At 45.1% G+C, this 64,386-nt stretch overlaps 1 protein-coding gene and 1 non-coding gene across 3 annotated transcripts; both read right to left on the minus strand.

Moving 5' to 3' along the window:
• Nucleotides 1-2,394: 2,394 nt before the first annotated feature.
• Nucleotides 2,395-17,645, minus strand: CBY2 (chibby family member 2). 2 transcript variants are annotated; one of them, XM_004376594.1, is made up of 3 exons: nucleotides 17,571-17,645; nucleotides 17,189-17,269; nucleotides 2,395-3,627 (listed from the first exon to the last, which is right to left on the minus strand). In XM_004376594.1, the coding sequence occupies exons 1-3, from the start codon at nucleotides 17,643-17,645 to the stop codon at nucleotides 2,395-2,397; spliced, it is 1,389 nt and encodes a 462-aa protein (XP_004376651.1). The 2 variants fall into 2 exon arrangements, with proteins under 2 accessions (XP_004376651.1, XP_012411081.1); XM_012555627.1 differs by lacking the exon at nucleotides 17,189-17,269.
• Nucleotides 17,646-29,047: 11,402 nt separating this feature from the next.
• Nucleotides 29,048-29,118, minus strand: TRNAR-UCG (transfer RNA arginine (anticodon UCG)). The gene has a single exon. It is a non-coding gene; the product is annotated as a tRNA-Arg (tRNA).
• Between the last annotated feature and the right edge of the window lie 35,268 nt (nucleotides 29,119-64,386).

Consider the following 64,386-nt stretch of genomic DNA (forward strand, 5'->3'; position numbering starts at 1 on the left):
GCAGAACTCAAATTCTAGTAAGAACACCAGACTTAATGGTCTGACTGAGACTGGAAGTACCCCGGAAAGCATGGCTCCTGGACTCTCTATCAGCCCAGAACTAAAACAATTTCCGAGGCCAACTCTTCAGACAGGGATTAGACTGGACAGTGGGACATAAAGTGATACTCATGAGGAGTGTGCCTCTTAGCTCAAGTAGATACAAGAGAGTGAATGGGAGGCTTCTGTCCAGAGGTGAGATGGGAAGGTAGAAAGGGTTAGGAGCTTGTTGAATGGACATGGGGGGTGGTGGGGGGAGGACTGTGCTGTCACAGTATGGGGAGAGCAATTAGAGTCACATAACAATATATGCATAAATTTTTGTATGTTAAAAAATGCAAAAAAAAATTTACAGTAGCCCCCAAAAGGATAAAATATCTAGGAATAAACCTAACCAGGGACATAAAAGATTTATACAAGGAAAATTATAAAATGCTACTGCAAGAGACTAAGAAAAATCCAAACCCATTGCTGTCGAGTAGATTCCAACTCATAGCGACCCCCTAGGACAGAGTAGAACTGCTCATAGTTTCCAAAGAGCGCCTGGTAGATGTGAACTGCCGACCTTTTGGTTAGCAGCTGTAGCATTTAACCACTACACCACCAGGGTTTCCAAGAGATTAAGAGCTCTACATAAATGGAAAAATATTCCATGCTCATGGACTGGAAGACTTAACTTTGAGAAAAATGTCGATAATACCCAAAGCAATCGCTAGATACAATGCAATCTGAATCCAAATGCCAACAACAGTCTTATTGATACGGAAAAACTAATTTCTAATTTTATGCGGAAAGGAAGGTGGTGGTGAATAGCTAAAGCAACAGTGAAGAAGAACAAAGTTGGAGGCCTCTCACTTCCCAATCTCAAAAGTTACTATACAGGCATGGTAATCAAAATAGCCCTGCGCTGGTACAATGACAGACACATAGACTAACGGAATAGAATTGAGAACCCAGAAGTAAATCCATCCATCTACAGGCAGCTGATCTTCGACAAAGGGCCAAAATCCATTCAATGGGGAAGAAACAGTCTTTTCAATAAATGGTGTTGGCAAAACACAATATCCATATGCAGAAAAGTGAATCAGGATCCAAACCTCACACTATGCACAAAAACTGACTCAAAATGGCTCAAAGACCTAAATGTTAAAGCTAAAACCATCAAGTTCCTGGAAGAAAACTGTCTTAGGCTGGGTTCTCTAGAGAACCAAAACCAGTAAATCGTATAAAGAGATTTATATCAAGGAAACTGCTCACGCAATTGTAAATGCCTGACTGTCCCAAGTCGGTGGGTCAGGATAGAGGCTTCCCCCAATTCAGGTAGCCGCCCAGGCTGGGGAACCCAAAATCGGAAGGTCAGAGAGCAGGCCTTCTACTCACAGGCCCATGAAGGTTGACAAATCCCAAGATCCCTACTACAGCGGGTTCCAAACTTTGCTGCATGTTAAAATGATCTGGGGAGCTTTCAAACATCCCAGTGCCCAGATAGCACCCAATACCAACTGAATCAGAATTCAGGCATCCGGGGTGAGGTCCAGGTTTCAGCACCTTTCAAAGACCCTCGAATGTTCCACTGTGCGGCAAAGGTTGAGAATCACTACCCAACTCTGTAGTCAGTTGAGGCCACCTTTTAACTTCTTCGTCTAAAGTATATCCAACGTTAAAAAGGAACTGAAGCCGAGGACGCAAAAACATGAGCTTGTCCATCTCCCTCCAGTCAGCCTGGTAGACCCCACTCCAACCCTTGCATACAACCGGGGAGTGTGAACCAAGAGGAAGTAGAGGGAACCCTGGGGTAGGTAGGTGAGGCTGGGGTCAGGGAGAGCACAGAACAGCCCTTCCCAAACTAAATGGTCAATACCAGTTGCGGTAGAATCAGTTCCAACTCATGGCAACCCCATATGTGTCAGACTAGAATTGTGCTCCATAAGGTTTTCAATGGCTGATTTTCTGGAAATACATGGCCAGGCCCACTCCTACCCCATAGCCTCAGAAATTGAAAATGATAAGAGAGGAAGGAAGTTAGGAGGAGAAAGAAGAGAGGAGGAAAAGAAAAAGAAGAACTGAGACGGGGAAGAGAAAACAGACAATAATGAAGGCAGAAGTAAGGAAGAGACTAGGGAGTGACAGAAAAACAGAAGGAAAAGAAAAATGCAAAGGACACGGATGTTGGCTGGCCCCAGCCTCCTCACGCACGCCTTTATTATTTCTCTGAGATTAGGGAGGCCGCTAATTCTGCTCTTCAACAGGCACGAACTCGCGGGGGAGGGCGAGGAAAACAAAGGAAGGCGGCAGATTGTCTTTGCCGGAGTGTTCCGTGCCCCAAGCTCGGTGCCTCTGGGCGCCTCGGAGGCTTCAGACCCGGCCCGGCTTCTTGAGGTCCTTGTTCTTGGCCGGCATGAAGGCGTACAGCTCATCGATGAGCATCTCCATCCGCGCGGTGACCTCGGTCACCGTGTCGATGACCAGCTTCTGCTGCAGTTTCAGCTTGTTGTTCTCCCACAGGGCCTTGTTCTCCTCCTGGAAGACCCGGTGCTCCTCGCGCAGCACGTGCAGCGCCCGGTTCTCCTCCTGCAGGAGCCGGTTCTCCTCGCGGAGGAGCTGCAGCGACTGGTTCTCCTCGCGGAGGGCTTGCAGCGCCTGGTTCATCTCCCGCAGCAGCTGCAGGGTTTGGCCGGAGTCCTGCGGACCCGCGCCGCCCTTGCTCTCCTCCTCCTCCCCGGAAGCGCTCGCCAGCTTGTTGAGCATTTCCCGCAGGGCGCGGAGGGTCTTCGAGTCGTCCTCCGGCCTCGGGGGCCCCTTGGGCTCCTCGAAGGGGGAGGAGAGGCCCGTGGCCTGGTCGGGCAGAAGCCCAGGGCTGTGGGGCTCCTCGTGGGGCGAGGCCGCGGGCTTGTGGTCCTCCGCGGGGGCCGCCTTGTCCTCCGTCTGGGCCCAGCAAGCCTTTCTCTGCTCCAGCAGCTGCTGCAGCGCCCGGTTCTCCTCGCGGAGGAGCTGCAGGGTGCTGTTCTCCTTGCTGCGGAGCACCTGCAGGGCCGTGCTGTCCTTCTTCGCCGCCTCGAGGGCCGCGCTGTCCTTGTGCATTGGTGGCGGGGGTGGCGCGGAGGTCCTGCTGTCCTCGCAGCCCAGGGAGGCCTTGTGCTCCTCCCAGAAGGCCTGCAGGATCCTGTTCTCCTTGCGGAGGGTCTTGTTCTCCTCCCTCAGCGCCTTGTTCTCCTCGCGCAGGGACCTGTTCTCCTCCTGCAGCAGGTACTCCTTGGCCATCCGCTTGTGGTACAGCTTGTGGTGGAAGGAGGAGGAGGGCGAGAAGTACGGAGGCTGCAGGCGGCAGTTTTCGTTCACCCACCGCCCGTCCTGGAAGACGAACATCTCGTCGCTGAGCTGAACGCGGGGAGGGTTGTAATCCAGCTCGAGGTCGGCCTGGGAGGTGGGGCGCTCCATGGAGTCCAAGGGCGCGGAGGAGAAGCGGTTCAGCGGGTACGAGTGCTGGCTGACGACCCTGCGGCTCACCCTGGGCAGGGCGGCCTGCCGCGCGCACCTCGGGGTGGTGTACAAGTTGTGGAGCCTCAGGAACGGCTCGGCTGTGCCCCTCTGTGGGAGAGAACAAGGAAGCCCGGTGTTAGAAGGAACTGACACGCCCGGCACTGGCTGAGACCCCAAAGTATCCTAGTCTGGGATGCTTTCAGAAAGTGGGAGCAGGTGGCATGCCCCTTGGAGGTGACAGTGGCAACAGAGCATTTAAATAAAAATAAGAGCATATGACCCGGCCACAGGGGTCCCTGAGTGGCTCAACAAAGCGCTCAGTTGCTAACTGAAAGGTTGGAGGTTGGAATACACCCAGAGCTGCCTTGGAAGAAAGGCCTGGTGATCTACTTCTGAAAGATCACAGCCATGAAAACCCTATGGAGCACAGTTCTACTCTGACATACATGGGGTCACCATGAGTTGGAGTCAAGTAGATGGCAACTGATTTGGTTTTGGCCTGGCCACTGTTGGGTCTTGCACTTGGCCTCTTGGGGTCCTCACAGGGAAGAATATCATAGCGTAATGCACTCCAAAGGCACCGACTTTAAAGTCAATCAAATATTTTGAGGCCCAGCCCCAACACTTACCAGTTATAAGAACTTAACCAAACCAGTTGCAGTTGAGTTGGTACTGACTCATGGTGACCCTGTGTGTGTCAGAGTAGAATTGTGCTCCATAGGGTTTTCAAAGGCTGATGTTTTGAAAATAGATCACCAGGCCTTTCTTCCGAAGCACCTTTGGTGGACTCAAACCTCCAGCCTTTTGGTTAGCAGCCAACTATGCTGTTTGCACCACCCAGGGGCTCCTACAAGAACTCAGACAAGCTGTTTGATCTCATTGGGCTTCAGGGTCTGCATTTGCAAAATGGGATAATTGTACCTTCCTCCCTGGCTCACAGAGATGGTTTTAAGATTAGAAGAAGTAATGCATACAAGCACTAAGCATGGGCTCTGGCACACTTTTGTCATCCAAGAAGAGGAACAAACTGACCCTTAAGCTGCCCCAGCCCCTGCTGTGTGCCCACACCCAATGTGAACTGAGGGGCAGCATAATCACGCGTATGGCCGCTCTAATTGCTCTGTCCTAAATGGCAGTGCTGTCGGGCAGCCCAGCCTGCTCCCTTGCCGCATTCAGGCTCATCCTCTTAGCTGCCCCTGAGTCTGTCCTGCCAGCAGCCCCTTGAACATCCGTCCCAGCCCGAAGCACAGTGCCAGGCTGACGGCAGAGTCCAAGCTGATCATATCTGAAGGGCGAGCAATGAGAGTTCCACATGTTGGAGCAAAGGTGGCAAAGAAAATAAAAACCAGTTGCCGTTGAGTCGATTCCAACTCATGGCGATCCCAAGTGTGTCAGAGTAGCACTGTGCTCCATAGAGTTTCAAATGGCTGTGATGTTTCAGAAGTAGATCACCAGGCCTTTCTTCCGAGGCCTTTCTGCATGGACTGGAACCTATCTTTTTGGTTAGCAGCCAAAACGCATTAACTGTTTGCACCACCCAGGAACCCCAAACAAGGTCTAGCAAGACAGTAAAGCAGAAAGGCCCAGCTTGGCTCTGCCACCCGTATAAACCTGGGAAATGGAAGCACTAAGCATGGGCTCTGGCACACTTCTGTCATCCAAGAGGAGGAACAAACTGGCCCTCAAGCTGCCCCAGCCCCTGGTGTGTGCTGTCACCCGACATGAACTGACAGGCAGCGTAATCACACGTACGGCCGCCCTAATTGCTATGTCCTAAATGGCAGTGCTGCTCCCTTGCCCCATTCTCTCTTGCCCCACCCAGAGGTGCCTCGGAAGAAAGGGCTGGCAATCTGCTTCCAAAAGGTCACAGCCTAGAAAACCCTATGGAGCTGTCTGCTCTGCACACATGAGGTCACTGCGAGTCAGAATGGACTCAGCTGCAACTAACAACAACAACGCCAGAGAGAGGGAGTTAAGATGACACGATCTCAAAAGCACCCTCCAACATAACAAGTCAATGAAACGTGTCTGCAAAATGGAAGTAATAATATATGTGCCCTGCTTAGTGCACAGCACTGTTACGAGGATTGAATGAGATAATGAATGTAAAAGTGTTTTTAAAGCTGCCAAGTGCTATAGAAATGTAAGGCATTGTTATCAAGAGAAGTAGATTTCACTAGTGGGAGATTTCTGAGATGTATTCCAAAAGTGGCAAACAGGTGGAAAGTACTCTGGAGAAGAGGCAACAATTGCAGCAATGAATTTAAATAGAAATAAGATCATGATAGCTACTCCTAAACACACCGAAAGCATTCCATCCAGGTATATTTGAAATGCTCCCCAAATATCAATTCCTCATTTCTCAGGTTATTTCACAATGTTACAGATAGAGAGGATGGGAAACAAGTCAGTTATCTGCATTTTATATATATGCGTATATAGAGATATGTGCTTTGCAGGATGTATAAAGTTGGTTAGGATTCTTTAAGATCCAAGAGCTAGAAAAATAGAAGGCACAGTTATAAGCCATTAACTTTGCATAAGCGCATGTCATTAGCTTTGTAAGGATATGCTTAATCTTCCAGAGAGCGAGGGTGGGTGCGCATTCTCTAGTCAGCTCCTTATTTACTTTAAATAAATTCAGCCTCCATGGTTTTTCCATTTCCCAGTTGGTGAAGCACATGGGCTCTGGTGGCTGAGTCTGGGATCAGAATGAACACAGATCAGAGTTGATAGTCCACACAAGTATTTTCCTTGTAAGCTTCAGGTCCCTGGATGCTAGTTTCTGGGAAGGATTAGCCCAGTGAATAAGGAGTGAATCTTGAGAGGTCCATGTCTGCACTGGAACCTGTGCAGGACTCTGTCTCAGCAGGATCTTGTTCCAGAAGATGTTGTTGTTGCTAGCTGCCATCTAGTCAGCCATGACTCATGATGAACCCATGCAAAATGGCACGAAAAGCTGCCCTGGTCCTGTGCCATCGCCATGATCGGTTGCTGATCAGACCTTTGTGATCCATGGGGGTTTTATGGGCTGATTTTCGGTGGTAGATCACCAGGCCTTTCTCTCTAGTCTTTCTTAGTCTGGAAACTCCAACTGAAACCTTTCAACATCATAGCAACACACAAGCCTCCACTGACAGATGGGTGGTGGCTGCGCATGAGGTATATTGGCTGGGAATCGAACCTGGGTGTCCCGCATGGAAGACGACAATTCTAGCACCTAACCACCACTGTTCCCCTAGAAGGTATCATCATGGAAAAATGTGGTTTTAGTCAACATTGTGTCCCCAATCCAGAGAAGGCAAGGGAGGAAGGAAACAAATCGTGGGGCCCAGTGCTGTGCTCAGCCGTGAGCTGAGTGTTTAACCTGCTAGATTCATCTCATCCTCACAGCTCTTACTTCAAACGTGTCATTATTTCCATTTTACAGAAGGAGAAATTGAAACTTGGACAAGGTAAATAGCACTAGGTTACTCACTAAGATACAAGCCCTGGTCTGGTTCCCTGAACGTGGCACATGGGAAATCCCCATGGTGCTATCAAAGGACTGAACGTACTTTGGAGATCAAGATATTTTTTTCTTAACTTTTTATCATGGAAAATTCCAAACATACAAAAGGAGAGCAAATAGTCTAATAAACTCCCATGTACCCATCACCCAGCCTCAGCAATTATCAAATCAAGGGCTGACTTGTTTCACCCATACTTCACCCAAGTCCACAACTATTCCCCCAGCGCTGGATTATATTTAAAGCAAATCACAGACATTGTGTCATTTTCTCCATAAATACGTTAGTGTGTATCTTTTTTACATAGCCACAATACCAATTGTTGTTGTTGTTAGGTATGCCGAGTTGATTCCGACTTATAGCGACCCTATAGGACAGAGTAGAATGGACCCACAGGGTTTCCAAGGCCGTAATCGTTACAGAAGCAGGCTGCCACATCTTTCTCCCAAGGAGCAGCTAGTGGCTTTGAATCGCCAACCTTTGGGTTAGCAGCCGAACACTTAACCACTGTGCCACCAGGGTTCCTCTTCTGATTCAAAGCAACCCTATATAACAGAGTAGAACTGCCCCATAAAGTTTTCTAGACTGTAATCTTTACAGCAGATTGCCGGGTCTTTTCTCCCTCGGAGCCACTGGTTAAGTTCGAACCGCTGACCTTTCGGTTAGCAGCCAGGTGCTTAGCCTGTTAGCACCCCTATACAATTCGGCAAATACTGAGTCAGTGTTCAGATTTCCCCAATTGTCTCATAATGTTTTCACTATTACTTTGATTCAGAGAGCTTTTCTTCTTGATCCAACCGAGCGTTCAAAGAGGAATCACTAATGATTTATGTCAGAATGACATTCAAGCATCCCATTCAGCTACCTTTATTCTATATCCACATCCTAAGGACAGAGCCCAGGGAATTTCTGAATGTCCTCTCAACAGAAATGCACTAAATAAAAGCCTACCCTGTGGGCTGATCCCTCGCTGCGGACAGTCCGGGCATTTGGGCCCTTGTCCTTACATTCCCTGTGAGGGTGACCGTGTTCACATACTCTCACACGCTGGCCTTGGTTTCTGCTCCTGTATCACGAAGGTTGGAGGCTTTATCTCTAAGTGCGCTATTATTCTGACTTTCTCTGGCCCAGTGGATCCACGTTTGTAAATTAGCACCACTATGGCCGCAGCCTTGGTGAGTCAGCACCTTCTTTTACCCACTATTAAATGACCAATACTCCCCAAGCAGACCCCGTGCCTTCTCTGTTTTGTGCCCATAGCACCTAATCCAGGACATACTGAGGGACTAATAGGTCCCCTTTACTTCCTTAACCAGGAGCCAGATAATCTTATTACTAAACCCTGCATCCTTCCTCTTCTCCACAAACAGGACCAAAATGATGGCCAAATTCAGCATTGCCTCATGGCTTGGTTTCTTAGGACAATTAGATATTTTTTAATAGTATTTTTTAATGGGTATTAGAAAAATATGCCTATTTTTTCAAACTCATAATTCTATGATCATAATTCTGTTATGGGTTTGCACCCTGGATGGTGCAAACAGTTAATGCACATAGCTGCTAACTGAAAGATTGGGGGTTCGGTCCATCCAGAGGTGCCTTGGAAGAGATGCCTCTTGATCTACTTCTGAAAAATCAGCCACTGAAAACCTGTGAATCACAGTTCTACTCTGACACACATGGAGTCGCCGTGAGTCAGATTCGACTTGACGACAACTGGTTTTATGATCCTATGGATATTCTTCAGGAGCTTCTAAAATAAGCACCACCTTTTCCACTTTTGAAAGTGAGACGATTTAAAGGAAAAATTAAGTAGTACAGGCATTTTCAGATAGGACAAGAATCATGATTAAACTTTGGGCAAACAGTGAGCCAAGACAAATTCTTTCTTGTAGCATTTCACTGATTCTGATCAGGCTTAGCTGGACTTAGTTCTCAAAGAAAAGAACTTTTTGGCCCTCTAAAAACTCTTCATACTAGTAGTATTCCCACCCTGACTGTTCCTTCACTGATTCTTACTCCACATTTACGTCAGTGAATTGACTAATTTGGCATCTACTGTGTCCCAGGCTCTCTGACCTTGGCCTCATGGGACTTCCAATCAATTTGAAAAGTCAATGAATAGCATCAATTATTCCTTGTTGCAGACGAGGCAGGGCAAAGTGCAAGGAGTATTACTGCAGGTGTGGTGCAGAGAACTGGACTGGGCATCATAAAACCTGAAGACAGTACTGACTCTGTATTGTGTGATTACATGCCCTTTACAAAGCACTTAATTTCTATGCCTCAGTTTCCATATCTAGAAAACGTGGATGCTAACATAATTCAAAGAGCCGTCCGATGTGGCTGTGCAGGGTGTACGCTTCCCCACACTAGGGGGCGCCATTCACCGCTATTATTGCAGTGCACACCCTGTGCAACCATACACAGCAATCTTGCTTACGTCGGTCCTACTTAACTTCAGAGAGTTTGTTGTAAAGTTCAAAAATAAAGTATGTGACATTTGCTTTGTTTATCGAGAAAGAGCTACAGACACACAAGAATTGTTACTCTGCATTCAAAAGAGACAATGCTTATCATTTCCTCTGAGGAAGACAGTTTAGAACAAGAGAAAGGAAATAACATTTACTGAGTGACTGTTATGTGCCAGATGAAGTGCTAATTGCTTTACATATTCATATATAATATCTAACCAAAAAGAACTGGCATGAAATAGGCATGGCTCTGCCCAAGATGACATAGCCAGCAAGAGGGCAGAAAAAAAAAAACCCAAACCCATTGCCGTTGAGTCGATTGACTCATAGTGACCCTATAAGACAGAGTAGAACTGCCCCATCGGGTTTCCAAGGAGTGGCTGGTGGATTTGAACTGCTGACCTTTTGGTTAGCAGCTGAGCTCTTAACCACTACGCCACCAGGGCTCCAAGGAGGCAGAGCCATGGTTTAAAACCAGGATATCTGACTCCGCACTCGCTGTGAATTAGTTTGCTTGTGTTGATATCATTGCATATCAATGGTTCTCTTATGTCCCGTTCCCTCTTCCCCCATGAATAATTTGCAATTCTCTCAGGAAGGACGGTGACCTGTCTGTTATTTATTTGGCATCCTTAGCCCTGGGAATTAGAACAACACACTTTATATACAGCAGAGGCATAAAAGTTCTTGCCAATGAATTCATTAACCAGTCTGTACTGCAAGGTGAGAAGGACATGTGAGGTTAAACTAGAAGAAACTGTTAATATCCTACCATCGGGGGCCTACAAAACTGGCAATTTCATTTGTCTCAATATATTTAGTATATTTGGTAAAGCTATATCCTCATTTCAATTCATGATTAAGGCTTTAAAATAGTAGTCACAGTGCAGAGCTGTTACACCATGATGCATAATCTATAACAGTGGGTTTTTCCCTGTGTGAATTGCACAAAACCCTAGCTTTATCTGTTTACTCTTTAAAAGAAACTGCTTCCCTGCACACCAGCATGGAGGTTATCCAATTCGTCATCTTGCACTTATAATCCAATGAGGATACCGGTGCCAGCTGCCACTGAGTCAGTTCTGAGTCACGTGCCCACATGTGTGTCAGAGTAGAACTGTGCTCCGTAGGGTTTTCAGTGGTTGATTTTTCAGAAGTAGGTTTCCAGGCCTTTCTTCCGAGGTGCCTCTGAGTGGACTTGAACCTCCCACCTTTCGGTTAGCAGCCGAGCTCATTAATCGTCTGCACCACCCAGGGACCTCAATCCAATGAGGATAGAGGCCCTGGATTCCCAGTAGCTTTAGGGTCAGAAGACACATTTTTGAGTGTTCGTGAGAGCCACATGATTCAGAGCCACCTCAGATGGGTGTGCAGATCTCGGAACGTCACCTCTAAAATAAGCTTCAACATACCTGTTCTGCCTACTTCGTGGGGTTGTTGTGAGAGGACACGAAAGTGCTGGGTAAGCTGTCACAAAGCCCAGACAGATGGTGGGTTTTACTGTGAGGGTTTAAGCATTCCTGGCTAAAGCACTACAGTAATTGCTAGATATATTTCTTTCTGAAAGGGTTTTCCAAAAAGGGAGCATCTAGCTTAAGAAAACATATGTGTACACAAGATCCCAAGCTTCCTCAGCCATGTTTAAAGCCAGATCCTCCTCATCGGTCTCTTCAGTCAGTGGTATCACCGGGTTGCCTTCATAGGCTGAGCTATTCTGCCCTTGATGTCCTCAAGCCCTGACAAGAGGTCTGTGCCAGTAAAAAGCCTCCGGAATATTCCAGAAAGGTTTTCCTAGCTTGCTGAGTGGTCAAGCAACCTGGGAGGCAGAGCATATGCCAGCATGATCCAAGCTTCCCATGAAGAAAAGAATTGTTTCTTTCCTGGTCTCTGTGAAATGCCCTTGCATACAGACATAGACCCAGCAGGTGGGAAAGAAAAAGTTGGCTTCTTTGTGGAAGAATGGAATATAAGGATATGCAGGAGTGGAATATGATAGACTAGGGTACACATAGGGGTTCCTGGGTAGTGCAAATGGTTAACAGGCCCAGCTGCCAGCGAAAAGGCTGGCAGTTCGAATCCATCCAGAGGCACCTTGGAAGAAAGGCCTGGAGATCTACTTCCAAGAAATCAACCATTAAAAATTCTATGGAACACAGTTCTACTCTGACAAACATGGGGGTGGCATGAGTCAGAGTCAACTCCACAGCAACTGGTTTTATGGGGCTCGTAACGGTGTCCCATAGAGGAACGTAGAAAGTTGACCAAGAGACTCTATCCTCAAGGAGCAAGGTGCTCACGCTGTGTCATGCTGTGACAGGGCGATGCATTAGTGCTGGGGAGCCACAAGGGGCACTGGACACAAACATCTCCCTCATAAACCAAAAAAACCAACCAAACCTGTTGCCATCGAGTCAATTCCAACTATAGTGACCCTATAGGACAGAGTAGAACTGCCCCATAGATTTCCAAGGAGCACCTGGTGGACTTGAACTGCCGATCTTTTCTGGATTGAACCCTTGCTTAGCATTAGGCAGGGGCCCTCCCTGGCATCTCCTTTTCAAATGTGAGTGTCCTGGAAGGGAAATGCTCACACTCACCGACAACGGTGCGTCTCTGTCAGGTCGCTGGTCTCTGAGTGGAGAGCGTGGGGGAGGAGGCCAATCGAAAGAGATGAGTCAAAGCACAAAGGGGAGGTGATAAGATGAACATCACTTCCTGGTGCAAAAGGGTTTTTAAGGAACAGATCTGTCTGGGTGGGACCTTTTGGAGTGCAGTTTTCTGGGGTTGGTGGCCTCCTCTCTAAAGAACTTGTGGATGGGGCTGGACAGTGACTGGCCAGGCTTAGCTGACAGGTACTGAATTCTTCTCTCCACTCCTAGACAAGCATGGCTGCCATAGCCCAGAGAGATATCCAAATGTCCCCAGGAAAGTCCAATCCTACTGACCGAGGTTTTTAAACAACTACTTTGCCAGAATTATTGATGGTTGCACTGGTGGTGCAGGGGTAGATTTCTCACCTTCCATGTGGGAGACTCAGGTTTGTTTCCCGGCCAATGTACCTCAAGTGCAGTTACCGCCTAGCTGGAGGCTTGTATGTTGCTGTGATGCTGAACAGGTTTCAGTGGAGCTTCCAGAGTAAGACTAGGAAGAGAGGCCTGGCAATTCACTCCCAAAACTATGCCAATGAAACCTCATGGATCACAATGGTCCGATCCTCAACCCATCATGGGGATGGCGTAGGACTGGGCAAGGTTGCTCTGTTGTGCATGGGGGTCACCATGAGTCAGGGGCCAACTAGACAGCTGCTAACAACAACAAGAAGACCAGAGAACATTCAGCCATCTGAGGTGCTTGTAAGACACACGAAGCAGAGAGTTCCAGGAAAAGCCAAACATGCTACCAGCTTCCAGACAAGATTACAAGGTTGACTCTAGCTCGTTATCGTATGTTTAACTCAGCTCTCAAGTATTACGATAAAGTCAATGTTTGTTTTAATAAATTCTAACAAGCAAAAGGATAATTCCAAGGTAAATGGGATTGATTTCGATAAAATTAAAATATTAGCAGCAAAAAGGATAAAGATGTCACATCTGGTAGTTTTAGCTAAATATTTAACATAGAATCTCCGGAAACCTTCCTCTGAGCAGTGATTCAAACTGGCTGAGATATGGGTCCTGTCAGCAGGATTCCATAGCTTCTGAAGACCAAGCCCAGACAAAGGGGAAAAGAAAGGCAATCCCAGGGGCGAAGGGGCCACTGGCGGGGCCTACCAGCGCTCCTTCTGACCTGGTGTAGACCCTTCATCAAAGATCTAGGAATAAACAGTGCCTTCATGCAATTCACAGATAGCACCCACTGAGGCGACGTGGAGGATGCCTGTGAGGACAGAATCATTCTGTACAAAAGGAATCAGGAGGTCAGCTAGCCTGGACAGGAAGTAAGCAATGGCTTGCCAGTTAATGTGCTAGAGGGAAATAGATCAGCAACACAAATATTTAATGGGAAGAAGAAAAACTGAAAATCAACAAGACCTGAAAAGACCTAAGGGTGATCACAAACAGTGAACTGTAAGATTTGCAGTGTAATGGGGAAGCTTACATACCCAGTGTGATTGGGAGCTGGGAGGCCAGAGGCACTTTGGGAACCGCTGTTGCGTTTCCCTTCTAGAATAAAGCGGCCTGTGCAGATACACGCAGAGAGCTCAGGAACGAGCAGTTAAGACGTGGGAAGAAGAGGCGCTGTCTCCTAGAAGCAGACTCATGGCTTAAAGACACCTTCTGGAGATGCTCTAGGTGGCAGCCAAGGGGGACGGGGTTTGGGCATCTACAGCTGTTGATAAACTGAAACTTCCTACACCTTGGGATTAACCTTTCCCTCGTGGCCTGGCCCAACACCTCATGGCACAACACAGCCCATGGGCATTGACCTGGGTCCCAGCCCCAAACTCCAGCTCTGCCATTACTACTGGGGTTACTGGGATTTCCAGTTTCCATACCTATAAAATATCTGCTTCACACCTGCATGGCCCATGCTGGGTACATGATCTGATGATCGGTGTTCAGTCAATATTTCCTCCTCCCCTTGTTTACCAGATGGTCCTTTCCCCTAAACCTTGCATTGTCTCATCTTCTGGAACAGATGCTCGGGTACTTTGGGGAGGTCTAACCAGCATATCAAGGTCCTGGGTGGCTCGAACAGTTTGCCCTCAACTGCTTATCTAAAGGTTGGTGTTTTGAACCCACCCAGCAGCAACACAGAAGAAAGGCCTGGCAATCTGCTTCCATAAAGATTGTTGTTGTTGTCATGTGCTGTTGAGTGGATTCCGACTCATAGCGACCCTAGAGGACAGAGTAGAACTGCACCATAGGGTTTCCAAGAAGCAGCTGGTGGATTTGAACTGCCAACCTTTTGGTTAGCAGCCAGCCTCTTAACCACTACGCCACCAAGGTTCAGTTTATCTACAGTTATAGATGCCAAACCCCTCCCCCATAGCTCCCACCTAGAGCATCTCCGGTAGGTGTCTGAACGCAGAGTGTGGGCTGTGCCCTCTTGTCATGTGTACCCATGAGGCCACCATCTATCCATCTAGGGCACTTGCACCCAGACAGCAGGCGTCCTCTCATTCTATGTGCCCCCCGAAACCCAGCAGCACCCCCAGGTTATGCAGCAAAGAAAGTGAGTGGCCCCAGAACAAGTCAGAGTGGCCTTAACCACTCTCCACTCACATTGGCCTTCTCTCCTCCTCCACTGCTGGGCCTGTTTCTGGGAGCTGGGGAGGGAACATGGAGCTAAGTGTAGACAGAAGAATCTCTCCTTCCAATCGCTTTATCCATCCCATGACCAAATCTTATTCTCACCCGCAGGTTGGAATCCTCTGCCTGTGTCTTAGAAATGCAAAGATCGATTTATGTGAGCTGTGAAGGAACCAAAGGAACAACCCGCCCCACTGGAGGTAGTGGCTAAATGAACAACATGTGTATGTCAAGTGGAATCAGACTTAACACAGGGCTCCTAGAGCTGTAGAAATCACTTGACAAGTCATCCTGTCTGATGACCAGGAGAGTTACCTTGTTCTGGCTAGGCTTCATGAGCTGAAATGGATAGCGAAGTGGCTGTTCATCAGGAAGTTATACCAACCACAAAAAACCAGACCTGTTGCCGTCGAGTAGATTCCGACTCACAGCGACCCTATAGGACAGAATAGATTGCCCCATAGGGTTTCCAAGGTTGTAGACCTTTACAGAAGCAGATTGCTTCATCTTTCTCCCCTGGAGCGGCTGGTGGGTTCAAATTACCAACCTTTTGGTTAGCAGCTGAGCCCTTAACAACTGTGCCACCGGGGCTCCACCAGAAAGTTATAAGGATAATACAAAAACAAATATCCAGAATGTTTTCTTGTCCTATATTTTTCCCTCCTGCTGAACACACTGGCCTAGATTGTTAAAATTACCTTCCGTGTATACAAACAACACCAACATACACAGAGGAGAGGTGGTCTCTGAGCGGTGCAAATCGTCTACAATCAACTACTAACTGAAAGGTTTGAACCCACCCAGTGGCACCACAGAAGAAAGGCCTGGAGATCTACTTCTGTAAAGACAACAGCCAACAAAATCCTATGGACCACAGTTCTACACTGTAACACCATGGCAATGAGCTTGGTTTTCCGGTTTATACAAAGAATGGGAGTCCCAGGGTGTTGCAAACAGTTAACAAGCTCGACTGCTCACCAAAAGGTTGGCAATTCAAGTCCACCCAGAGGCACCTTGGAGGAAAGACCTGGCTATCTAATTCCTAAAAATCAGCCACTGAAAACCCTATCGAGCACAGTTCTATTCTGACACACATGGGGTCACCATGAGTCGGAATCGACCCCAAAGAATGGTAAAGGTTTTCTTTCTAATCATGTTCTGCTGAAAATTCTTAAGAGATAACTTCAAGAAAATGAAAATAATATAGGACGCCCAGTGTCAATCGAGCCTCCTCTTACATATCCCTGGACAGAGTTTTCAGATAGTTACCTCTGCATTTGATTCCTCCACCCTACATTTCAGCCCCTCTGGCTGCCCGGCCATAGTCTTCAAAGAGGGTCTTAAGTGACTCTGGAGAAGCAAGTCTGTCCCTTTATGACATAGCAGCAGTAGGAATCCAATCAAGAGCACCCCACCAAGGGAACAGCTGGAGGAAATCTGGGCATTCCAGGCCCGTCAGGACTTTACCAATTCATTGGCCTCTGCCTGAATCCCTCAAAAGAGTATGCCCATACCCCTTAAGCCCTCTCTCTTTGGTACATAAAAACCAGTTGCCATCGAGTTGATTCCAACTCACGGAGACTCTCTGTGTGCCAGAGTAGAAGTGGGCTCTATGGCGTTTCCAATGGCTGATTTTTTGGAAGTAGATTGCCAGGGCTTTCTTCCGAGGTGCCTCTGGGTATACTTGAACCTTCAATCTTGCAGTAAGCAGCTGCGCGCTTAATCATTTTCACCACCCAGGGACTCCTCTTTGATACATTGTTGTTGTCGCTGTGTGTTGTCGAATCAGTTGATTCACAGCGACCCTCTAGGATGGAGTAGAACAGCCCCATAGGGTTTCCTAGGCTGTAACCTTTACAGGAGCAGATCACCAAGTCTTTTCTCCTGTGGAGCCACTGGTGGATTTGAACCACTGACCTTTCTGTTAGCAGCCGAGCACTTAACCATTGTACCACCAGGGCTCCTTCTTTGATACATAGCTGGGCCTAATTCTCCAGACACTTCCAAATAATCTTGTACCCCTCGGTCTGTCTACTAGGTCTTCTTCTCATGGATTTGCTCACATGCTTTTGATTCCAAGACACAATCCTAATTCTGCTCCCAGAAATCCAGACTGGTTGCACGACAGCTAGCGTCAAAAGATCTCGTTTTGAGAAGGTTGGGTCATTTCACAGTATCATAGAAGCTTGACATGTTGGAACTGGAAAGTATTACTGAACGATCTAGCCCAACCCCTTCACGTGAGGGAAGAGAAATCCTAGTCCCGGAGTGGCAAAGTTGCCTCCCCAGACACACAGCTGGTCAGCAGCCAACCTGGAACTAGAATCTGAGGCCCTGTCTCCTCCACTTGCTCCACGACATCATGTGAGTTTGGAAACAGGGGGGTTAGTCTGGCTAACACGGGTAGGCTATGCCCTTCTATCATAATCCCTACCTGAAGTAGAACCACATTGATTGGAATTTCTAGGTTTTCAGATCTGGTATCTCTGCTCCTTGTAAAATTTGGCCAGGAGTTCTGTGGAAAAGAGAAAATAAGAAGATTTCTGCTTCCCAACCCATCCTCTGGGCCTCAACTGGGCACTAGAAAAACGCAGCACTTCCTACTTCTTTATTCCCCTCTGGGCCATCATGGACATTATGAAAATCTGAGTCTGAAAGAATGATATCTGGTAAGATGCTTTATCAGTCTCTGAAAAGAAATTAAGACAGGTGTTTTAGCTGATGTAAAAGCTTTCTGGATGTCTTTGAAGCAGAGATAGCCATACCTACATGCTTGTCTAAGATGATGATTTCTATCTCAAGTTAAAAAGCCATACCAGTGTGAGGTGCCAGGTATAGGTCTGATGCAGAAGTTGGTCATCCAAACACTCAGAACATTCCAGAGGTGACATCACAAAACCATACGGTGTTTTTCAGGGCTCATGGTTTCTCTCTGAGCATCGCAGGAGGGAATGAGGCATCTGAGGGCCAGGAAGAGCTTGCCCCTGGCTGTGTCCACATAGCTGGCCAGGTCAGTGTGACACACAATAGCCCAAACACTAGTCCCTGTTTGGTCATCCCAGCTGCCATTCACATCCCCACTGCCAGGCTGGGCTGAGACTCCTTCCCTCTCTCCAGACATGGCATCTTCTTCTTAGAGGTGGACCACTCAGGAAGGAAGGAGCCCAAACTGAACTCTGCCCAAACTAAAGGAGAAAATGTAGAAACTGCATCAAGCTCACAAGGCTGACATCTGGGCTTTGTGAAAGGGGCAGCCCAGCCCTTCTGGCCAAAATTCTGCAATTTCACCTACAACTTACTTGTGTCTTTGTGCCTAAGGTGTGTCTCTTGTAGACAGCATATGTTGTTGTGGTTAGGTGCCATCGAGTGGGTTCTGACTCATAGCGACCCTCTGTACAACAGAATGAAACATTGCCTGGTCCTGTGCCATCCTCACAATTGTTGTTATGCGTGAGCCCATTGTTGCAGCCACTGTGTCAATCCATCTCGTTGAAGGTCTTCCTCTTTTTGGCTGACCCTCTACTTTACCAAGCATAATGTCCCTCTCCAGGGTCTGATCCCTCCTGATAACATGTCCAAAGTCTGTGAGATGAAGTCTTGCCATCCTTGCTTCTAACGAGCATTCTGGCTATACTTCTTCCAAGATAGATTTGTTCATTTTTTTTGTCAGTCCGTGGTATATTCAATATTCTTTGCCAACCCATATAGATATGTCTTTTTTGTTTGTTTGTTTTTACCCGATCTGCCACTCTCAGCCTCTTGATCAACGTGGTTAATCCATTTACATTCACAGTAATTATCGATAAAGGAGGATTTAACTTCTGCCATTTTGTTATTAGTTTTTTGTGTGACTTATTCTTTCTCTGTTCTTGTTTTCCCTCCAGTGCTGACTTGTTTTGTATATAGATCTTTTTGTGTGTATGTGCTAGGTTTGGTTTTATTTTGTATATAATTTTTTATTTACTTTCTTTGTGGTTACCTTGAGAATTTGGCCCCAATTCTATCCAATCATTTGTCTCCAGAGGCTGCTCATGGGGACACGCCTTGTGGTTATCTGATGTAACTTAAGCCTCTGATATACCAGAGAGCTCCAATTCCCTATTATTATGCCATATGCAGGGAAGGAAATGGTGGGCCAGGGCCAGCAGGTCCAGAGACACCTTAACTGCCTATCAGAGTCTCCTACACCCAAATTACAAGTTACACCCTGCTTTAAGAAAACCCAATGTGCAAAAATTCAAAAATATACCTACCCCAAAATCAAGCAGGTCATTAATTGCATTATCAAAGAATTCCTCCTTTTATAAGGGAGCTTGTCTCAAGGTTCCTTTAAGTTGCTAACGCCTGTATTATCTGAAAACACAACGGAGATTTCACTGTGCGTGCCTCACAGAAGCACCTGTATGTCCAGTGAGTCCAAGAAGACCTGCACAAAACACCATGGTCTAAGGCCCAGAGGGGGCTGTACCATCAGTGGGCTACGGGGCTGAGCTAGGAAGACTAACCAGAGATAATAAGGAAGCTAACATTAACCGAACACCCAGTAAGCACTGGCACCGTGCAAGACACTTTATATATGTCATTTCACTTATGTCAGAGTCACTGGCATAGATGCAGATCCTACCACCCTGGGGATATAGCCCCACCTTGGGATCCTCAAACCCATCATCCTGGCCCACCCCCAGCAAGTTCAGTTGAGACTTGTCCTCCCACAAAGGGATCTCCAGTACCAAGGAACATAAGCTCTGCTCCTGCAAAGGCGCCATGTGGACAAAGGAATCTGCTAATATGCGCTGATGTGTTTTTAATCACTATTATCGGGTTGCTATCAGTCGGAATCGACAGCCCCCGACAACAACAAAAAGTGCCGGCATAACTTTGACTTATGACCCAGTCTTACCAAAGACCCATGAGGAACACCGAAGGAAGGAAGGAACGGGAGGAACACACCAACTGTCCTGCTATGTTAGCATGTGTGCTGGTTTCCTAGGGCTGCCTCAACAAATGACCACAAACTGGGCAGCTGAAAACAACACGTTTACTCTCTCAGTGTTCTAGGGTAAAAAGTTTGAACTCAAGGTGTCTGCAGGGTTGGTTCCCTCTGAGACTCTGAGGGAAAATCCATTCCATGCCTCTCTAGCTTCTGGTTGGTGTTGTGTGCCATCAAGTCCATTCTGACTCAGTCAAAGCCGCCCTATATGACAGAGCAGAACTGCCCCCATAGGGATTCCTAGGCTGTAGTCTTTACCTGAGCAAATCACCGGGTCTTTCTCCCGCAGAGCTGCTGGTAGATTTGAACTGTCAACCTTTCAGTTAGCAGCCAAGCATTTAACCCCTGCGCCACCAGGGCTACTTTGGTGGCTGCCAGTGATCCTTGGCTAATGGATGCATCACTGCAATCTCTGCCTTGGTCTTCACATGGCATTCTCCGTGTTTTCTCCCCTTTTCTTCTCTTATAGAGACACTTGTGATTGGATTTATGGCCCACCCTAATCCAGAATGATTTTGAATCCTTAAGTGTATCTGCAAAGACCCTTTCTCCAATAAGGTCACATTCATGGTCCCAGGCAAACTTATTTGGGGTGGGGGGTTGGGGAGGAATACCATTCAACCCACTACAGCATGGGAGGAACCTCTTTCACTGAATCCAGAGGAAGACGCTGATAAGAACAAATGAGGCTCCACGTGGAAAGGCCACGGGCATGGGCGTTAGCAGACCAGTGTGCAAATCTGGGTTCCGATAAGTAGTTACTGTGTGGCATGGGCAAGTCACCCAACCTCTCAGAAGCTGTTTCCTCGTCTTCAAAACAGGGAAATTATATCTAACTTGAGATAACATGGAGCCCTGGTGGTGCAGTGGTTAAGAGCTCCACTGCTAACCAAAAGGTGGGCAGCTCAAATCCACAAGTCACTCCTTGGAAACCCTATGGGATAGTTCTACTCTGTCCTGTAAGGTCACTGTGAGTCACAATCAACTTGATAGCAACAGTTTCTTTTTTTTTTTTGGTTTTGAGATAACATATGTAAAGGGGCTGACACCTCATAAGCTCTCAATAAACAACCATTGTTTTGGTGCCCTCATTGTCTTGCTCCCTTTGGCTCAAAATTTTGGGCAGCTGACGCATAATTAGGCCGGCTGTTAAAAAGACATGATGCGAATGTTGAAATTGCATATTTTTATTAAAATATTTTATTAAAATTTTATTAAAATAAAATTTGATTAAAATAAAAATATATGTTTTGAAAAGTCGTGATACTGCAGTTTGTATGAAGACTTGTTTGTTTGATCAATTTGCTTTTTGTTTTTAAAAGGAGGAGCATCTCCAGATGCCCATTCACGGGGTCCTTTCCCCCTCTACAGGACACCAGCCTCCGTAGCCCAGCACTCAGGAGCTTCCTTCCGCTCGTGCCCAAAATGCCCGTTACTACTCAGATCACACCGTCATCAATCATCCGCGTTCAGTGAGCAGCTACAGTCGGTGGGCGCCACGCTGAGCGCGGAGGTGGACATGCCTCATGGGTTTCTAATCTAAACAGACAGGTAGAGCCGAGACAAACGAAAGGGCAGGCAGGCATCCGGGACTCTCGGTCAGGCTCCTTCGCAGTGACTGATGATGAATCACATAGGAAAATCCAGCAAGCAGGAGGGTCCGTGAGAGAGGGTAGGGTGTCCCGCCCTGCCTCTGAAAGCCGCAGAGACTACAGCTCTTGGTCCAGACGCCAGAGGTGAGCATGGGACTATGTTCGAACCTTTCTCTCCTCTGCATTTGTGGAAGAGGATGGGAAGGTCGGAGATAATCATGATGCCGGTCACCTTCAAATTGCATAATGCGTAGGGAACATTTGTTACCTCTGCTATGTACGGCAGAGGTAAAACTTTGGACTTTGGGGGTATTTTTAGTGGCTCCTGGATTCAGAAAGAAGCTTTCTGAGGATCACACACAGATCTTTTCGTCTTTAGCTGCTGTCGAGTTGGTCCCTGATTCATGGTGACCCCACGTACAACTGAACAAAACACTGCCTGGTCCTGTGCCATCCCCATGATCAGTTGTGGATCGGACCATTGTGATCCCCAGGATTTTCATTGATTGCTTTCAAAAGTAGATCACCAGGCCTCTCTTCCTAGGCTTAGTCTGGAAGTTCCGCTGAAACCTGTTCAGCATCAGAGCAACACACAAGCCTCCACTGACAGACGGAGAAGCCCTGGTGGTGCAGTGGTTAAAGCGCTGGATTACTAACTGAAAGACTGGCAGTTAGAAACCACCAGCCACTCTGCAGGAGAAAGATGTGGCAGTCTGCTCCCGTAAAGATTTACAGCCTTGGCTAGCATTAATCCAAAAAACAGAAAATAATAAATGCTGGAGAGGTTGTGGAGAGACTGGAACACTTATACACTGTTGGTGGGAATGTAAAATGGTACAACCCCTTTGGAAATCGATTGGCACTTCTTTAAAAAGCTAGAATAGAAGTACCATACAATCCAGCTATCCTGCTCCTTGGAATATATCCTAGAGAAATAAGAGCCGTCACACGAATAGATATGCACACCCATGTTCATTGCAGCACTGTTCACAATAGCAAAATGATGGAAACAACCTAGGTGTCCATCAACGGACGAATGGATAAACAAATTATGGTACATCCACACAATGGAATACTACACAATGATAAAGAACAACGTAGAAGCTGTGAAACATCTTATAACATGGAGGAAGCTGGAGGTCATTATGCTGAATGAATTTAGTCAGTCACAGAAGAACAAATATTGTATAAGACCACTATCATAAGAACTCAAGAAAAGGTTTAAACACAGAAGAAAACTTTCTTTGATGGTTACGAGGGTGGAGAGGGAGGGGGAGGGTTATTTACTAACTAGATAGTAGATAAGAATTATCTTAGGTGAAGGGAAGGACAGCACGCACTACAGCGGAAGTCAACACAACTGGACTAAACCAAAGCTAAGAAGTTTCCTGAATACAATCAAACACTTTGAGGGACAGAGTAGCAGGGGTAGGGGTCTGGGGACCATGCTTTCAGGGGACATCTAGGTCAATTGGCATAACAAAGCTTATTAAGAAAATGTTCTGCATCCTACTTTGGTGAGTGGCATCTGGGGTCTTAAAAGCTTGCAAGCGGCCATCTAAGATGCATCAGTTGGTCCCAACCACCTGGAGTAAAGGAGTATGAAGAACACCAAAGACACAAGGAAAGTAGTAGCCCAAGAGACAGAAAAGGGCACATAAACCAGAGACTTCATCAGCCTGAGACCAGAAGAACTAGATGGTGCCTGGCTACCGCCAATGACCGCCCTGACAGGGAACACAACATAGAGTCCCGGATGGAGCAGGAGAAAGGTGGTCTTCTAGTAAGAAGACCAGACTTAATGGTCTGAGTGAGACTGGAGGAACCCCAGAAAGCATGGCCCCCGGATTCTCTAGCAGTCTAGAACTAAAACAATTTCAAAGGCTAACTCTTTAAACAAGGATTGGACTAGACTGTGGGACATAAAGTGATACTCGTGTGTAGTGTGCCTCTTAGCTCAAGTAGATAAAAGAGACAAAATGGGCAGCTTCTGTCCGGAGGTGAGATGGGAAGGCAGAGCGGGTTAGGAGCTGGTTGAATGGATATGGGGAATCAGGGGTGGAAAGGAGGAGTATGCTGACACAGTATGGGGAGAGCAATTAGAGTCATATAACAATGTATGTATAGATTTTTGTATGGGAAAAAAAGCAAAAGAAGATTTATAGCCTTGAAAACCCTGTAGGGTAGTTCTACTCTGTCCTTCAGAGTTGCTATGAGTCAGAATTGACTTGATGGAGGTGGGTAGGGCAGAGTGTAGATCTACTCTAGAATCAGAGGAGCAGCCCAAGTACAGGGAGGCCTGAGGCCAAGCTATTCTCAGGACAGGCTACCAGCTCTTGCCTTCTGATGAAGCAAAAGGCAGCAGTTGGAAGCTCAAGAGAGACTGCTGATGAGTTATCCAGCAACAAATAAAGATCAGCTATCGGAAAAGTCAGGAAGTGGAATGAAGTAGAAAAATAGAAGGGCAGCTATCAGGGGCATCTAGGGGAAGTGAATGGTTGTTTTAAGGTAGGAGAAACACTCAGATTTGCGGGAATATTAAAGGCCACCATAGGTAGAAGATACTGGAAAGTAGGGCAGTTGGCACCCCCAAGCTCCAGAGATAACTGGAATAGTACCTTCCTCTTGGTGAAGTCAGAAAAGAAGCCGTATCTGGTCCCCATAGGTAACATCCAAACTGGAATTTGGGGTCTCTAGATCTGTGTGTGATGTGGCATTGGTGGTTCAGTGGTAGAATTCTTACCTTCCATGTGAGAGATCTGGGTTGGATTCCTGGCCAATGCACCCCATGGGCAGCCACCACCCTTCTGTCATTGGAACCTTGCATGTTGCTTTGATGCTGAATAGGTTTCAGCAGAGCTTCCAAACTAAGACTAGGAAGAGAGGCCTGGTGATCTACTTTTGCAAATCAATCAATGAAAACCCTAGGGATCACAATGGTCTGGTCCACAGTTGTTCGCAGGGATGACACAGGACCAGGCAATGTTTTATCCCATTGTACATGGGGTCACCGTGACTCAGGGACCAACTTGACAGCAGCTGGAGACAACAGGATCTGTGTGTGAGCCTTCCTTCTGAATCCAGGAGCCTCTAGAAATGCTCCCCAAAGTTCTGAGTTTTTCCTAATATTAGTTAATCTATTCACCTGAGCCAACGGGGAGGTGCTATTAAAAGACATTAGATGGAAAACACATTCAGTCTCTAAGAAACGTCCTTTTATTTGGGAAAAAGTCAAATGAGGTGGCTGCGGAGGTCTTGGAAGTACTCTCCTCCCGAGATGATAATTGACTGTGCAGCCGCAGGGAGGACAGAAAACCACGGGTGTGGACACAAACAAATGAAGAGGCAGGCGGGTCTGCACTCCACTCCAGACAGACAGGGGCAAGAGTGAAGCCGTTGTTTATTAGGGCAACTCTAATTGCGATTTATGCGGTTCTGTACAATTTCATCTAACCAAAATTAACAATCATCAAGCTAGTTAAGTGTCTAATTCCTTAAATTAATTGTCCATTAATTACTCCTTAATGATAATAGAATGCTTACCAAATAGCATGTGATCTCTGAATAGTGCCAAACAAATTAATTAACGTAGGACAGGAGGTTTCCTGGGTGGTGCAAACAGTTTGGCTCAACTACTAACCTAAAGGTTGGTGGTTTGAAACCACCCAGCGGTGCTGCAGAAGAAAGGCCTGGCAAGCTGCTTCTGTAAAGATTACAGCCAAGAAAACCCTAAGGAGTACTTCTACTCTGTAACACATGGGGTCGCCACCATGGTACTACAAACTGGCCAGACCAGTGGGGGTAAGGGTGACTTATCGCCACCTAAGAAGGTCAGCAAATTTGGAACACTTGTCCTCTTGTAAAACAAAAATATGTAACGCGTATTTAAGTTTGACAACTTTCTTCAGTCCCTCTTGAAATAACTGTAAAACTCTGTGGCACAAAAGATTTTCATGGTCTTTCTCGTTACCAAGTACAGCACTGATCCTGCCGTTTTATAAACCACTCTCACTTGTTCTAATCAGATTAACAGCATCAATGGTATCCTCCAGCACACTCTCACTTCTGGCTTCAACTGCTTTGCAGCCTCATCTGAGCAGGAGTTATTATGCGGCGAATACATTTCACAAGTGATGCTATCTCTGCAGCCTCACCGCAGCATCTCTTTCTTATCCAGTCAAGGCAGCTACTCCATCAAATGTTATTTTGAACAATTGTTCTATAACAGCATTGTTTCTAGTAAAGAAGTTATTTACAGTTGAGTACACATCTTTTCTGGCCTGCTTTTCTGGTCTTGGTTCACCAAAGAGTAAAACCGAGTATGTGTTATTACTGAAACGGATGCTCCATCTGTCCTTCACCCAGCTGCATAGCAAGCCTGTCACACTGCTGGATTTGTTCCCATACTTGTGTTGGTTTGCTAGGCCTGCCATAACAAGACACCACAAGCTGGGTGGCTTGTTGTTACGGATTCAATTGTGTCCCCAAAGAATATGTATGGTAAATCCTAACCTCTATGCCAGTGATTTGTAAGGGGCCCTGGTGGTACAGTGGTTAAAGCACTTGGCTGCTAACCAAAAGGTTGGCAGTTTGAACCCACCAGCTGTTCCGAGGGAGAAAGGTGTGACAGTCTGCTTCCTTAAAAATTTACAGCCTTGGAAACCCTATGGGATAGTTCTACTTTGTCCTATAGGGTCACCAGGAGCAGTGGGTTTGGTTTGTTTTTATGCCTGTAGTTATAATCCCATTTGGCAATGCGTAGTCTTTGTTATGTTAATGAGACAGGATTAGCAGAGGGTGTGTTTTGAGTCAATCTCTTACAAAATATAAAAAGAGCAGATTAGACAAGCAGAGATGGGGGAAGAGAGATGTCAAACCACATGAAGATTATCCAGGAGCAGGAGCTCAGAAGAGACAAGGAACTTCCTCCAGAGACAGACAGAGACACTTCCCCTAGAGCCAGAACCCTGAATTTGGACTTCTAGCCCCGTTAGAGGGTAAAAACATCATAAAGTTTAGTAAAGCAAAAAGAAAGTTGTATTTGGCATATATTCAAAAATGCAAAAGTGGGAAATGTACAACCATGCTGCCAGAGCCATGTCTGCCCGAGTCCATGGAAATATCACAGAACAGACGAAAGTGGGAAAATGGACAAGCATGCTGCTAGAGCCATGTCTGCCCGAGTCCAAAGAATATTACAGAACAGGCAAGAATGGGAACACGGATAAGCATGCTGCCACAGCCATGTCTGCCCGAGTCCAAAGAATATTACAGAACAGGCAAGAATGGGAACACGGATAAGCATGCTGCCACAGCCATGTCTGCCCGAGTCCAGAGAATATTACAGAATAGGCAAGAATGAAAAACTGGACAAGCACGCTGCCATGGCCATGTCTGCCGAGTCCCAGGATGGAGTCCCAGGATCATTACAGAGCCATCCACGTATATCAACATTACAAATGGGTAGAATCATTGAAAGCTTCGCTTTTTCACAGACTGGCTAGAAACTGTGATTCTACATTTTGAATCACCTTTCTTAACAATCATTGGTACAGGTTTCCGTAACGAATTGGTCCAACAGATTTCTATTCACTAAATGCTAATAGAAAAAGACAAGAGTGGAAAGTCTTTTGTGTTCTGTTTGATTGGCTTTATGTTAAAGTTTCCCTAAAAGATATTTTCCAAGATGATCTTAGCTATTGTCTTTATACCTCAGGGCCCAGTTGATGTGTCCTTGTGAGTCCTTGTGAGCCCTTGTGAGCCCAGCTCCAGCTGGGTCACATTCTCTATGCTCAAGGACAGGGAATAATAACTCCAATATTATTTCCTAAATCACTCCAAAACTGTGAGAAAATAAATCTCTGTTTGTTAAAGCCACCCTCTAGTGGTACTTCTGTTATAGCAGCATTAGATAACTAAGAGGAGCCCAGGTGGCGCTGTGGTTAAGAGCTCAGCTGCTAACCAAAAGGTCAGCAGTTTGAATCCACCAGCCACTCCTTGGAAACTCTATGGGACAGTTCTTCTCTTGTCCACTTCTAGTAACAAAAATTTACTGTGTCACAGTTCTGGGGGCTAGAAGTCTAGGTCCAGGGTGTCACAGGGTCATGCTCTCCCCGAAGGAAGGCTCTAAGGGAAGAGCCTTTCCTGTCTCTCTTGACTTCTGGTAGCCCCGGGCGTTCCTTGACTTTCCGCTGCAACATAATTCTGTTGTCAAATGGCCGTCTTCCCTCTGTCTCTCTCTGTGTCTCTTCTCCTCTTTTATAGGACATCATGTAGGATTAGGAGCCACCTTACTCCGGTATGACCTCATGTTAACTAATAACATCTTCAAAAACCTTATTTCCAAACAAGGTTAAGTTCACTGGTATCGGGGATTAGGACTTCAGCATGAATTTTGGGAGGACACCATTCGATCCATAACAATACTTGTTTCTTCAAAGTTTTCTCTGCATCTACCAGCAGTATGTGCTGGCTAAGAGATGGATCATAGTTTCATTCAGTCATTTTCAAATGATTTATTGGTGTGAGCTAGTCATTGTTCTAAGTGCTGAGGAAATAGAACACAATTAAGTTCTCATGGAGCTATAGACCTATGACGGAAGACAGATGATAAGTAAATTATAAAAAACCAAATATCTGTCCTTGGTGAGTGCTCTAAAGAAAACCTCACCAGGATAATGGGATAGAGAGTGATAAAGACCCAAAAACCAAACCCTTTGTCATCGAGTGATTCTGTCTCATAGTGACCCTATAGTGTAGAACTGCTTCATAGTGTTTCCAAGGAGGGGCTGGTGGATTCAAACAGCCGACTTTTTGGTTAGCAGCTGAACTCTTTTAACCATTTTGTCAAAGGGTGAGAGCTATTTCAGGTGACAGTGTCAGTCTCTATGAGGAGGCGACATTTGGGCGAAGGTCTGACCGTGGTGAGGGTGTAAGCCACAGAATTTCTGGAAGAAGAGCGTGTTAGCAGAGGAGGCAGCAGGGGTGAAGGCCCTCAGGCAGGACCTGCCAGGTGGGGCTGAAGCTCAGGAGGCCAGTGTGCCAGAAGTCAGAGTGAGGGGTGGGGTGTGACAGGGCCAGAAGCCAGAGGGTGGTCAACAAGATCACACAGAGCTTGAGGGCTAGGGTTAGGGATTTGGATTTTATTCTGAATGAGATGGGAGGCCACTGGAAGGTCCCTAGCAGAGCGTGTCATGACTGACATAGGAGGAAAAAGATTCCTCTGGCAACACCCTGGAGAATAGGCTGTGGTGAGACAAGGCAAGAACAGGGACCAACTTCAACTGTCCAGACAAGACATCATGACAGTTTGAACTAAAATGGTAGATGTAAGAGGACGAGAAATCACCAAGATTCTAGATATATTTTGATGTAGAACCAATTGGATTCGCTGATGGACTTGGACATAGGGTAAGAGAGAAAGAAGAGGAGTGCTACACGATTTTTAACCCGAGCGCTTGGAAGACTGTTGTTGTTAACTGCTGTCAAGTCGGCCCCTGAGTCATGGCAACCCCATACACAGAGGAATGAAATGCTGTCTTGTCCTGCACCATCCCTTAGACCATAAGCTTTTCATTGACTGATTTTCAGAAGTAGATCCCCAGGCCTTGCTTCCTAGTCTGTCTTAATCTGTGAGCTCTGCTTAAACCTGTTCAGCATCCCAGCAACACGCAAGCCTCCACTGACAGATAGGCAGTGGCTGCACTTGAGGTGCATTGGCCGGGAATTGAACCCGGGTCTCCTGCATCGAAGGTGAGAATTCTGCCACTGAACCACCACTGCCCCATATTTGGAAGACAGAGTAGCCATTTACGGGGGTGAGGAAAACTGAGGGTGGGGGAAGCGATGGGGAACAAGAATTCAGTTTGGACACGTTAAGCTGGAGAAGACTGTAGATATCCAAGTGAAGGTGTCTCAGTCACTTGTAAGAGTCAGTAGTTACAGGGCAGACATTAGGAATGGAAATATAAATTTGGGACTCGTCTGTGTATAAGTGGTTTGAAAAGCCTTGACATCATGTTTTTGCCTTATATTATTTCAACTGTATTTATTGTAGTGGAAAGAACAACTATTCCCTCCAACAATATGCAATTGAGGTTTTTTTCCACTATTAAGTAAGAAAGCTCAAAACAAAAAAAAGAAAAAACTTTTAAGGATTTTCTATTACATTTATTAAAATTTTTATAAAATATTGTATTGAACAGTACATGATTTAAAATATCAATGGGAAAAAATGTAGACCTCTTTTTGTTTTTCACATCACGATATCTTCATGCTCTTATGAGCTAGCATCTCAAGGCACAGCACAGTTAGGTGAGGATATCACTACTGACAGTGTGTGTAAATTTGCATTTTTTCAACTGCTTGAAACTTGGCAGAAAAAGAGAAAGTTCTGGAAGTAGAACTGCCAGTGCTGCCTTTTCTTGCTGTCCGCTTTAGGCTTGCCTTATTATATTCTATCCACCGTCTCTTTGCACATACCTTCTTAACCCACTTGTCCATTTTGTGTTGACTAGTTTAGTTAACACGAGATAATGTCATCCATAAATCCACTTTATGTGCCACGTGTGAGTTGCCATCCATCATTGCAATACACAAAAAAGGAAAGACGTCTCCATTAAGCCCTTGAGGACTGGGGAACTTCAGTTTTCCCTCACAACATTTCCCTTACAGAACAGGAAATGTGACCCTGCTCAGGCCACGTGAAGGCACCAGTGCTGGTCCATGCATTGTATATTAATAGTCCCCGTCAAGTCAGCTTGGCTCATGGCGACCCTATGTGTGTCAGAGTAGAACTGTGCTCCATAGGTTTTCAACGGCTGATTTTTTGGGAAGCAGATCCCTAGGCCTTTCTTTCATTGTGCCTCTGGGTGAACTTGAACCTCCAACCTTTCAGTTACCAGCCAAGCGTGTTAAACATTTGCACCAGCCAGGGACACATTATTACTAGTAAAGCTTATTTTTCTTCTAATATTTTAGGAAAAAGAACCATAAGTAGAAATTGGAAAATTTTCTTCCCATACCCCAGGGGATCATCTTGTATGTCCCTTGTGGTACTCATAGTCTGCTTTGATCTAGTCCATTTTCCTGTCAAAGAAGGTGACAAATGACATTGCTACAGAGTCCAGAAGGAGGTCCAGAGTGAGGACTGGCCCCATTTCTGAGCACACAGAACTCCCATTAGAACATCTGTTATCACTCACCCCAGTGACAGAAAACAAAGAAAAATGGAGCTAAGTTCCCACCCAAGTTAAAAAAAGAAAACAGTAAAAAGTCAAAGTAGCACTTGTTAAATTCCTAAGTCACAGGGATAGACTATAAAAAAATTAAAACTGTGCTCATTGACTTCCCTGAAGGAATTGGCATGAAGTTGTTTTTGTAGGCCGGTCAAAACCTAACTGAAAGGGGAGTCATTGCTTAGGGGCACTGGTTTCTGTTAAGGGTGATGGAAAAACATGGAAATGGATCATGGGTGATGGTCACACAACGTGGGGAAGGTAATCAGTGTCACTGGATTCTACATGTAAAAAATGTTGCAATGGCAAATTTTTTGTTATATGTATTTTTACCACACACACAAAAACAACTGAAAAAATTATTTTTGCACGTCTTTGTGGCTTTGTTACTAAAACTGGTTATTCAAAGTGGATTAAAAACCTGAATGTCTTTCCTTAAGAAAGTTTTACGACTAATGTATGTTGTAAATGAATTGCATTGTACACTCTATCTGAAACTGCAAACTCTGAGTTTTGCTTGAACAAAATAATCAATGTTCCCTCCTCAGAGGAAACTAAGGAGTCACTAGAGGAAAAAACAATAAAACACTGTAGTTTCTACAATAAGAGTGAGATGCAGAGGTGGGGAGAATGAGAATGACCCCCCAAACTATCTGGTTCCAAATTATTTGACGCTCATCAACACAGCAAAAGAAAGCAAACCCATTGCTGTTGAGTGGATTCTCCTTGTGTTACAGAGTAGAACTGCCCATAGGGTTTCCTAGGGTGTAATCTTTATGAAAACAGATCACCAGGTCTTTCTTCCATGGCACCTCTGGGTGGGTCTGAGCTGCCAACTTTTAGGTTAGTCAAGCGCAAACTGACAGACAGGACTCTAAATACAGGGTCATATTTTCTGGGTATCTCTTTCTCTTCACAGCAACCCAAACCTGAGATCACATTAAACAAACAACCTATTTAGGGTTCTTTCATGCTGTTGTCAAATGAAGCAGCTAGTGCTCGGTCATTCGAAATGCATTACCCAGCACACCCACCGAATTAATTTAATAGCGGTCACACGTGTGCATGTACAAGACTCTTCCCCAGGAGTAAGGCCCACTGAAAGGCAGGAGGTTTAGCACTAAGCCCAACACTGTAGAGAGAAAGCTGCTTACTGCCGAGGCCTCCTGCAGCTATGGCAGAACCAACAACAAACCCAAGTGCAGTGTTCATGTGAGTGAGACAGAAGGGGCTGGATATTTTCCAAGGAAAGACCCAGTTCTTTTAGGCGAGTTTCCCAAAGGGTAAAGGAAGCATCTGGAATCCCCTATTAAGAAGTGATTGGCTTCATGCCTCCCCCTCCCATTGTACTGCCACCAGCCGTATCAGATTTCCTCACCTTCCTGCCACCTTCTGAGGCCTTGGGGGGGATAAGGGGGTACTTTCTTCCCGGGCCAGCTTAGCAAGTCAAGTAACAGGCTCCAGCTTTGGAGAGAGTGGCTGGCCCACCACTGGTTTGCGCAGGCTCGGCCACTGACTTAGCTGTGTAATCCTGAACACGTGCTGAAAGGAATTACGCAGCTTTTTTATGACTCTGGGGCATATCTCTTCCATTTTCCCCTCTAGATCTTCGCTTCACCTTTCTCTTCAATTAAGAGTTTTGGAGAATGGATCGACTATCAGACTTAGGAGAAAGGGAGTGAAGTAGAAAGCACCACCTTAGAGTAACAGGAACTTTGGATGAGGACACAACCCAGGGAGACGCCACAGGGTGGGTGTCAGGAGACTTTATACCCTGAACACACTATTTCCCCCACCCTCTTATCTCCTGCCATTGATCACATCCAGTCAGAAGGCAGAGAGGACGCGCACTCCTGGAAGCAGTGAGCGCACAGGAGCGAAGAGGAAAAGCACTCCCGGAAGCAGCGAGCAGAGCCAAGAGGAGGGCAGGGACTGGAACAGAAGAGCTGGCAGAAGATAACGGGCCCAGTTGCCCAGTGGGATGCACTAAGTCTATCAGAATCAGCTGGAGGTAGGTTTCTAGAACATATACAAATTCCCCAGAGCCACCCCGCAACACACATTCTGAGTTTGTGTGTCAGGGATAAAGCCTAAGCAATCTATGTCTTCTATCTAAAATTTTCTTCAAAGATTCCTATGCACAGCCAAATTTGGAATCCCCGACTTTATAAGACACACAAATAACCTTGAAGATTTTGTGAAACGCTAAGCAGGTCACCCAAGCCCTGTTCACCACAAGTCCGGCAGAACCAAGCACCTAAAGAGTCTTCTGTAAAGGGACTGCAGTGGTACTGTTACCGTTTTTCCTCTGGGCCAGCGTATCCACTCAAAGGGAGAACTGTACCACTCTGTATCCTTAAATCCTAATACTTAGGAGAACTGACGTGAAGGATCAGTTTTTAACACTTGAACATTACGCTACTGTAATAGCTCCAAAAGAAAACCCTGATTCCTTGAAAAATTTTCGTATGAAGCCAGACCCTCAACTTTACAATGTGGCAGGCTTGGATGGCTAAAAAAAAAAAAAAAAAAAAAAAAAAAACCGAAAAAACCCGCTGCTGTTGAGTCAATTCCGATTCATACTGACCCTAGAGGCCAGAGTAGAACTACCCCATAGGGTCTCCAAGGAGCACCTGGTGGATTCAAACTGCCAACCTTTTGGTTAGCAGCCATAGCTCTTAACCACTGTGCCACCAGGGCTTCCTGAATGGTTAAAGGGAACCGAATTTCCACAGGGACCATTCATTGGCAAGCCAGGTTGTTCACAACTTTCACTTAAAGCTCACTCTTTCCATTATGATCATTGGAGTGAAGCCAAGAGGGGGGGGAAACAATAATGGTCTGAGCTCTAGAATCTTGGCTTTAGAAATGTCTATTAATTCAATGCAATAAAACTTACAAACTCCCAGTAATCCTCAAGGTGCTGTTAAAATTGAAATTGATTCTGTGAAACTGCTTTCACCTACCATCATTAAGGAAACTTCTATTTTAACTCAACCCTTAATAGGGAGGGCATGAAGAAAGGCACAATGTCCAGGAACACAGGATCTGATGACTGCTGGGACCTGAGAGGGAGAAGTACAAGATGGGACCTTATGCATACCTGGTATTTACCTGCTCCTGCAGGTTTTGGGTCTTGCAACTGTTCATTTTCCTAGAGAATCAAATGAAGGAAATATCGTTTTTAATCACAGTTAAATAGCAAGTTGGTTCCCACAAAGTTTGTTTTTTTGTTAGCAGCCATCAAGTCACCCCCAACTCATAGCAACCCCATCCACAACAGAATTGGACCATCCTGATCTGTAGAGTTTTCATTGGCTGATTTTTGGAAGTAAATTGCCAGGCCTTTCTTCCTAGTTCATCTTAGCCTGGAAGCTCCACTGAAACCTGTTCAGCATCATAGCAACACTCAAGCCTCCACTGACAGAAGGGTGGTGACTGTGTGTGAGATGCCTTGGCTAGGAATCAAACCTGGGACTCCCTCATGGAAGGTGAGAATTCTACCACTGATCCACCAATGCCTCGTGGTAAAGGCACTCAACTTTACAAAAAGCTTTGTAGGGGGGCTGGGAGCAGAAAACATTTATTTTCTTATGTGGTCTCAGCAACAAAAAGATTTCATTTGGCTGAAGAAGTTGGAGGTGGAAAGAGTGGCTTAAGTTTATCCATGTAGTAAATGGGCCCCAAGGGCCATGGTTAGGATTACTGGACCCTTGGGTACTGTTCCCTGACAGGCCATTAATCTGCCATGTAACCTTGAACCAAGGCTCCTAAATGTTTCCTTCTACCAATTTTCCAACATAATAAATCGGAATAAAATTATGCCTAGCTTACAAATATTATCAGGGTCAGTATTTCTTTTTCTACAGATCTGTCCCACTGCGTCCAGTAGCTATACCCCTAAATTTCAATGAAATGCTTACAATGAATGAGAAATCAAATGGTAGTCAAGTGATGTTTTATATACCCTCTGAGCTGACTATTTAAAAGCATTCATTTCTGAGTGGATAAGAGGTCAAGTGCTGGAAACTGACAGTTCTGTTTTCTTACTGTAGCAAGAAATTGTTCTGAAAGATTAACCAAAGTTTTTTCCTTTCCCCTAAGTTCTTATTATCCCATGACTCTTCTCCATATGCCAGAACCTTCTGCATTTACTCCTTGTGATGGATTGTATTTGGAGCCCTGGTGGCACAGTGGTTAAGAGCTCGACTGCTAACCAAAAAGTTGGCGGTTCGAATCCACCAGCCACTCCTTGGAAACCCTATGGGGCAGTTCTACTCTGTCCTGTAGGGTCACTATGAGTCAGAATCGACTTGACCACAACAGGTTTTGTTTTTTTGTGCGGATTGAATTATGTCCCCCCCGAATTCATGTTGCATTCCTAATCCCTGGTACCTGTGAATGTGACCTTGTTTGAAAACAGTCTTTGAAGATGATATCAGCTAACTTAACCTGAGGTCATACCAGAATAGAGGGAGCCCTAACCCAATCTGGGTGGTATCCTTATAAAAGAGAAGAAGTGACTTAGAGAGGCAGAGAGAGGAAAACAGCCATGTGACCATGGAATTGTGCTGTAGCTACAAGCCAAGGAATGCTTGGGGCTACCTGAAGCTGGAAGAGACAAGAGAGGATCTTCCCCTAGAGCCTTTAGAGAGAGCACATGGTCCTTCTGACACCCTGCATTCAGACTCCTAGCCTCCAGAACTGTGAGACAATACATTTCTGTTCTTTTGAGCCACCCAGTTTGAGGTCTTCTGTCATGGCAGCCCTAGGAAACTAATACACTACCTATGGCAAAGACAGCTTGTTAACCATCAAAGATACGTACGTCTGCCCTGCACAGAGTGAAGATGCTGCTTGGAACTGACTGCCCAGCCCCTTGCATTTCCCACTCCCTAGGACTAGTTTGAGGCCATGTGACTGAGTTCTGACCAAAGCAATGTGAGTGGAAATGATAAACACTACTTCCAGACCTAGCCCACGAAAATCTTCCCCTCTGCAGCAACCTTGGAAGTCACACAATGAAGACTGACAACAACACAAAATGGAAGGAGCCTGGATCCCTGAGTCACCACATAGAGAAGAAGCTCCAAGAAGAGCCCTGCAACCAAGAACATTCACATTAGATTTTGAGTGAGATAAAAAGTTTCATTGAGTTAAGCCATTAAGCCACTAAGATTACAATATGACCCAGCAATTCCATTCCTGAGTGGATACCCAAACAGGAACCCAAACAGATGGATACTTGTATACCAATGTTTGTTGCAGCATTATTCACAATAGCCAAAAGGTGGACACAACCCAAGTGTCCATCAACAGATGAATGGATAAATAAAATGTAGTATACCCACACAGTGGAATATCACTCAGCCATAAAGAGAAATGAAGTTCTAATGCATGCCACACATGGATGTACCTTGGAAACATTATGCTGAGTGAAGTAAACTAGACTCAAAAAGACAAGCATAGTATGACCACATTTCTATCAAATATCTGTAATAAGCAAATTTATAGAGACAGACAGTTTAGTGGTTACCATGGACTAGGGGGAGTGGGAAATGGGGAGTTATTGCTTAACGGGTACAGAATTTCTGTTTGAAGTGATGAATAAGTTTTGGAAACAAATAGCAATGATGGTTGCACAACATTGTGAGTATGATTGATGACAGTGGATTGTATATTTGAAAATAGTTAAAATGGCAGATTTTATGTTGTATATATCTTACCACTATAGAAATAAATAAATAAAATAAAAGGAGCAGAAGAATTTCACATTTTAACATTTGGTGGCACGTTTCTCCCTTCACCTCACTGTCCTCCTTATGATCTCTTGCGTGGTCACTAGAAAGACAAGGAACACAATAGAGCATTCAGCAGAGAGATTCCTCAAGCCAGCTGAGGAAAACAGACGTGGTAGACCTTTTCTCCTGTGAGTCCTTTAACATCCGGTATTTCAATGGAGAATTAACACAGCTGAATACCTAGCCAGAACCGGCCACATTCCTCTCTAAAAAGCAAAATAAGCACTGGATGCCTACCATATGCCAAGATCTTTCACATAACAAACACAAAATCTCATTTTTAAGAGAGGTAGAATCATTTCCATTTTAACAGAGGGAGAGACTCAGGGTCAAAGAGGTGGGAGTCACTTGTCCAAGGTCATTCCAATAGAATGCTCAGCATTGAGATTTGAAGCCAGGTTTTCTGGCTTTGGATGCAGTGATGGTGGCACTATTCCACAACCTTGTCTTCTGGACAAGGTGCCTGAAGGGATCCCCAGCTGTCACCATTGAAGACCCAGGCATCCAATGCAAGATCTGAAGATGACCTCAAGTGCAACCCACCTGTTTCTAAGGGGCAGCCTACTTGAGATTCTGAGCAAAAACCTGTTTTCTCCAAATTGTTTGATGCGCATGAATGCATAGGCCACAGGATCTGACCATCTGTCCACCATTATCCTTGTAAGACTGACCATTGTCAGGTGTCAAGCCAGCCGGCTTGGATTAATCAGTTAGTATAAACCAAGTTCAATGTAATTAATCATGCAGACATGAACCCTTTATGTCCAAGACCACCAAAAGCATGCCATAAACTCTGGGCACTATAAAGGGTTAATGACCAAAGTGTAGATATGAATAAGGCCTTAAATGCACCTGATTCATGCTGGAATCGAGTATGATCCTCATTTGCCCAGCAGGACTCTCTCAACTCCCTATTGTTATCAGTGGAAAATTCATGTGGCCTGAACACATATGGATTTCTTATCATCTGACCCACTACTGAAAAACCTCAGGCAACCCCTCAGTGGACCCTTCCCTTTGCTTGTTCCTGCAAATTGGCCCAATACATCTTGGGTCTACTTGCAAGAGACACAGGAGCACAGGCTGAGGTTGCCATGGCAGCCCCCCAGCACCCCCTTGAGGGGGGGGCCTCCATTTGCAGACTCCTTTCCCTCCATTATGGGACTCGAACACATTTATCACCTAAGCTTCCCCAGGGGCTTCCAGACTGTCTGTGCTATCGATTGTTTCGGCAATTTAGCAGGTAGTGAATTAGAGTTATGGGTTGGTAATATCCTGTGCACTTCTTCCTTCACTTCTCAAAGTTTGATGCTAATTTCATCCTGGTAAGAACACTATCTCAGGTCACCATGAGTTGGAATCGACTCATCAGCAATCACCACCACCAACAACAACAAGAACACTACGTTGCTTGGATCCGCTGATGGTGATTAAAAAAAAACAAAACCCGCTGCTGTCAAGTCGATTCTGACTCATAGAGACCCTATAGGACCAAGCAGAACTGCCGCATAGGGTTTCTGTGTAATATTCACTACAGAAGAAGACTGCCACATCTTTCTCCGACAGAGCAGCTGGTGGGTTTGAGCTGCTAACCTTTCGGTTAGCAGCCAAGTGCTTTAACCACTGCACCACCAGGACTCCTTGATGGTGATTAGAGGGCTAGTTATTTATCTGTGAGACTTCTCAAAACTTGTTTCCAATATGTCCCTGACTGATGTCAGATACAAGATTGGGCATCAAAAGCTTGTTCAGCCAAAAGAAAGGCTAAGGATAAATAATCCAACTAGAGAAAGAATGGAGCCCCAGTGGTTGAGTGGTTAAGAGCTCAGCTGCTAACCAAAAGGTCGGCAGTTTAAGTCCACCAGTCGCTCCTTGGAAACCCTGTGGGGCAGTTCTACTCTGTCCTATAGGGTCCCTATGAGTCGGAATCAACTTGATGACAACGGGTTTGGTTTTCGGTAGAGAGAATACCAAAGCCAGGAAGGGAAGCTTTGCATTGTTCTCTGAAGGATCACAGAGTTGGACTGTCAGTGGGAAGGAAGGGATCAAACTTCCGCAAGGAGACCACAGAAGGCAAGCATTTACCTCCCACAATTCGGGTCCCAAGGCAGTGTTCCAGTTTATCGCAAAACGTTATCAGTCAAATGTGTTGTGCAAATGAAAGCCGAGCAACAGGGATAAATGATCCTCACAGGAGAGCAAAAGCCAAAGCTTCCCCCGCCCCGCCAGTGCCTCTTGGATGATTCTGGAAATTTTCATTTCCTGGGCTGGAATGACTCACTGCACTATGTATTTCAATTTTAACTCTATCCCCAACTCACGGGTTACTGAGACAAGTCACTGATGTCCAGTTAGTTTTCTTAGGCTCCTTATCCCAAAAAGAGGGACCAGCAAGGAGTCCTGCCAAAGAGTAAACTGTCTGGAAAAAGACCACCTCTCTTAACTTGGGCCAAATCCTTTCAGTCTATGGAAGTGTTTCTCAACCTCTTTTTCATTATCGCCCACCCCACCCCCACCAAAGGAGTTCCTGAGTGGTGCAAACAATGTGTTTTGTTGCTAACCAAAAGGATAGAGTTTCAAGTCCACTCAGAGGTGCCTCAGAAGAAAGGCCTGGCAATCTACTTCTGAAAAATAAACCATTGAAAACTATGGAACATTGTTCTACTCTGACACACATGGGGTCACCATGAGTCAGAATCAACCCCATGGCAATTGCTTGGTACTAGTAATGAGCATTTTTGGACATTTTTCCTCGTCACTCCGTCTATGAAGTGTTCATACCACAGCTATACTGTGTTTCTGTGTAAGCAGTATATATTTGATATCCAGGCACGTCCTGTTGGTGGAGGGGACTGGGATCCCATTAGGAGAAAAAGGGTACAGAGGAAGCAGGGACACCCAAGACCAATTTTACATTCTTCAAAATATTATCAAGAACAAGACTTGAAGCTAGGTCTTATTTACTGACACAGCGTCCATCTGTTTAATAAAGGCATGAATAACATCTACAATTTCTAGAACTACTGCTTTTCCTCACAATTTGACAGGACCAGTCTTTAAAGAAAATGTGGTGTGTATGGTGTATGATTGTGTGTGTGTGTGTGTGTGTGTGTGTTGGTATTGTGTGTGGGATGTATGTGTGTGTGGTGTATGTGTAGTGCATGTGGGGAGGGAGGTGTGCATGTAGTGTGTGTATGTGGGTTGTGTGTGTAGTGTGTGTGTAGGAAATGTGCATGTAGTGTGTGTGTGTGCAATGTGTACATGTAGTGTGTGTGGGATGTATGTGTGTAGTGTATATGTAGTGTGTGTGTAGGATGCGTGCATGTACTGTGTGTATGGGATGTGTGTGTAAGGTGTGTGTGAGATGTGTGAGGGTGTGTATGTGTAGTGTGTGTGTGTGATGTCTCTGTGTAGTGTATGTGTAGTATGTGTGTAAGATGAGTGTATGTAGTGTGTGTGGGATGTGTACATGTAGTGTGTGTGTGGCGTGTGTGTGTCTGTGTGTGTGCCAGGACTCATTCTGACAAAGACATCTTTATCAAAACAGACCAAGCTACCGCCCCTCCGTGCCCCACCTGCCTGGGGCTGTCCCTCCGGCAGCCAGCGGTCCTAGAGGCTAGCCTGGCATCTCTCCATGGCGTTCTGTGTGCACTGAGTTTATTACCGTGTTCTGTAATTAGCCAGGAGTATTTAAGTCCCATATTTTTATTCCTCATCTTCCTGATTGATTTTCTAAATTATGTGTCAGCACAAAGGTGTTTTAAAAAAAAAAAACACTTGGCAGCAATTAACTGCAAAGCTTTTAAAGCTTAGTTTTCATTTCATAGAGCTGTAGGAGCTAGAAATAATATCAATAGATACCGAAATCAAGTTCTATTTTACCTCTGGTTAAAGAGGCAGCAAGTGGTTTGAGAGGCACTATTACCTAGAGCAAATTTGTTAAGCGTTTCCTTTTCTGCCTCATTTCTAGCTATCAGTATTTCTTAAACACACCATCAAGGAAAACATATTTGGGTAGGATTTAGCTGAAATGGACATTGCTCATAAATATGGTGTTTGATCGAATGTTCAAGAACTCTGCTCTTTTTTGGAATGTCAAAGTTTTCTTTTGGGGGCTGCTTTAGTTTAGGACAGTTGGTGGCATCCTCCCCATTTTCTAGAATTGCAAACCACTAAGCCTCCAACGCGTCAGCAGTGCTAGCCTCTGACAGTGGAGGGTAAAGAGCGTAAGAAGGCAGAACTGCCAGGCGGCCTTTCTCTGCACTGCTGCTTAAAGAGCCCCAGGGGGCGCTGGGAGGCCTGGGTGTTTCGCAGTGACAGTGAGCCAAGAGCCCTTTCTGGAATTTGTATTCATTTGGGGATCAGAGCTTGCCCCTGGGGTATATGCTGAGGTGATGGCAGAGGATTTATAGAGGATTATGGACATCCAAGCAATACTGCAAGTCTGGGAAAAGGAGAGAAACATAGCTGATCTAAGGAAAATGGACGGTCCATCATATAATACTGTAGAAACATGGACGCTGACATCTAGCAAAAATGTTCCCTCCACTGCCTTTCACCTCTCAGTCCAAGTGGCCACTTCAGGCTTTCTGTTCCCATTTTCCCTTTCAAGGCTGCTCTTGATGTTAATTTTAACCACGTTTCACCACCTGCAACTTTTAAGTCTAGGAAAGTGAGGACAGGGGGTGGGAACGTATGCGGTATGTGTGTGGTATGATGTGGTGTGTATGTGGTATGTGAGTTTAATGGGGTATACGTGCGGTGTGTGTGTCTGGTGGTGTCGGGGGTATATGTGAGAAGGGGTGTGGTGTGTGTGGTATGTCTGTGGCGTGGGTGTGTGGTGTGTGTGTTTGGGTGTGTGTGTTTGTGTGTTTGATATGTGTGTGGTATGTGGTGTGTGGTGGGGGGTATGGTGTGTGTGAGGGTGTGGTGTGTGCATGATGTGTGTGGTGTATGTGTGATATGTGTGGTGTGAGTGTGGTGTGTATGTGGTGTGGGTGTATAGTGTATGGGTGTGGTGTGTGTGGTATGTGGTGGGATGTGATGTATGGTGTGTGAGTGATGTGTATGGTATGTGGTGTGGTGTGTGGGTATGTGGTATGTGTGGGGGGTATAGTGTGTGTGTGATGTGTGTGTGGTGTGTGTGTGGTGTGCGTAGTGTGTGTGATGTGTGTGGTATGTGTGTGATGTGTGGTGTGGGGGGTTTGTGTGATGTGTGTGGTGTATGTGTGTGATGTGTGTGAGGTGTGTGTTTGTGGTGTGTTTGTGTGTGTGGTGTGTGTATATGTGGTGCGTATGTGGTATACGTGTGTTTGTGGTGTGTGTGTGTGTGGTGTGTGTGGGTGGTGTGTGTGTGTATATGCGGTGTTTGTGTGTTTGTGGTGTATGTGTGTGTAGTGTGTGTGATGTGTGGTGTGTGTGTTTGTGTGTGTGGTGTATATGTATACGTGGTGTGTGTGTGGGGTGTGTGTATATGTGGTGTGTGTGGTGTGTGTGTTTGTAGTGTGTGTGTATGTGGTGTGTGTGGGGTGTGTATATATGTGGTATGTGTAGTGTGTGTGTGTGTGTGGTGTGTGTGTGGTGTGTGTGATGTGCATGTATATATGGTGTGTATGTGTTTGTGGTATGTGTGTGTGGTGTGTGTGGTGTGTGTATATATGTGGTATGCGTGGTGTGTGTGTGTGTGGTGTGTGTGTGGTGTGTGTGTGATGTACATGTATATATGGTGTGTGTGTGTGGTGTGTGTATGTGTTTGTGGTGTGTGTGTGGTGTGTGTGGTATGTGTTTTGGGGTAAGGGGGAAAAGAGGGCAGCCACTCTTTGTGATTTAGCCTTAGGATGTTCCTTTAGAAGATACAAAATTAAACCTTTATTCCTGGGCTAATTTGAGCTCTACTTGAGCTCAGACGCCTAAACCTTCTTGCCTCATAGCATATTTTATTTTATTAAATTGAGAGCTCGTGAGCCAGCATGTCCTCCTTTTAACCTTAGCTAAATGCTGTGCTCCATTGCAGTAACGAGCTTTAGCCCACACTTTCCACCATCCTCATAAGCTACCTTATATCTTTTTTTGGTGGAAATATGAATGAAAGAAAGGAACTAAACTCTCTTTAAATTCCCTCCCATCGTGGGGCAGCAGAAGTCTTTGAGATTTCCCTGTGTTGACATCCTTATTGAGAAACACTGATCTGGGGTGGTGCATGTTAGTGAGGTGATTAGCACGGCACATCACAATTCATAAAACCTCTGCACCATAATCTGCTCCACATGAACCAATAGTCGCTCCGGCCGCCCTAGGTGGAGCTTCCCCATTTGTAAAACAATGACAACGCTAGCTGCTTCTGTCTGTTACACTCTTGTTATGAGGCTCAATGCGACAGCGTCTATAAAGTGCTCTGAGCTCCTCTGGGGACAGTGCTCTGTAACTATAATGACTATTATTGACAGCAGCAAGGAACTGCTGCAGGCTTTTCAGCCAACAGTTTCTCATTGTCCTCTGTGCCTGCCGCAGCTCGGCAAATGAGCCGCCCGACTTTGAGTGGAGCAGCTGATGGGCTCAGGCACAGAGTTTTCCTTCTGCTAGGGGGCATCAAACCACAAAAAACAAAATTCGTTGCCATCAAGTTGATTCCGACTCATGGCGACCCCACATGTCAGAGAGTTGAACTGCTCCATAGGGCTGTCTTGGCTGTAGTCTTTACAAAAGCAGATCACCAGGAGCTTCTTTTGCAGTGCCACTGGGTGGGTTTGAACTTCCAAGCTTTAGATTAGTAGGCAAGTGCAAACCATTTGTGTTACCCAGGGACCTGCTAGGGGGCGTGTGGTTGTAGTGTGTCGTCCAGCCGATTCCGGCTCATAGCAACCCTGTGGGACAGAGTAGAGCTGCCCCATAGAGTTTCCTAGGCTGAAATCTTTACAGGAGCAGATAGCCAGATCTTTTCTTACGTGGGGCCGCTGGTGGGTTTGAACCGCTGACCTTTCGGTGAGCAGCCAAGAGCTTAACTATTGCACCACCAGAGGTAGGGAGTATACTTACCACTAAAAAAGAACAATTCTGTCGAGTCGATTCTGACTCATGGTGACCCATCTATGTCAAAGTAGATCTGTGCTCCATAAGGGTTTTAATGGTTGGTTGGTTGGTTGGTTTTTTAAGTAGATCGCCAGGGCTTTCATCCGAGGTGCCTCTGGGTGGACTTGAACCTCCAACCTTTCGGTTAGCAGCCGAGTGCATTAACTGTTTACACCACCCAGAGACTCCATTCTTAACACTAGTTCCAATAAATGTCTGAGACTCCAATGCTCCAGATGCAGAAAGGTTTAAAGAAAGCTGAAAACCAGACAGTATCACTGCTGCCGTTGAAGGCAGGCTTGAGACACCCGACAGTACATAAGCGCCAACAAGCATGTTGTCAGGACAGCCGGCAGCAGGTGGCATGAGGCCCAGATCCGTGCGGTTTGTCTACACCAAGAGAATTCTTTTCCTAGTTAGGAAATGCTTTTATAGAATCTCATTCTTTACGTTGGGAAAAAAAAAAAACACTTAATGTCCACATCCATCAAGCTGCCGAGGCTTTTTATGACCCTTTTAAGGCTACTCGTACTAGAAGCCCGTATTATCTCAAGCAGACGTACAGGCCTGAGTCCATAATTTTGTCGCCCTGCCTCCCGACTGTGACAACTCTCCTCTCTTATCTGATTGCTGACGCTCTGCCTCGCTGCAGCGTGGTCAGGATTCCTGCCACAGGCCGTTCCTCCTTTGGGCAGCTGTGGTTCCTCCCGTGATCAGAAACATTGCCCTTGGCAGCCAATGAAATTTTAAAAGTGTGATATATTATATCTGCTATTTCAAGACTTTTCTACATGCACAATTCAGTGATATTGATGACGTTCACCGTGTTGTGCGACCATCATTACTATCTGTTCCCAAACCTTTTCATCACCCTTAACAGGAACTCAGGGCCTCTTAAGCAGTAACTTGACCTCTCTGCCTCCTACCCACCCCTAATAACCACTAATAAACTTTAGTCTCCATGCATTTTCCTATTCTGGGTATTTCATATAAGTGTATTCTTACAATGTCTGTCCTTTTATGTCTGACTTATTTCCCTCAGCATGACGTTTTCAAGGTCCATCCATGTCGTAACAAGTCGGAACTTGAGGCCTGAATAGTATTCCATATACACATATATGCAGCCCTGGTGGCGTAGTGGTTAAGAGCTATGGCTGCTAACCAAAACGTCGGCAGTTCGAATCCATCAGCTGCTCCCTGGAAATCCTACGGGGCAGTTCTACTCTGTTTTATAGGGTTATTATGAGTCAGAATTGATCCAACAGCAAAGGGTTTAGTTTAATTTTTTTTTTTTTTTGTAGATACATGTATATACACATACCACATTTTGTTAATCCATTCATCTGTTGATGGACACTTGGGCTGTTTCCACCTCTTGGCTATTGCGAACAGTGCTGCATGAACAATGGTGTACAAGTGTCTGTTCCAGTCCCTGCTTTCAAGTCTTTTGGGTAAATATATACCTACAGGTGGAATTGCTGGGTTGTGTGGTAATTCTCTGTTTAATTTGTTGAAGAGCTGCCAAACTCTTTTCCACACGGCTGCCCCATTTTACATTCCTACCAGTGGATGAGTTTTCCTGTTTCTCCACATCCTCACCAACGTTTGTTGCTTTCCACTGTCGGTGGAATTTTAATATATCTTTTGATTCCTTCTCAAGGTCCTCTAACTGGAATATTTTCTTCCACAACTATTCTGTCCCTAAAGAATGCCAGGACTAAGCCTAAAATCAGACATCATTCACTAGGCTCCAGAAAAACTAAATTTGCCTGCTATTTTAAAAATCTGGGTAGAACTCATGTAGTAAAGTTGGTGTAGTAGCAATGGCTAAATAAAACTTCAAGGAATAAATGAAATGAGAGGGTTTCTGGGCCGGCAGACTGTAAAGCTAAAGCAAAAAGAATAAATGAAAAGAAAACATACGTACGTATAGTTCCAAGATTCATTTGGATGCAAAAGAAAAATCTACCTTCCTTAGCATTCTGCTTCCCATGTAGCATCAGAATGCCAGGAAATTTGATTTCAGAGTATTTGAAATTCAACTGCAAACTTGCATTAACACTTAGGAAAAAGGAGGGGAACCTAAAGAGACAGATTCACTTGGAGTCTCACAGACTCTGTTTTAGCCAAATTGCTAGTTTGAGACACTTCATCATATTTATAAGAACACGAACTGCAGGCTTGTCACTTTCCATGCTCTACGTTAATACAAGCTGAGTGATTCTGTGTCTGCCCTCCCCAGTCAGCAGCCCTGTTCCTGTTCTCTGCAACGTGGTTAAAGCCAAAGAAAAGTCCTCTTGGGGGACTAATGAAGGACTGTCATCAGCGCTATATGGCTGGATAATGGTTGAATAAATGTCATGGACGAGCAGCACCTTCCTGTGGAAAGTACAAGTCTTGCTAACAAAGAGATTCCACTCGTTGATTGAAATCCCTCAAGCACAGTATTCAGCAAACAAAATGTTGCTTCCATCCCCTTGGCCTGCCCTCAGTAACTGCCACCTCATCCTCCCAGGTGATCAGGTTTATTTCCATCCAGCTAATCACATAAATTGAGAGCGCTCCTCCAATGAATGGCCATCTCCCAGATATTTCAAGAAAAAAGCTGAAACCACTGGTCTATGAACCCCATGGGGGTAGGAGTTAGTGCTTATCTGGCTCTATATGCCCAGAGGAGTTCCTAGGTGGTGCATATGGTCATCGGGCTCAGCTGCTTACTGAAAGATTGGCAGTTCAAGTCCACCCAGAGGCAACTCAGAAGAAAGGCCTGGCAATCTACTTCTGAAAAATCAGCCATTGGAAACCTTATGGAGCACATGTCTACTCTGACACACATGGGGCCACCGTGAGTTGGAATTTACTCCATGGCAATTGTTTTTTTTTTTGTTGTTGTTGTTATTTTAATATGCCCAGAAGAACATCAATAAATGCTTGGTGAAAAACAATAAATGTATGAAATGATTTAATAAATAATTTACTACATGCTTATATTACTATATTTTCATATGAAAATCCAATTTGATCATCACTAGAATTCCTTGGGAAACCCTGGTGGCATAGTGGTTAAGAGCTTTGGCTGCTAACCAAAGGGTTGGCAGTTCAAATCCACCAGGTACTCCTTGGAAACCCTACAGGGCAGTTCTACTCTGCCCTATAGCGTCGCTAAGAGTCAGAATCCACTCAATGGCAATGGGTTTGATTTTTTGGCTTTATAATCCCCTGAGGCTATTACTATCCTTACATTACAGATGAGGAAATGGGGACATGTTAAGTGACTTGCCCAGGGTCACCTGGCTGGTAAGTGGCAGTCTGGCAGTCTGACTCCAGGCTTCCAGTGCTTGACTTCTACACTGTGCTACTGCTGCATGTGGCCAAAGGCCTCGCCTTCTAGAATGACTCCCTGCAGCCAGCGATATCAAGGGAGATAGCTATACTGAGATTCTATAGGAGATGAACGCAGCACGAAGCTTTATGAGCTCATGAATATGTCCTCTCTGCCCTCTCTCAGGCCCTCCCTCCTCAAACAACGCCAGTAAAGGGGAGCAGAGTCCAAAGGACAACACCAAGTGTCCTCAAAAGCCCCCGATCCCCAACCCATCTTCTTGTCCCAAATGGGCAACTTTCTCCTTTCCTTCCCACCATCCCTATACAACCATGTACAAGGCAGTCATCTCTGCACAATGTCCCCACACCCAAGGACTGCATTTCTCCCAATTTTGGTTATTGTTTTTGTCACTCATCCCAGCAAAACATTGAGAAGGGGGTTGTACTCTAATGCAAGCGGAACAATAAGTCCTAGATTCTCTTCCATCTTGGAATTTCCAGAACTGAAGTGCCTCTAGGATTACAGCAAAGATGCAGCTAGGCTGAGAGTTGAGACAGAGGCTGTTCTGCACAGGGGACTTTGGTGTTTGTTTGACACTAGGTGCACTGTGCCCTGTTGACATGGTGTCACATAAATTCACAATCAGAGGAACCTTGGAAATGGGACCGTGAGGGCCTCAAGGCCATTTATTCCAAACCTTTGGCACACTGTGGGAGAATCTTTTTCAAACCAATTCTTGCAAATTTGTTTTGCTATGTCAAATCCTATTTGATTGTAGTGGTACTATCTTCTTGTTCTTTAAAAAGAAACAGTTAAAAAAAAAATCTCAGAGATGACTGTTCCACGTCTTTAAAATGTGGCTGGGTTTGGTGATTCTAACTTCCTCCACGTATTTTATTCCTGATTTTTACCTTCAATTCACAGAAGGCAAAAGAAGGGAGGTCTGTGCCATCCCTCTCCGCCACTGTGGCTACCATGCTAGAATTTCAAAACTAGCATTTTTGCTGCACCTGCACTTCTGTCTCTGTTTGTTTAATCTATAGGAATTAGGTTAAAGTTTGAGACTAAATTAACTTCAAAGTTTATTGTCACATCAGCATGAAGTTATCAATTGATGAAATTATTTTCACATATAGGTAAATTAAAACTAAACTAATGACAGACTTAAGTAGATATCGATAAAACTGTACGCTGGCTCAGATGAAATAATAGATATCAAAGTGCTTTGAAAAAGCAAAAACTTTATGCAGGATAAGTGGGGTGTGTGTGCATGTGTGTTCCTGGGTGGAAACCCCAGGTTCTGCTCGATGCGACTTGTCTCAGCCAATAAACAAGAGACTGAGGTAGGTGGAAACCCTGGTGGCCTAGTGGTTAAGTGCTACAGCTGCTAAACAAAAGGTTGGCGGTTCGAATCCACCAGCTGTTCCTTGGAAACTCTATAGGGGCAGTTCTACTCTATCTTACATGGTTGCTATAAGTCAGTTTTTTGTTGTTTTTTTTTTTTGGAGGCGGGCGAGTGGAAAGGTGCCTTTATTATGTTGCACAAGGAAAGGAAAGAGTCAGGGCTGCTGCTGTGAAAACCGCTCAGCGAGGGTGAGGGGAAAGGTTACTTTTAAGGGGTTTATAAGAAAGGAAGTTCATACAAGTTACATCAGCAACATTCTTAATCATACTACGCAGGCGCAATGGGGTTTACATATAACTTCATGCATCGTGTGTACAGAAAATGGCAATTAAACTCCACCTAGAGATGGGGAAATTACTATGTATGAGGTACTTTAATGAGCTAAAAGGTTATCCTGACTGTCAACATGACACCTAAACTGGTTCCTGTCAATTTCCTCTAGTTTGGGGGCAGCAGTTAAGGAGAGGGAACCAAGATTTTAATATAAAGCTATGGGGCATGTCAAGGATAGGAACCAGGATTCTAATATAAAGCTACGGGGTGTGCCAAGCAAGCTGCTTGATGCAGTGGAATTTTCCACAGCCTGGGGACCTCTGTCTTATGTGTATGTGATATGAGACATATATTATAGATGATATGTATGCATGTATGTATATGTATGTTGTTGTTAGGTGCCATTGAGTTGGTTCCAACTCATAATGACGCTATGTGCAACAGAATGAAACACTGCCCAGTCCTGTGCCATCCTCACAATCGTTGTTATGCTTGAGCCCCTTGTTGCAGCCAGTGTATCAATCCACCTTGTTGAGGGCCTTCCTCTTTTTCACTGACCCTCTACTTTACCAAGCATGATGTCCTTCTCTAGAGACCGATCCCTCCTGATAACATGTCCAAAATATGTGAGACATAGTCTCACCATCCTTGCTTCGAAGGAGCATTCTGATTGTACTTCTGCCAAGACAGATTTGTTGGTTCTTTTGGCAGTCCATGGTATATTCAATATTCTTTGCCAACATCACAATTCAAAGGTGTCAATTCTTCTTCCGTCTTCCTTATTCATCTTCCAGCTTTCACATGCATATGAGGCGATTGAAAATACCATGGCTTGGGTCAGGTGCACCTTAGTGTTCAAGGTGACATCTTTGCTTTTTTAACATTTTAAAGAGCTCTTTTGCAACAGATTTGCCCAATGCAATGCGTCTTTTGATTTCTTGACTGCTGCTTCCGTGAGTGTTGATTGTGGATCCAAGTAAAATGAAATCCTTGACAACTTCAATCCTTTCTCTGCTTATCATGATGTTGCTTATTGGTCCAGTTGTGAGGATTTTTGTTTTTTTTATGTTGAGGTGTGATCCATACTGAAGGCTGCGGTCTTTGATCTTTATCAGTAAGTGTTTCAAGTCCTCTTCACTTTCAGCAAGCAAGGTTGTGTCATCTGCATAACACAGGTTGTTAATAAGTCTTCCTCCAATCCTGTTGCCCCCGTCCTCCTTCATATAGTCCAGTTTCTCAGATTATTTGCTCAGCATACAGATTGAATAATTATGGTGAAAGGCTACAACCCTGGTGCATACTTTTCCTAACTTTAAACCACACAGTATCCCCTTGTTCTATTCTAACAACTCATATATATATATGAGAAAGATGCATAATGTATATTTAGGTGGGAGTCGCTGGATGGCACAAGTGGTTAAGTGCTCAACTACTAACCAAAAAGTTGATGATTCAAACCCACCCAGAGGCATCTCAGACACAAGATTTGGCAATCTGCTTCCAACAGGTGACTGCCTTGAAAACCCTGTGGAGCAGTTCTCCTCTGCACATATGGGGTCACCAGGAGTCAGAATCAACTCAATAGCAGCTAACAACAATGATAACATACATAGGCAAGGTATTATCAGAATTGGTCAAAGAGATTCTTTTAAACCCTCCCACACACACGAAAAAAGTCCTCCACCCATTGGTATTGGCAGTGTTTTCAATAACTGTTTAAATTCTCAGTTACCAATTTCAGGGGATGGCAGAGTATCAAAAGGCCAGAGGACTCACCAGAACGTTCCACCTGGGCTCATCCCACATTCACTGCCCACACTCCTTGACTTGCCAGGGAATTGCTGGTGGAGGCTATTAGGTTCTTCTTTTTATTTTTATTTTCAATTGCTACGCTATTCAGTGATCCTTCTCGTAAATGATTTCCTTTCTCTTCTCACAACAACTGGAGTGAAAAGAAAAGAAGAATTTCCCATTCCATTGAGGACAGGTTCTCACAATTGCAGCACAGGCTCCCACAGCCCAGGGGCAATGATTTACAAGGGCTCATCGGAAGGCCCAGATGCTAGAGTGGGGGGTTCTGGGTAACGCTTTAAAGACAACAGTCAGTGAAGAGCAGGGACTCAGCCCAAAGAAGCTTAGCCAGGAGAGTAAGGGTTGATAGCCTCCACAAATTCTTACATGCCTGGGCCACCAGGCAATAACCATGAATTTCAGACTTCTGTTCCACCCTCACAAATCCAAGCTTAGAAAAAAAGATTCAAACAGAAAATTAACCCCCCTTCCTTAGCTTACACACTCTTCTTACTACCAACAACCATCTCACTCCTGCCATTGGGCAAATGCCCAGCACCCTCTAGTAATGATGGCGAACAGAGCCAGAGGAGCACTGTTCTTAATTTTTAATTTATTTATTTTATTCTTATTGTGGAGAATACACACTGCAAAACGTACAACAATTCAATAGTTTCTACAGTATCATTTAGTGACACTGATTACATTCTTCGAGTTGTGCAACCATCTTCACCCTCCTTTTCTGAGTTGTTCCTTCCTCATTAACATAGACTCACTGCTCTTAAGGTTCCTATCTAATCTTTAGAGTTGCTGTTGTCACTTTGACCCATATGGATAGTTCTCAAAAGAGCATAATGCTCAAGGCAGACATTTTTTACTAGTTAAGGTAAACTATTTTTTGGTTTTAAGAAGATTTCAGGGGTTAATTTTGGTTTAACATTTAAAGGTTATCTCAGGGCAATAGTCTCAGGGGTTCATCCAACTTTCATGGCTCCAGAAGGTCTGGAGTCCATGAGAATTTAAAATTATGTTCTACATTTTCCCCCTTTTGATCAGGATTCTTCTATAGAATCTTTGATCAAAATGTTCAGTAATGGTAGCCGGGCACCATCCAGTTCTGGTCTCATGGCAGAGGAAGTAGTTGTTAGAGGCAACTGCCAACACATTCCATATCCTCCTTCTATTCCTGATGCTCCTTCTTCCTCTGTTGCCAGAGGAGCACTTTTGATACCTTCCCTGAACAGCATCTTTAGCTTTATGTGGTCTTCAATGGTACCAAACAGATATTTCAAGGCATTTAATTTATGCATAATTTTTCCTTCTTCTTTTCAATGTTCAGAAGTCTTATGTGCTCACTGTAATACATAAAACAGTACAAAGCTGTATGAAGAAATAGTAATTCATCTTGACATACCCCTCCTCCACCATGCCTATGCCTTATAATCCACTCCTCAGAGGAATCTGAAGTTAAGAGGCTGGTGTGTATCTTTCATCACATTTCTCCTTGTGCATAGACGTATTCATGCAGACATTTATATATACAGGAAGTTCTCTGGGTTCTGTTTGTTTGTTTTACCAAAATAAAATCACACTCTGCACATTATTCTGCAACTTACCTTTTTCACTTGACAATATCATGGGCCTCCCTCTGTATCAGTGGTGATTGCTCTGTAACTGGCAACTTTGTACATAACTGACCAATTTAGGGTGGGGTTTGGCAAACTACAACCTGTAAGCCAGCCACTTGTCTTTGTAAATAAAAATTTTATTGGAACACAGCCATGCTCATTCATTTACATATTGTCTATGGCTGCTTTCATCCTACAGTGTCAAAGTTAAGTAGTTGTAACAGCAACTATATGGCACACAAGTCTAAAATGTGCACTATCTGGTCCTTTAAGAAAATAATTGCCAACTCTTGACTTAGAACAACAACCATTTATTTCCTAGTGATTCTGTAGGTTAGCAATTTGGGCTGGGCTTAGCTGGATGGTTCTTCTGCTGGTCTCACCTAGGGCCACTCACGGGAATACAATCATTTGGCAGCCAAATAGCCCAAGACAGCTTCACTCATATGTTGGTAGTTGGTGCTGGCTATCAGCTTGGCAACATGTCTCCAGTCAATTTCTTCACATGGTGGCAGCATCACAAGAGGGCAGACCCAATACACAAGAGCTTTTCAAGATTCTTGAAAAGCTGTTTGTTTCATACGACTGGGCAGGTGCGGACTGCCTTCTGATGTTGGTCCAGTGGTGTGGGAGTGTTCACAGCCCCTTGCCAGATAGGCGGGGTGTCGGACAGAGAGTGGTATGGTTGGCTTCCCTCTGGTCAGCAGCTGGTTGAGTGGTGGGAGGGTAGGAGCAGTGCAGGCCAGCTGCAGTGGTGGGCCTGGGCCAGGATGCTCTAGTTGTGGTGGCATGGCAAGGGCTGGAAGGAAGGGGTGGGTAGCATACAGGGCTAGGTGGGAAGAACAAAGAAAAGAGAGGCAAAGAAAAAAAAGATGAAAAAAGGGTAGCTGCAGGTGGGGGCAAGGTGGACCTGGGGCCAACGCGAAGGGAGAGAGGTGGTGTACAGGTAGGTAGATGGTGGAAAACAGTGAGCTGGTGGCTCTCTAGCCACAGCAGTGTGGCATGGCCCAGTGGGAAGATGTAGATGTGCCATACAGGGCTAGGTGGAAGGAAAAAGAAAAGGAAAAAAATGGCACAGCAGGAGCTAGCAGGTGGGAGCTGTGGGGGACCCAGGGTTGTGGCAGGCCAGTGGCTCTCTAGCCAAGGTGACATGGCATGGCCCAGCCGGAAGAAGTAGAGGTGGGGTACGGGGCTAGGTGGGAGGGAGAAAGAAAAGGAGGAAATGGGGAAAAATGGCATGGCAGGAGCCAGTGGGTGTGGTCTGGGTAAATCAAAGGTGGTGGCAGGTCAGTGGCTTTCTAGCTGTGGTGATGCAGCATGGCCTAGTGGCAAGGGGTAGAGGTGGTATACAGGGCTAGGTGGGAAGGAGAAAGAAAAGGAAAAAATGGTGCAGCAGGAGCCATCATGTGGAGATGGGGAGTACCCGGGGTGGCAGTGGGCCAGCTGCTCTCTAGCCAATGTGGAGGGGCATGGTCCCTCAGGAAGGGGTGGAGGTGGGGTACAGAGCAGAAGGGTGAGGGGTGGGAAAGCATGTTTCTCTGTTGGGAGGTCCATGAAGTTGCCTTCCCATACTGCCTGTCCAGGATCATTGCTGGCTGTGCTCCAAGATTGCAATGCTGTGCCATGTTAGCAGAGGACCTCCACTACATACCGCTCCTCATTTTCTGTTTTCCTTCAGTTTCTTCTTCCATTTGGCATTTGATCTAGTTCTTTATCCTTTCATTTGATGCTTAGGGTTCCAGGATTGACATTTGTATCTGTTTTACTTAGTTTTTCAGGTCTTTGCTGCAGAGAGACAGCATAATGTGCCTATCTAGGGTGTCAAGTTGGCTCCACCCTCCCAGAATATCTCTTGTAAATACTTCCAAATCAACTGGTATAGCTCTAATTCACTCTGTAATGATTACATGTGCTAATTTCTGTGGACTGAGCCACTCAATCTCCGCTCCACTCTCTTCCTAGAAAGAGAAGGTGAAAAGCAAAAATCTGTATTTCCCAAACTCCTTGATGCCAGACTTTTTGATGCAAAATGTATTTCACCTATTAGATTATACTCATGTAAGGTCTGTGTCTTAGTCATCTAGAGCTGCTTTAACAGAAATACCACAAGTGGATAGCTTCAACTAAGAGAAATTTATTCTCTTACAGTCTAGTAGGTTACAAGTCCAAATTCAGGGCGTCAGCTCCAGGGGAAGGCTTTCTCTCTCTGTTGGCTCTGGAGGAATGTCCTTGTGATGCATCAGTCTTCCCTTGGTCTGGGAGCATCTCAGCGCAGGAACCTCAGATCCAAAGGACACGCTCTGCTCCCGGCACTGCTTTCTTGGTGGTGTAAGGCTCCCATGTGTCTCTGCTCGCTTCTCTCCTTTATATCTCAAAAGAGATTGGCTTAAGACACTATCCAATCTTGTATACTTCATCAGTATAACTGCTGCTAATCCATCTTATTAGATCATTACAACACATAAGGAAATCACATCAGATTACAAATGGTACACAATTATACAATACAATCATGACCCAGCCAAGTTGACAGATATTTTGGAGGGACACAATTCAATCCATGACAGTTACCAACCCCACGACATGTCAACACTCTCCCTTCTCGACCTTGGGTTGCCTATTACCAGCTTTCCTGTCCCCTCCTGATTTCTAGTCCTTGCATCTAGGCTGGTGTGCCCCTTTAGTTTGTTTTATGGGCCTGTCTAATCTTTGGCTGAAGGGTAAACATCAAGAGTGACTTCATTACTGAGCTAGAAGGGTGTCCAGGGGCCATACTCTCAGGGTTTCTCCAGTCTCTGTCAGGCTAGTAATTCTGGTCTTTTTTTTGTGAGTTAGAATTGTGTTCTACATTTTTCTCCAGCTCTGTCCGGGACCCTCTATTGTGATCCCTGTCAGAGCAGTCAGTACTGGTAGCCATGCACCATCTAGTTCTGCTGGACTCAGTCTGGTGCAGGCCGTGGTAGTTGTGGTCCATTATTAATCTTTCCCTTGTGTCTTTGATTTTCTTCATTCTCCCTTGCTTCCGACGTAGTGAGGCCAGTGGAGTATCTTAGATGGCTGCTCACAAGCTTTTAAGACCCCGGACACTACTCCCCAAAGTAGAATGCAGAACATTTTCTTTATAAACTATGTTATGCCATTTGAGTTAGATGTCCCCACAGCCTCAGCCCAGTAATTCGGTCCCTCAGGAAGTTTGGATGTGTCTATGAAGCTTACATGACTTTGCCTTGTACAAGCTGTACTGGCTTCCCCAGTACTGGGTACTGTCCTACCCACAGGGCTGAAACTTAACGGGAGTTAGTTGTTCAAAATATGTCTCAGTTCTATGTTTTCCAACCTTGCAAGGTTTCCAATTTCTGGACTCTTTCTCTTCCCCCTGTCTGCTGGCTGGATTATGGAGTTAGGCAGCGTTCTCTAAATTAATGCATATTTAAATACTTATAAATAAGTTTCCTTCCTTCCATCTACACAAGAGGCAGGCCACACCCCCAAAGAAACACCCCTTTCAACTGATTGGCTTATCACATCAGATCACATCATGGGAGGTGATTACATTATATTAAGGAAGAGGAACCATTCCAATGTCTGCCATAACCACTGAGAATCGCAGCCTAGTAGAGTGGACACATAACATTAGCTATCACAGGGTAGGTACCATATTTCCTTAGATCCAAGATTCCATCTATTGTAAGATGCACCATTATTCTATGTACATTAAGAAAGGAAAAATACTTCCAATTAAATTATGACACTATGCTTCCTTATCATTTGGAATTTTATTTTATACTTATTGAAAGAACTCTTTCAGGATTAGACATAAATTTTTTAATTCATATTTTACTCAAGCATTAATAAAAAAGAAAATACGAACACTATATATTGGAGTAAAGCATTCCTAAAGATTCTTCAATGCAGAGCCTACACTCATCAACTCAGAGTTGTAACATCCTTATTTTCCTACACAATATCATCTTTTGTACCATCAAGAGAATTCTTAAAAGAGTATTCCATTATTACCTCCAGGATTTTCATCCAAGCTGCTAACTCCCTGTCTGCCAATTTCAGTGATGGTACTTTTTTGATCTTTCAGATGTCAACAAAAATTTTTCACACAACAGGCCCCCGGATTCCTATTTTTTGCTCCAAAGGTCTTTAAATGGCGTGTTCTGAGATGCTGGCCCAGTCAGAAGGGGGCTGGAAAGCTCTTCAGCTCCTAACTGAGACCTCACTCACACAGCCGCAGACCGGCCTCAGCATAAGAGCTAGAAGATCTGAAGCTGGGAATGGGAGGGCGGGATGCAGTCCAGTCACCACCTTCCTAGAAAGTCCTCAGCTCTTTTCTGTTATGTTGGTTATTAAAAAAACCTAACTGGAATAAAGACGTGGTCAGACTACACCTACCATTCTATTCATTCACACCATTGGTACACCTCCATTAACACCGTTATCACACACCACAAGATGTAGTTCTGCATTTTAACAATTCTCTGCCACTGGGTACAGAGATTTGGACCTCTTTTTGGTACAAATGCTCTCCACCTCCCCAAAGTAGAAATTCACTTAAGATCAGCATAAAGACAACCCCTTCTTCTCAGGGAGTTCATTTAGAATGAGGACTGGCCAGCATTTTTCAGTCCATGACATCAGAGCCCTCAGATCAAACGTGGTCATGGCTTACCATGGACTATTTACTTAGCCTTAGTTTCAGATTTCTCGTCAGTTAAACTGAAAATATATTACCTACCTTGGAAGTCCTGTGAATGTTAAATGAGATCATATCAGAGAAAACATCTCCCCCAGAAGCAGGCACAGAAAAGGCCCTCCATAAATGTGCTCAGAATATTCTAGCGTAAGCTAGGGGGCGCTGTGGCACCGTCTGGCTGGACAGCAGAGGATGCCAGTGTAGCTCCTGGTCATGCTTAAACCAGTCCACTCACTTTCCAATGTGTTGCCCTCAAATGCTTCTGAGTTTCCTGCTGAATGCAAGAGTGGTGGTTGCTCCTACTCATCAAATTTTAGTAACAAAACATATTTAAAGCGCATATCACAATGCAAAGCACCTAGTTAATCTTTCTCCATTCCTCCCCTCCATTTCTCCCCTGTTTTTGCTGCCATCAAGTCAATTCTGACTCATAACAACCCTGTGACACAGTAGGACTGCCCCATAGGGTTTCCTAGGCTAAGTTCAGCTGCTAACAAAAAGGCCAGCACTTTCAGTCCACCAGGAGCTCCTTGGAAACCCTATGGGGCAGTTCTACCCTGTCCTACAGGGTTGCTATGAGTTGGAATCGATTTGACGGCAACAGGTTTGGGATTTTTTTGTTTTGTTTTAATCCTTACGGCATCAGATCACCAGATCTTTCCTCTTGCGGAGCTGCTGGTGGGTTCCCTTAACCTTTCAATTAACAACCAAGCACTTAACCGTTGCACCAGCAGGGCTTAGATGAGAGAGAATGAAGTGCTGGAAAGATTATGAAGCCAGTGAAGGAGAGCAAGAGGACAAGAAAAGGAGAGAAGGGGATATTGAGGAGTGGGCTATGTAAAGAAGAAATAGATAATTCCCTAGATGGTGGGGGAGAAAAAATCCTGCAGCAGTCCTGGAAGCACGTGGAATATATGATTTTGATTTTAAAACTTTAGATCATATTGAACCTGAAAAGTTCAGCAGCGGACTCTGGAAATCACAAAATTCCACCATGTTTGCTGGATACTTGTGACCTGATGCACATTCGATCCACTCTGGGACACTCAGATACTAAATCTCACAACATCTCAAGAACAAACGAACCTAACCAGTGGGCACTGCCCCTCAGAGACCTGGAAATAAAGGCTGTCTAAGGTGAGAGAATCCCGGATCCTAACATGGCTTGGGACAGAAAGCAAGTCTTGATTCTGAGTCCTTGGCAGTGATTTTAGCCAGGCCTTCATTTATTTAAGCTGTCTTCTTTCTAATTGGGTGTGGGGAGACAGCCCCTGGTGCTTCAAAATAAAATCTTCGCTTGCCTGGGAGTCCAACCCTCTCAATATTTATGTTTAGCAAAAATAATGACTTCAGCTCCTGGGACTTCATCGGCTATTTCAGAAAATACTTCAGGGCATCTGTGTTACCATCAAAAGAGGCTGCAGATTAGTAAATTGGGAGGGAAATTATTCCTGACTGCTCCACCGTCATCTGTCAGTGTGCCCTACAGCAGTGGTTTGCGCGTTGCTATGATGCTGGAAGCTATGCATCAGTATTTCAAACACCAGCAGGGTCACCCATGGTGGGCAGGTTTCAGACGAGCTTCCAGATTAAAATAGACTAGAAAGAAAGGCCTGGTGATCAACTTCAGAAATTAGCCCTATGGACTACAGTATACCAATGATTGGGAAGATGGTGCAGGACCAGGCAACATTTTGTCTGTTGTACTTGGGGCCACCAGTGAGTCTGAGCTGACTTAATGGCAACTAACAACAACAATACAGTTCCAAGTTTCCCTTCATTTGATTAGCTCAGCTGCATAAAGGCTGAGTTCTTACTCCCTGTCATGGAATTGTGTCCCCCAAAAATATGTGTCAACTTGGCTAGTCCATGATTCCCGGTATTGTGTGATTGTCCACCATTTTGTCACCTGATGTGATTTTCCTATCTGTTGTAAATCTTACCTCTATGGTGTTAATGAAGCAGGATTAGCAGAGGAAGTTATGTTAATGAGGCAGGACTCAATCTACAAGATTAGGTTTTGTTTTAAATCAATCTCTTTTGAGATACAAAAGAGAGAAGCAAGCAGAGAGACATGGGGAACCTCATACCACCAAGGAAGTAATGCCAGGAGCAGAGCGTGTCCTTCGGACCCGAGGTTCCTGCACTGAGAAGCTCCTAGCCCAGGGGAAGATTGATGACAAGGACCTTCCCCCAGAGCCGACAGAGAGAGAAAGCCTTCCCCTGGAGCTGGCACCCTGAATTTGGACTTCTAGCCTCCTAAACTGTGAGAGAATAAATTCCTCTTTGTTAAAGCCATCCACGTGTGGTATTTCTGTTATAACAGCACTAGATAATCAAGATGCTCCCTAATGGAAAAGTAAACTAAATTCCATCCAAAAGTAAACTAAATTCTATACAAAATGTCTAGAAAACAAAATCATCATCCAGAAGGCTCAAAGTTAGATCTTAGATTGAAACAAAATACAGCATTTGACTTGTCTTAGGAAAACTCAGCTTCCCAGCTACCACCTGAACAAGCCCTGATTTTAATGGCACCATAAAAGTGTTTCATGCTGGACTCAGAGACAAGATATAGTCATTCCTGGGTGAACCATGAAAGAAACCCATTACAGAGGCCTTGTGGGCAGGAACACAGATTTAGGGGGTCAAAATGCCAAGCTTTCCCATTCGTGACCCCACCACATGAACCCCTAATTAATTATGGGTATCTTAATGTGAAGAATACTTTCATAAGTGAAGGGTGACCTGTGCCCATTCATACGCAGACAGACCACAAATCAGTCATAACCCTTCAAACACCACGAAGGAGCTACTCAATTTGTATCTGTGTTGAACTTCAAGTGTTGCATAATTTATATCGAAAATCCACTCTCATACATCTACTAAAATACCCACTCTGACCTTCGCTCCCAATCCCAACTGCATTAAAAAGGGACTATAAATCACTGCGACTGGGGCACCCAATCACAGCCCAGCTTTCTCAAAGCCTGGCAACTCTCTTCGCTTGATGACTTCATCATCCCCTAGAACAGGTTATAAAAATTGTTCGCATCGTGAGATAATAACTCAAGACTTTTTATTTTAAACTGTGGTTCGTTGTCCACCCAGGTGAACCAAGCACACAAAGATAAATGGAACGGCCAGTTTCCACAGAGCCTTCCATTGTCCCTATCTCTGGAAGACCACCCTCAGATCCGTGTTCAAACCTCCACCGACCCCGTCCTCGTTTTAACAAAGCCCTGCTGTCTTCTCAATAGAACTTCTATCCAAGGAAAGCACAAACCATCAGGAAGCCCGCGTTGTCATTTCATTGCAGCAAAGCTGTGCCTTGGGGTGCATATGTTTCTTGATTCCTAAACGGTAATATTTTGTTTTCTCAGTTTTTCTAGGGAAGGAATTCTTTGAAAAACTCTCAGTCCCTGAATACGGTTAAATCAGTTGTGCTGATCATGCTGATGATGCAATATCCGCTCCAAATCTCTATATGTGCAGAGAATCAGAAACCTTGCAGCAAACACGTGCAGCAAAAGGAGTTTTGTTTCAGCAGTTTCAGGGAGATTGTCCAAAGGGATCTAGGAAGAGCTGTGAGGAAGGTTTGTTACTAATTGGTCAGTGAGGTAACTCAGCTCTTCCTTGACAACCATAGTGTTGTCTGTGCCTTCAAAGGAGCTTGGTCCATCCAGGCTGGCATAGGGCGCTGTTAGGCTGGGACAATGACCAAGGTTGCTTCCGACCAGGAATCCCAGAGTCTTTCTCCAGAGAAGCCGTGATCTTGGAGTAGACATCTATCTGTCCTGTGCAAGTGGCTCATGTCAACGGCCCCCACATTGGGGTGTTTGATGTTCTAATACTGTTTGCCACAATTTCAAGGGATCCATACTGCTCGACCCCCTGCAAAGGCACACATATCTCATGAGTGTCATACATGCAAGCTGGTCACCTCTCTAAAAAGAAGGTAAAGGGGCTTAAAGTATATCTTTTTACTCTCTAGCTTATTATGAGCCTTAAAGTTTCCCAGCCAGGATATAACACAGGAAGAAGAAACATCTGTGCAGCTGAGTTACCAGTGCTGGCACCACTTGCCATCAAGTCGATTCTGGCTCATGGAGATTCCACGTGTGTCAGAGAAGAACTGTGCTCTGTAGGGTTTTCTATGGCTGATTTTTTGGAAGTAGATCGCCAGGCCTTCCTTCCAAGGCACCTCTGGGTAGACACAAACCTCCAACCTTTTGATTAGCAGCCAAGTATGTTAACAGTTTACACCACCCAGGGATTCCACGGACAGGTAATACTTTGCAATTCTTTTTCTCATGTGGATTTTTGCCTTCCCATTCCAAGGGTAACTGGCTCTGGCAATCAAAACTCCGAGTATTTTTTTCTAAAGGACAGCAGAGATGAAAAAACACTTTGAAAACTCTGCCTTTTCATAGATTGACAATCAGCTTTTCCTCCCCTAGAGTGATGTCTCCTCTGGTCCTTTCAAGAAGGCCTTTCTGTCAATCTTTTACACACCTTTCAGGCGGAATAGCTTTCTTATGCATCTTGTAGCGCTTAGCCCCAGCCAGTCTTAAAGAATTGTACTCCAGGGCAACACGAGGGCAGGAAAAGTTCTATAGGCCTAGAAATATGGGAAGAACGAACAAACTTGCCAGCTTGACTATACCATACAGAGTCCTTAACCACAGTTGGGGCATCACAAGAAGGAAGTAATTGCTGAAGAACAGTTAGAAAAGAAAAGGAAGAACTCAAACAGTGAGAGCCAGTCTCACTATAGCATGCATTTGGTTAAATAGCAGGTCTAATTCGGCTGTGGAGTCCCTCCCTAGGGGGTGCAGATGGTTAAGGCACTCAGCTGCTAACTGCAAGGTTGGAGGTTTGAGTCCACCCAGAAATGCCTCAGAAGAAAGGCAGGGAGATCTACTTTCAAAAAATCAGTCACTGAAAACCCTGTGGAGCACAGTTCTCTCTGACACATATGGGGTCACATGAATCTGAGTCTACTCAACAGCAACTGATTATACTGGTTTATACCTATTACTAGACAGAACCTTATAAACTAAATCCAGTAGGAGTGAGACACTGGTGAAGGTTAAAGCAAAGCCCCAGCCCCTGGATTCTAAAAGAAGATAAAGGTGGTACCCAACTTTACAAAGAGAAAAGATGGCCCTAGACGTTGCAGGGTTCCCTGACCATAATACCTGGAAAGATGTTAAAACAGATCCTCGGTGAGTCAGTTTGCAGTCACCTGGAACGATGTGCGTTAAGGAGGAGCCACCAGCATGGTTTTGTGAAAAACAAATTGTTATCAGCTTAACCTCATTTGGCTGCGTGGCTGAGTGACAGATTCTAGAAAGCAATACATGTTATTTCCAGAAACTTCAGTTAGGCTCTGAGTTCTCTTACTGTCACAAGCAAGCTAAGCAATTGCCCTTTGAATGAGAGCTTTTTGGAGCATGAGGCTGGAGAAGACAGAAAGGCCAGCTTTGGGAATGGAGGGGACAGAAGGCAGGAGTCTCCCCACCAGGCTGTGTGTGCAGTTAAGGGAGCCAAAGAAATCAGAGGAGGGGACTTGATGCCAGTTCACTTCTGTTCTGCTTCAGGGCTAGGTGTAATTGCAGATCCAGCTGCCAAGAGAGCCTGGGAATTAGGGAGGGGCTGCAGCTGCTAACTGAAATGTTGGACGTTCAAGTCCACCCAGGGTAGCCTCAGAAGAAAGGTCTGGCAATCTGCTTCCAAAATATCAGCCATTGAAAACTCTCTGGAGCACAGTTCTACTCTGACACACATGGGGTCTCCATGACTCGATTGATGGCAACTGTTTTGTTGTTGTTGTAGTCATCATTTTCAGGGCGGGGAGTGGGTGTTGCTCATGGAAAGTGACAAGCCCCACTCTGGATTGTGAGGCTTTCTTGGCTCTCCAGGAGCTACTCGATTTGGTATCCTCCAGTCCATCCCCCTTTATCCTTTTGCTATCCACTGCTTTCCATTTTCCAGGTTTTAAACGGTTCTGCCGAAGTCAATGTGGAGACCAGAGGCTAGCAACGCAAGTCAAACTGCCTATCTAGCTCATTTCTAATGAAGAGAAACGGGTCTGCATTAGGTGCTAGCAGCACTATAATGGTTTTGTTGATCCTGGTGAAGATGTAAATTTTTCCTGGGTCCACTTTTCTGAAAGGAGCCCTCGTGGCACAATGGTTAGGCACTTGGCCACTAACTGAAAGGTGCAAGCTCAGGAGCAGCTCCGCAGAAGAAAGACCTGGTGATCTGCTCCCGTAAAGATTTCAGCCTAGAAAACATTTGGGCAGTTCTACTCTGTCACATGGGGCCACTATGAGTTGCAATAGACTTGACAGCACCTAACAGCAACAACTTTTCTGAACTTGAGTCTAACTGATGAATTTCTAAATTGTTCTGATATGCTAACAAATCCTGAACAAGGTGTGTTAATTAGCAAGACTAAATTCACTCTTGACTGTGGATCCAAGGTGAGAATGCATTTTTACTATTACTGAGCAATATTAGCCTTGGATAAAGTAGCTGTTTGCCCCAGTTTTCCAGGGATGGTCCCAGTTCATGCCTTTTGTTCCAGCAAAACCATTCATATCTCGCCTTTCTCTGATGTGGGGTCCCAGGCTGCTGAGAACCTGCACGGTCACTCAGCCATGGATCATGTTAAGTGCTGCTTTCCCACCAGCCTCTCCTAATAACCACCTGCTCCTTCCTAGCCACTATTTTCAATCATACCATAAAACCTGAAACCAAACCTGTTGCTGACTCCTACTCATAGCGGCTCTATAGGACAGAGTAGAACTTCCCCATAGGGTTTCCGAGGAGCAGCTGGTGGATTCAAACTGCCGACCTTTTGGTTAGCAGCGGAGCTCTTAACCACTGTGCTCTAATCATACCACAGACCATTAATCATGTATTAGTCAGATCCCACTTACGTCCCAAAGGGATTAAAACGGTACACAATGCATTCACTTGCCAAATATTTACTGGAAGCCTAAAAGTTCCACAAATCCTACCTGAGGATAGGCATATGCATGGTGCTATTTAAATAAAAGTTAAAAGCGAAGGCAAGGAAAAACCATACAGAGGAGGAAGTCCGCTGAGTACTACCTGGTAGTAAAAGCAAAAAGTAAATTAATATGTATAACATCTCTTATATTGCCTGATCAAGGGAAACACATTGACACAAAAGACTTTTTCTCCTGACAGTAAGCCTTATAAGAATGCAATCGTGCGCTTAGGCGGCAGTGAGCTTATGTTAATAGGAGAGGAAAAACTTGGAAAAGCAGGACGAAAGTGGTTATACCACGTGAAGAACGTAGTCAATGTCACTGAACTGTACGTGTAGAAACTATTGAACTGGTATATGTTCTGCTGTATATGTTCTCAACAACAAGTACAAAATACATTATATATAGAAAAAGAATGCAATCGTGCATTCAATAAATATTTACTGAGTACTTACGGTGTTCCAGGCACTGCTCTAGGTGCTGGGATAGAGAAGTGAACAAAAGAAAACAAACAGGCCAACCTGCTGCCCTCAGGTGCTTACACTCCGGTGGGCTGAGACAGAGAACAGACGAAATACAGAGGGTGTCAGATGGTGATAAGCACCATGGAAAAATGAAGCTGGTTATTAAGAAAATGTTCTGCATCCTACTTTTGTGAGTGGCATCTGGGGTCTTAAAAGCTTGTAAGATGCATCAATTGGTCCCAACCACCTGGAGTAAAGGAGAATGAAGAACACCAAAGACACAAGGAAAGTAGTAGCCCAAGAGACAGAAAGGGCCACATAAACCAGAGACTTCA

Source organism: Trichechus manatus, unplaced genomic scaffold (genome assembly GCF_000243295.1).
Source record: "Trichechus manatus latirostris isolate Lorelei unplaced genomic scaffold, TriManLat1.0 scaffold00044, whole genome shotgun sequence".
Taxonomy (NCBI): Eukaryota; Metazoa; Chordata; class Mammalia; order Sirenia; family Trichechidae; genus Trichechus; species Trichechus manatus.

Excerpts from the sequence above, each read along its gene's own strand:
- CBY2 (XM_004376594.1), bottom strand. The coding sequence starts at position 17,645 with ATGTCACCTCTGGAATGTTCTGAGTGTTTGGATGACCAACTTCTGCAT. Across the intron at positions 17,270-17,570 it reads ATACCTGGCACCTCACACTG|AACTCCTGGCCAAATTTTAC; the intron begins GTATGGCTTTTT and ends TCTTTTCCACAG. Across the intron at positions 3,628-17,188 it reads TCAATGTGGTTCTACTTCAG|AGGGGCACAGCCGAGCCGTT; the intron begins GTAGGGATTATG and ends TCTCTCCCACAG.